The sequence below is a fragment of the Aulonocara stuartgranti genome, assembly GCF_965226115.1.
Source record: "Aulonocara stuartgranti genome assembly, chromosome: 5".
Taxonomy (NCBI): Eukaryota; Metazoa; Chordata; class Actinopteri; order Cichliformes; family Cichlidae; genus Aulonocara; species Aulonocara stuartgranti.
In genome coordinates this window covers 34,464,111-34,536,199 of record NC_138943.1, presented here as the reverse complement: position 1 = coordinate 34,536,199, position 72,089 = coordinate 34,464,111, and the positions used below count along the sequence as shown (strand labels likewise).

At 43.2% G+C, this 72,089-nt stretch overlaps 1 long non-coding RNA gene across 1 annotated transcript; it reads left to right on the top strand.

The window, feature by feature from the left end:
- Positions 1 to 38,319: 38,319 nt before the first annotated feature.
- On the top strand, positions 38,320 to 67,731 carry LOC309706796. Its single transcript, XR_014276789.1, has 3 exons — positions 38,320 to 38,732; positions 40,267 to 40,412; positions 64,369 to 67,731. It is a non-coding gene; the product is annotated as an uncharacterized lncRNA (long non-coding RNA).
- Positions 67,732 to 72,089: the final 4,358 nt, after the last annotated feature.

Genomic DNA, 72,089 nt, shown 5'->3' with positions numbered 1-72,089 from the left:
AATTGATCTGATGTGGTGGCAGAGGCTGTATCAAGACTAATGTAATCTAATAGATAATTTCTATATTGGTTATAATTAAGATTATTTTTATTTTTCCAGTTCATGAGGACTGTTTTCTTGGCTATGCATAGGGCAGTGAAAACCATATGGGCGATATTCTTTTCTGAAGTGACATTATCTAAGCTGCCCAACAAACACACTAAGGGGGAAGTTGGAATGTTACATTTCAGACACTTCGATAAGTCTTCACATATCTCGCGCCAAAACTTCTGAACTGGTGGACAGAACCAAAGAGCGTGGATATAATTGTCCGGTGAATTGGTTTGGCAGTGTGAGCAGTTGTTGGTAGACGTAAAGCCCATCTTGAACATCCGATGACCTGTATAGTGCACTCTATGTAATATTTTGTATTGAATTAATTGAAGACTGGGATTTCTAATTAGATGAAAGGTTTTTAAGCAAATCTGAGACCAGAAGTTTAGGTCTAAGTTAACTGATAAATCCGCTTCCCATTTTGCAATAGGAAGTGATATTGATTCATCTGTTTTAGAAAGCATTCTGTATATTTTGGATAGTAATTTGGGGGTTTTAAGAGTAAGAAATTGAACCACACTTGGTGGTGTTTGTAGTTCAACTTGACCCGGTTTAAATTTCTTTTTTACTATGGATTTAATTTGTTGATATTCTAAAAATCTTTTCTTGTTGATCCCATATTGTGTAACTAGTCTGTCAAATGAAATAAATTCTGTTCCTTCTAGTATATGTTCTAAATATTTGATTCCTTTACCACTCCAATCTGAAAAGTTTATCATATTATTGTTTTGTAATATGTCAGGGTTGTTCCAGATAGGTGTACGTTTGCATGGGATTAATGAAGACGCTGTCAATTTTAGAAACTCCCACCATGCTGTCAGAGAAGCGCTGATGTTGATGCTTTTAAAGCATTCATGTCGTTGGATGTTTGAGCTGATAAATGGTAGGTCTGAGATCTCTAGATTATTGCAAAGTGCTTGTTCTACATCTAGCCAAGGTTCATCTAAGAGGGTATGTTTTAGCCATCCTGAGATAAACTGAAGCCTGTTGGCTAAGAAGTAGTGCTGAAAGTTAGGCAGTTCTAGTCCTCCTTTATCCTTGGTCTTTTGTAGTGTTTTTAAGCTTATACGTGGGGGTTTATTTTTCCAAAGGAATTTGGACATACATGAATCTAGAGATCTGAACCAATCTTGTGGCGGTTTAGTTGGGATCATTGAGAATAAATAATTTATTTTTGGTAAGACCATCATTTTTATAGCGGCAACCCTTCCCATGAGTGATATGGGTAGACATTTCCATCTAGCCAGATCATCTTCTACCTTCTTTAAAAGTGGGATATGGTTTAATTTAGTTAGATCTGCAAGCTTGGGAGAAACATTAATACCTAAATATTTTATATTTCCCGATTGCAGTGGTGTAGAAGAGGAATTATGGAAGGAGCAATTAATCGGTAGAACTGTAGATTTTGACCAGTTAATTGAGTAATCTGATATTTTTGCAAAAGAGTTTATCAATTCAATCACCCCAGAGATATTGGTTTGTGAATTTTGGAGAAAGAGTAACACATCATCCGCATAAAGGCTGATTTTATGTTCCACGTTCTTGCATTTTATGCCCTTAATTACTGAATTCTGTCTAATTGCTGCTGCTAGTGGTTCAATAAAAATTGCAAACAGTGAAGGGGAGAGTGGGCATCCCTGCCTGGTGCCCCTCAAGAGACAGAAGCTGGAGGATGTCTGGTCATTTGTTCTAACACAAGCTGTTGGGGAATTATATAATATTTTTAACCAGTTTATGAAAGAGGATCCAAAACCAAATTTGTGTAAAGTTGCAAATAGAAATTTCCAGTTAACTCTGTCGAATGTTTTTTCTGCGTCTAAAGAGAATATTGTAGTTTCTAGGTTTTTACTGTATGAGTAGTCTATCAAATTAAGTAATCTACGTGTATTTGTTGATGAGTGCCTACCTTTTATGAAACCAGTTTGGTCAGGATGAATTAAGAGGGTGGTTATTTTCTCCAGTCTCTTTGAGAGAGCTTTGCAGATTATTTTAAGGTCTACGTTTATAAGGGATATTGGACGATAGCTTGAGGGATATACAGGGTCTTTGCCTGGTTTTAGCAGGAGATTAATGTTTGCAGAATTCATATTTGATGGAAGTCTGCCCTTTTCTTTAATTTCCAACAACGTTCTGTAGAAAACTGGTGCTAGAATCGACCAGAATTCTTTGTAGAATTCTGCAGGAAAGCCGTCTGGACCTGGAGCCTTATTATTGGGCATACTTATCAGAGCTTCCTGGAGTTCACCTGGTGTCAGTGGTGAATCCAGTGCCATTGCTTGAGTGTCCAATAATTTTTAAGAGTTATGTTGTCCAAAAACTGATCAATTTCTTTTTTAGATGGGTTTATTTGTGGTGAATACAACATTTTATAGAAATCCCTGAAAATGTTGTTTATTTGTATCGGATCATATATTGTGTTCCCAGATGAATCTTGAACAGCACATATAGTTGTTTTTTCTTTATTTATTTTTAGCTGGTTTGCTAGAAATTGACCGGATTTATTACCATGTTCATAATTTTGTCATATACACCATATACATCTTCAAGTTCACAGAACATAGGCCTAATTCAACAGGCAAAATAGAAAAAATCTCCAATCACCCTTTTGGGTAAGGTAGATTAGTGCAAAAAAATATGAACAACAGTGAAAAGTATTGTTTAAATCACATTCAAATATAGAACAAGCTCTAAACACACGGTCCTCTGGTCTACTCATCCTTCAGCCAGTTGCTGAGACAAACCAACTTGTCCACGTTCTCTGAGTGCAGAGCAGACCTCTTCTTGTTCACAATGTGCCCTGCTACAGAGAACAGCCTCTCACAGGGCACTGTGGAGGCAGGAGTGGCCAGGTATCTGCGAGCAAGGCGGGCCAGCTGGCTGTGGGCTCCTGCATGAGCTGCCCACCACTGTAAGGGACAGTCCTCTAAGGCAGTGCAGGGCTCTGCTCTGTAGCGCTGTATGGCTCTGTCCTGCTGTACCTCCTCCTCTGACTCAGAGTCAGAGTCCATCTGCAGCAGGCTCAGCCTCTTCTTGGCTGGACCTTCTTCTGCAGTGTGTGATCTTCTAGGAGAGTCTTCATGCAGCATGCCTGCCAGTGTGGTCCACACTGCTTCTCTGTCAGTCTTGGGCACACTGCGTAGGTCTTTAAAACGTGGGTCCAGTGCAGTTGCGATCTGGAGCCATGCATAGTTGGTATGTTCCTGGCGGGAAGCAAGGTCTTCCTTAAACTTCTCTTTAAACCTCACCACATATGCAGGGTCCTCATCAGTTACTTCCATGACACGGCGCAGGTGGCAGAAGGCTGGTAGAACTACAGAGCAGGAGACGTAGGCCTCTCCTCCCAGCAGTTCAGTCACATATCTGCAGTGGAATACACACACACACACACACACACACAGATAAGACAGCAAATTAAAAAAAGCTTTTTAATACTAGGTAATATTAATAAAATATTTGATTTCATTTATTTTTTAAATAAGACATTTTCATAATAACAAAACTGATTTAAGATGTATGTTTGATACATTTAATCTAAACCTACAATTATGGTCACAATGACAGGCTCACCTGCAGGGCTCTAGAAGTGTCTCCAGTCTCTGGAGTTTGTCCCACTCTGGAGGCGTCAGGAGGACAAGTTTATGCTTTTGTTTATCCAGAGTCGCGGTTACTGCAGTTTGGTTGCGGATCAAGCGCTTCACCATCTCCAGCGTGGAGTTCCAGCGCGTAGGCACGTCCTGGGCCAACGGCTCCTGCTTGCGCCCCAGTGACACCTGCTCTGCGTTCAGCTCTGCTGTGTTTGCTGGGCTGTGCTTAAAATGTCCAACAATTTTGCGGCATTTGGCCAGCGCAGTGACAAAGCCACTGTCTGCGAGACTCACTGTGATGCATCTCTGTAGAATGTGCGCGGTACACGGCATGTGATTGAATGGCATGATGCGAGCCGCGGCGATCATATTGCGCGCACTGTCCGTGCCTACTGTTGTCACCTTCTCCTCAATTCTCCACCTGCGAGCAACAGTCTGGAACTGCTCTGCACAAGCCTCCGCAAAGTGCCGCTCTTCCGTTTTCATTATAGTCAGCGCAAAGGATGTCAGACCCCAGGCTTCAGTGATTAAATGCGCAGTAACTCCCAGGTAATTGTCATTACTCAATGATGTCCAGTGGTCTCCTGTCAGAGCCACGCATTCTGTGTGAACTAAAGCCTCTTCTTTTTTCTTTTTCTCCGTTTCATACAGTTCGTGGATTCGAATTGTTATTGTGCTTCTCGCTGGGGGCTTGTAGGACGCGTCCTGAGATGCAACCTTTAAAACATCCGCAAAGCCCTTGTCCTCCACAATGCTTAGCGGTCTACAGTCCTTTGCTATCCATTTGGCTATATTGTCGGTCAGTTTGTCCAAAGAAGACTTACCGAGTGGCCTGCGTTCACTAAGAGTGGTCTGACGCAGGCCGGGTGAAGCTGCTGCCCCGACAAACGCGTGTTTGGCATTAAGGTGGTATTTTAAGGTCGAATTTGAATGGTGAAATTGAAACTCTTTACTACAGTGAGTGCAAATTACAACGCGTTTGTTTATTGTCCCATCTATGTTCTTCTTGTATTTAAATTCCCCATCCAGAAGGCCATCCTGTTCCTGCTTCTCCATTTTCAGTGGCGCGGTAAACAAATCAAGTGGAATTATGGGACTTATCTGCGTGTTGCGCTAAATAGTTAAATATTCTAACGTAATTAATTCCAAAATTTAATTATCGCAATTAACGCGTTAATTTCGACAGCTATAGTAGAAAGATTTTGCGAACCACAATAAGAAGATGGTGAGGGGCATCAGATGCTTATCCTTTGGTGGCCCATTCATTTCATGGGATCTGGCAATTGCCGGGTCACTGGATTGCATAAGCTTCTAACCCTCTGAAGTCTGAATCGTTATATATGGCACCCTTAGGCTAAGCCCATATTTTGGAGAAAACAAGGCATGCCAGTTAGGAGCACTACTTTACTTTGTACCCTGATTGCCTACAGTTGGGTAAGCATTTCCAGAAAAACAAAAATGATAAATTCTGATTGCCTAACATTAGAGTTAGGGTCATCACTGATGATGACTTAAACCTCAGAGGCTTATAATGCCACATGTTTACTTGTAATTGATACTTGCAAGCTTTAAATACCTTTATATCGTTTTTTTAATGTTATGTGCACAATTATTAGATCTTAGTGTAGACAAAATGCATGTGACATATAGCTCAATATTGTGCCTGATGGTGGCTTGGGAGTCAACTGATGGGAAATGGTGCTAACTCTCTACTAAGTCACGATACACAGGGGAAACAGGTCTTACGTTTCAGAATGGACTGCAAACAACATTCATAGCAAAAGAGGCTCTAGTCAGTTGTCTTGTTTAGAGAACACTATAGTGGGGCTGTGAGTCTTAAGCCAGGGGCGTTCCAGAACAAGCGGCGTGCACGTCATATCAAAAATGTAAAGGTAGATATTTTAACTGTGATTTCCAGAGAGCAGAAGAGACTGGTGGGGGGTAATATGGGCAAGATTGTTGCCACTTAGAGTGGAGACCTGGAGTGGGCCTTCTAACAGAATGTCAAGTTGTTTAGTTAGTTTTTTTATGTCCAAAAAACTTTGTTCCTCCCTGGAATAATTTAAAGTTTGGTGAGACACGGAATCATTTTCACATCAACTCTTGGCTGAAACCATTAAATGAAATAAGAAGGTCTTTTGGTCACTGGGGGCAGGATTCAATGAAATGTTCTTTCTCGCCACAGTATAAACACGTCCCAGTCACAGTTCTTCTGCTACTGTCCTCCAGAGATAGGTGAGACCTTAGAATTGCATCGGTTCAGCACCTAATTCATCATACTCGCTCTCTTTCCATGTTCAGTGAAAGTGGAAACTATCCACAAAGAAGCCTCACAGGAACTATAAGCTTAAGTGAGGCAGTCCTTATGAATGTGGTTGTCCATCCCAGTACCCATAGAATCAAGTGAGTGAAGGTAATCAGGCAATACTTGAGCAGCTAATTCACTCCTCGTGTAATTATTTAATCAATGAGAAAAAGCCCAATGGGAAGCTTTGTCCTCCCAACTACTGTCCTCAGCCAAAATCCAAACAAATCAATGGAGTAACCCTCCACACTTCTTCCTGTCACAGACTAAATATTCTGGGAGCAGCAGCATCTGAACTTCAACCTTTATCAAATACACATTGAAATTTAATAATGAACTCAGGCAGTAAGAAATGCTAATGAAGCTCTTGCTTATACTAAGTCCATTTGAGTGTTCTGCCCCTTAATATATGAATAATAAATAACGTCGACAGAAGACGTCTCGTGTAGAGGTGAGATGACAGAGGACTCACTCATGTTCTCCCAGCAGAGCTCCATGAAAGGTAATGGCTCTCTGGATTAGGTACATGTCCGTCAAGTCCATAATCACCAGACCTGAACTCACACTCAGCACAGAAGTATCAAAGTTGAACAGGTTTAATGCAGACAGCAGAATGTTTGACTCAGACAATAACAACAGAGGGGAGCAGGTGGGAGGGCTGGCTGGGTTTTAGCTGAAGCTTGATCCATAGGAAGTCCAAAGGTACGCACGCGCACACACTTCACAATGACAGTGGGTTTGGCACAGAAAAGAAGTCAGCCTTAAGAAGGCAGCAGGTGATGACCGCTTGCAAAACCAGTGAGTTAATCAGCAAACCATTTTCAGGTATGCTCGCCAGGAGGGCTGAAAGGCACAGAGGTGCACCCAACTCTGAAACCAAGTAACAGATTAAAACTTACTCACACTGACTGGAGAAAGAGGGAGCACAAGCAGGATCGACAGACAGAAAAGGTCAGCACAGGTGGATGATAACTGACTTTGGTAGCTCCTATTATCACCTGTAGCTCAGTAGGTGGAGTAGGTCATCCACGAATCAGAGGGTTGGTGGTTTGATTCCTGGCTGTATGCCAGAGTATTCTTGGGAAAATAGCAAAGTCCCACGTTGCTCTCTGATGCGAATATCAGAGTGTGACTGTTTGGTCAAATGAGGCATGTTGTATAAAAGCGCTTTGAGTGATTTACCAGTTACAACCCTCACACATGGTTATAAGCTTTGAGAATTCACTGAAAGTTATTTTGTGTGGTTTGGGCTCACCATTCATGGGGGCGTCACACTAGAACCCCTGATCCTTTGCAAGAGCCAGTTCAGATGATTCAGATGTCTGATAAGAATGCCCCTCCATCCCCACCTCCAGATCCCAAAGTAGATCCAGAATACTCTGGGGGGATTATTTTCCAGGTACTAGACCCTGACATAACATTTCATTGTCAAATGCCACTGTTCTGACTTTCTCATCAGCCTACTGCAGTGTGCTGGTGGTGTTAAACTAAAATAGAAATGGTAGTAAACATTATACAGACCCTATGACTACTACACGCTGCCATTATGAGCATGTTATCATGCCCACATACAATATAGCTGCTTTTGATTGTTATAAACTTCAAAAGCATAAAGGCTGTCACACTGTACTTATAGTAGATTATAGTATCTTGATTACAAGGCATATGAAAAACCTAAAAGCAGCAATGCAACATTCCTTTTCTCAGATTTTACTCAGAACTCTTTTCCTTGAGTGGTGCTTCTTATAAAATGCTACTTACAACTGTAATCTATTAAACGTCGCACAGCACTTTAAAAAAAAGTAATCTATTACTTTATCTGTTCAAAGTAGGGCTGTCAACGTTAATGCATTAAAGTGGATTAATCCATCATCACGATTAATTCGATTAAAATCGAATTAATTTGAGTCATTCTGCAGAAGCGCAGAATGACTCAAAGTCCCTGAAATGTCTCTGTCAGCACATCTCGGGCAGTTTGTCCAAAGCTTGTCCATTCTGCGCTTCAGATTTGTTAAATGCATTAAAAATTTTAATCATGATGAGGCGTTAACGCGTTAACGTTGACAGCCCTAGTTCAAACTAATTTTTTAACGCTACTCATTACTTGTAGTTTTATCCAGCAACACACATATCTGTACTACAGTTTAATCCAGGGAATTCCCAGAAGGACCAGTCAAGACCTTTTCCCAATTCCCAGAAAATGTAATGACAGGAAACAGGAAAAAAACCAACTTGGGTGCAACACATTCCAAAAATGTCTATTAATGAATACAAATCCTTGTGGCTAATTAGTAGAAACATTCTCCAACTTCCTAGAATGATCTTGAGGAACTATGTTTATATGGTAATGCCTCATTCAGCGCATCAGGCTGCCTGCATCATTACTGCAGTTAGCCTCATACAGGTAGCTAGGACAGGCTACAGGTAGCTAGTACAGACTACAGGTAGCTAGGACAGGTTACAGGTAGCTAGGACAGGCTACAGGTAGCTAGGACAGGCTACAGGTAGCTAGTACAGACTACAGGTAGCTAGGACAGGTTACAGGTAGCTAGGACAGGCTACAGGTAGCTAGTACAGACTACAAGTAGCTAGGACAGGTTACAGGTAGCTAGCAGCCTATTTTGTCAATCAAGCTAACACAATGTCTGTTACCAGCTTTGGCTTGCAACACGGAGGACGGTGGTGCTAAATGCAGATTGTGTGACCAGGTAAGAAGATCTTCAGGAGTGTCAACAAGCAGACTGTGTGATATTTAGAGTCAACATTTCTGAGGAAAGGGCCATAGCATGGCGGGGCGTGGCCTGCGGTGCCGTGCAGGGAAGGCGGACGCACCTGCACGGCATCTGCAATCACGCCCCGCCGACTTAAATATTGTAATGGGTGCTGTGTTTGTGGTGGTTGTGATAATGTTGAGCGGGCAGCGGAAGAGCTCTGTGAGCATTGTGAACAGCAACCGTGTGAGTCAATAAAGTATGCTGCAAAGCATGAACTTGCACCCGGGTCTGCCGTGGTCATTTACACAAAGGCTATAATTTATTGCTTTGTTATTACAGTAGATTGAATACTTTGTGTTCACAGCCTCACACCAGCAGAGAGGCGGGATGTGAAAGTAGCTCATATTTTACTAATACTATTGAACATAAATTCTGAGTCTTTTGGCCTTAATCATGACCTGAATAATTGACATGTCATGTTGTGAACACATGTCTAGATACATCTCCTTGTTGTATTTAGTGCTGCTTTAAAAGCCTAAGGCTAACCTGAAGTTTTTATTAGAAAAAAACATGTTTATTTGCTGGTATTCCTACAAAAACTGGCTTCAGTTCCTGGAATTAAAATGGGCTGATTTCAGGAAAAATATTTAACACTTCTTCTTTTGTCTGCTCCTTTTTCATTTCAAAGCTGCTCAAACTGTGTTGTCCCTCTGAAATATTCATTTCTAATCTTGTTTATCCTGCTCACTCCCAATGAAAACCTTAAAATGTTCAACTCTGCCACCACCAGCTCCTCCTCCTGTGTTTTTGTCAGTGCAACCATCTCCAAACTATACATCATAGCAGGTCTTGCTGCCATCTTGTAAAGCTTCCCTTTCACAAATCACCCCTGACACTCCTCTCCACCCACTCTACCCTGCCTGCACTCGCTTCTTCACCTCTCTTGTGGAGTGTACATTGATTCGGGTGGTTCATCCCATGTATTTAAAGTCATCTTACCTCCAATACCTCTGCTGTTTGCAGCTTTACTGGTACACCTGTCTCCCACACATTCACGCAGATGTATTCTGGCTTGCTTCTACTGAGTTTTGTCCCTTTTCTCTCCAGAGCCCAGCTGCACCTGTCCGGGCTCTCTTTCACCTGTGATCTCTCACTACAGCTCACAGTGTCATCTGCAAACGTCAAAGTCCACAGAGACGTCATGAGTCAACCTATCCATTCACCACTGCAAACATGAAGTGTATCAGAGCTGATCTCTGATGTAATCCCACCCCCACCTTTGACTAATGTGTCACTTCTACTTCAGCAACTCGTTCCCATATCTTCATGTTGTGGCTCATCAGCTTTATCTCTGTAGTTACTCAGCTCTACACATCAACCTTGTTGTTGGAAATTGGTATAATACACTTTTTCGCCTTTTTCAGGCATCCTGTCACTCCTCAAGATTATGTTAAACAATCTGGTTAAAAAGGATATCTCCTACCTGTACTAGTATGTCATCTGAACCAACCCTTTCCACTCTAAATCCTCTTCTTAGCTTCTCTCACTTCCACTAACTATCCTCCATCCATCCTCCTCTCACTCTCATTTTCTAAATTCATTGGCTCCTCAATCTACTTCTTCCATCTTCTCAACACACTGTCTTCACTAGTTAGTACAGAGGTTCCCAAAGGGGGGGAGGGGGGGATGAAAAGGAAAAAAAAAACCCCAGAATGCTTGGACACTGCTAGCATAATGGACAGCTTTTTGACAGGGCTCCCACACAAACGCAGAGCAAGAGATGAAGCATCGCTGAATATGTTTCCAAACCAAAGACTAGAAAATATGATGAAGCATATCTTTCCTTTGGCTTCACCTGCACAAGTGCCAAGGTGGGTCTCTGTGACAGAATTTGTTTTCCCTGCGTCGGGAGCAGCGCTGGGCTCTCAAATCACAGACAAACAGTATCCCACATTTTTTATTTTTAGTTCACAAACACTTGTTGTAGTGACTAACTACTCCTGACATTTTGGAGATGTTTGCTCTTTATACAGTAAAGTTACATTGGGATACAAATAACATCAGGCTGATCCTGCCATAATTTGTTCCCCCTGTCCAAACCACTTACAAACAGTATCCCACAGTTGTTTATGTTTTTAAACCCATTTTTGAAAAATGTATTGATAGCAATGTTGAATATTATTACACAGGAAAAAAACAACTACACGTAAAATAATTACACCATGCGCACAGAAAAAAGGCACATACCTTTGACGTTGCGTGACAAACTCTGTATTACTCGTCCACACGTAAACGGCGTTTAAAATCACTGAAAAACTATGTTTTTGCCTTTACATGTGTACGAAAGACCCAAACGCATAGAAACAGCAGCGTTTTCAAAAATACCCGTGTAGGTGTGGATGTAGCGTAAAAGAATCAGTAGTTTATTTCATTGCTACCTGTAATTTATTGCAGTTTACTTTTATTTGTTTAATTGTTTACGAAATCTTTGAGGTGGTGGTGAAGATTTTTCTTGTAAAACTAAGTGGGGCCTAACAAAAAAAGTTTGGGAAACACTGAGTTAGTACATCAATGTCTTCTTTCTTATGTCCAGAGAATAAAACAAGAAAAATATTAGTCATCAGTATTAACAAACCCTAATAGGACTGATTAGGTTATACCACAAAGTTGATACCAAACTCACATAGAGCACTTCACTAAAAAGGTGGTTCTTCTACCAAATATATGACACTGATACCATCCATCCATCTTCTTCCGCTTTATCCGGGGCTGGATCGCGGGGGCAGCAGCCTAAGCAGAGAAGCCCAGACCTCCCTCTCCCCAGCCACCTCCTCCATCTTATCCGAGGGAACACCAAGGTGTTCCCAGGCCAGCCGAGAGATATAATCTTACCAGCGTGTCCTGGGTCTGCCCCGGGGCCTCCTCCAGGTGGGACATGCCTGGAACACCTCACCCAGGAGGCGCCCAGGAGGCATCCTTGTCAGATGCCCGAACCACCTCAGCTGGCTCCTTTCGATGTGGAGGAGCAGCGGCTCTACTCTGAGCCCCTCCCAGATGGCTGAACTTCTCAACCTATCTCTAAGGGAGGGGCCAGCCACCCTTCGGAGGAAGCTCATTTCCGCCGCATGTATCCGCGATCTCGTTCTTTCGGTCACTACCCACAGCTTGTGGCCATAGGTGAGGGTAGGGACGTAGATCGACCGGTAAATTGAGAGCTTCGCTTTTACACTCAGCTCTCTCTTCACCACGACGGACCGGTGCAGCGTCCACATCACTGCGGCCGCAACACCAATCCGTCTGTCGATCTCCTGCTCCCTTCTCCCATCACTCGCAAACAAGACCCCGAGATTCTTGAACTCCTCCACTTGCGGCAGGAACTGATACTTTTTAAAAATTAAGCTATAGTAAGAAATTGAGAAAGTAAACAGTAGCTCCTCGAAGGACAATCCTACTAACTATTTTCGTATAAAATAACATTGTTACATGACAATGCAATATGAATTCTATTTCAGAAGAATGTACTCCGTTTGAATCTTTTATGTAGGACAAAAGCAGTGAAAGTTCAATTTAAAAATGAACCAAAGGATCACAACTCAGTAATCACAATCATTTCTAATGTGAGATCCACTGGGTTTTTCAGGGTAGTGTTTAGTGTCTATGTGGATTTACACAATTCAACCAGATGTACCAGTCCAACACAGTGCTTCGCATTTGAATAACACAAAGTTAGCATAGCTTGGTTTGGTTTGCAGGATGTTTGCTTTGTACGTTGTTACTTCCCACCTCTGATCAGTGACAAGTTGGTGCTGTGTTCACGCTGATGGATTGTTGTTTCTGGTCTGAGCAGTTTTCATTCTTTATCCTTCATGGAATTAATCAGAAGTAATTTTAATTCTTGAAAGGTTTTAGGTCACCATACATTTTCTCTTTCCACATAAACTCAGTTTAAATGTCAGTATTGGTTGATTAGTAACTGCTATGTTGTTATTTAGAACAGTAGTGCAGGATGGTGACCATTTAACACATATTATATTGCTGTGGAGTTGCACCTGACACTGACTGTAACTAAAAGTACACCCAAACATTTTTAGTTCTCGGTAATGAAAATATTTCCATTTTTACTCACGCGATTAAAAAAAAAAAAAGAACTTATCAGAATTTTTGACTTTCACTCCATCCCCTTGTATGTGTATCTGTGCTCATAAGACACAGCAATTAACAAGAATGTTACATGTGTGTTAAGGAGCTGGAGCACTTTTGTCACCATGCATGTGTCTGTGGGCTGATGATTGATGATGAGCATAGTGATAAAAGTAGTAATCACCCTGCCAGGGAACTGAAGGCACAGTGGCTGCTGTTTCTAAAAAGTGGTGCATTTTCATGTGTGTGGGTTCGCAAACAGATGACATTTGTGTGTATGTCTCATCAACACCCCCTCGCCCAACTGTCTGTCCATCAAGATGTTCCGTGGCACAAGTTTGTGCATGTGTGTGTATGGCCTTTGGATGGGCGCTTGTCGCCTGCTACTACAGTGTAGTGAGTGCGTGCGCGGCTTGCGTAAATGAGCTACCGAGCATGTGTGACATCTTAAATTAGACAACGTTCCTGGCCGCAAAACCATTCAACCCTGCCAAACACAACGCGGACAGCACCATTCATGTGTGGCAGACTATGATGATGAGACACACACAGTCTCTGTCTCTTTCTCTCTCTCTCACACACGCACACAAGCGGACATGGTGACTCATACATCTTAATTAGAAGCTAAGCAGCATCGTGTTAGTATTAGCGAGGAGAGGCGAGCCTGTCACTGGAGGCAAATGAGAAGGGCCACGGTTATATGCACAGTCACATTAATGCATATGAAGTAAATGCATGGCCTAAAGTCCAATTAGTTTACTACCTGTGCATTTGGCAGATTGTGTATGTGTGTGTCTATCTAGGACAACACACATATTGTACATAAATATCAGGTACACACACACTAGTATAAACTTTTGGAAAAAAATTAAATAGCAGTAGCAAAGAAGGGTAAAAGAAAAAGCTGGCTGCTGTTAGTGTATGTTTGTGTGTGAGCGTGGCCTCGACTTTGTAAAGCCAGCGCTCCTAACACGATCTGAAAACCCTACCAAGACCCTGTTGTTTGGCTTGATAGTGTCACCGGTCAGTGGCATTTGTCAGAGTTCAGGAAACACACAAATGCGTGTACATCCACGCTCACTCACACACACGCACAGACAGTGGCATTTGGCCAGAGTCGTGTTGTGGTTTCTGGGAGCAGTGGCGGTGATGGTAGGGGAGTTCACTGACGTTCCATGTTGCCACGGGGACGAACTGACCTTAAACAGCTCGTAGCGAGGGACATACGGGGGAGTTTCCAGTGACTGATCAGCTCACCTTAACATCAAATACACCACATAAACACACAAACGCACGTACACACACGTGCACACACACAATCATATACCACATTGTTGAGTGAGGTATAATAATCAACAGCCCCCTTTCCAGGTATCTATCACACCTCATTAAAGCCGTCTTCTGTTCTCATATCCTCTTTGCTTATTCTCCATCTGACTCCATTCAGATTTATTCAAACTTGACTCTGTCATAGTTTTTATTCCTCATTTTATCCTTCCCCAACTCCTCCTTGTCTCTGCTTCAGGTTTGGTTTGGCCGTGTTGACATCCATCAGGTGTCCAGTTAACTGGTTTAGGCCTAGGTCTAGGTTCATTTTTACATCTACCCCTTTAATTAATTGACACACCCAAATTGATATCTCATAGTAAAAAAGAGTTATCTTCTGCTTATTGAAAATATGCTTTTTTAGTTTCCAGGTAAAACCTGACCCTATAGCTAAGTTATAGGGTTTTTTTTCCCAGTAACCTGTTGGGTGCTAAGGTGTTTAAAGCAGTGCCCAATAAGAAAGTGAAATACTTGTTGAACAATTTAATTGTTCAGTCGTGGGGAAAAAGTTCATCACATCATCAAACAGATAAAAATAGACTCTCAGTTTCCAGGTTAGGCACTAATGAGTAGAAACGACTGGTGGAACTTGTGTTATTTGAACCTCTGACATCTGCGGTTGTGTTCTCTTTGCTTTCATGGTGTCATCCTGCTGAGATCCAAAGGAGTCGCTAAGACATCCAGGAAAAAAAGTTCTGAGTACCTGTGAGTTTGGCAAAGGATTTTAAATGGTCATAAATTATTTATGATGATTCCATCTACTGTCAAGGAAATCATCTCTTTTGGGGTTTTTTTTTGTTTTTTGGAAAAAATACTCAAAAGTTAATTTTTTTTTTTTTACCGGAGTTGAGGCTTTCTCACAACTTTCAGGATTGTTGTGGGCAGTCTGAGGTACACCTGTGCACTACTCATGATGTCAGATCAGCATCCTGATGTGGCACACCTGTGAGGTGGGATGGATTATCTCAATATAGCAGATGTGCCCACTACCACACATTTGGACTGATTTGTGACCACTGTTTGGGAGGGATGGTTATATTGTGTATCTGGAATGAATTTTAGGTCTCTACGTCCATCCCATGGGGAATGGGAGCAAAAACAAAAGTGTTGCGTTTATATTTTTGTTCAGTGTAGATCTATTGACTTTCATGCTTCTTATCCCCTCCCTATTTGTTTCCTGTCTTTCTTCTCTCTGCCCAACTGGTCGCAGCAGATGGCCCCGCCCCTCCCTGAAGCTGGTTCTGCCGGAGGTTTCTTCCTGTTAAAAGGGAGTTTTTCCTTCTCACTGTCGCCCAAGTGCTTGCTTATATGATTGTGGCGTTTTTCCTCTGTATGTTTAATTGTAGGTTCTACCTTACAATGTAAAGCACCTTGAGGGGACTGTTGTTGTGATGTATAAATAAGTGGAATTGAATTTTAAAGATTAAGATCCTCGATTGTCATTAAGAATATGAACTGACTGCACTTTGACTAGCACAACTCCACCTTTACATAATCCCATCTATATATTGAGAACAAATATTCTTTAAAATAGATAATTCTGAAAATAGATAATTCTGGCTAATAAAGTGGGCATTTGGCAGAACTGTCCTTAAGTGTAAGTTTATCAGTTTTTTGTTCAGAGCTGTATAAAAGCTAACTAAAACTAAACTAAACTCCATAGATGTTATTTTTCCCACATGATCAAGACTGAAGCCTGACACTGTGCACAACTTGAAAGTAGACGGGGGAGTGATAGACTGCTGAGCTGGAGTTCGATACCATCTAAAAAGTGCATGCAAAATGGCAAAGAGAGCTTTTCAGATTTTTGTCAGCAGCACTTCAACTTTATTTTTACGTGGACCTCCTACCTAGCATGAATGCACAGCCACTAGTTTTTCAAATGCAGTGTGGTTCAATCAGCTTTTACAGCCTGTGATCTGTCAATAGCTTTATGGTTGCTTTTTGTTTGTTTGTTTTATCATGGGTGACTTTACCTGGACCTTTTTCTATTAGAAGTACAGTACTTTTAGAGAAAAACAAAGGTTTCTTTTGAGACTGTTGTTTTTTTTTTCAACACTATTCATTTCTAACACCAAAATGTAGACCTTTTATTCAGGGGGCACACATACAAAACATGCTTTGATTTATTTAAGTATATGATAGATCCGTTATTTTTCAGTTCGGTTTGTTTGGTGAACAACTTAACTTACCCTCTATGGCCTCAAACTGCTGGTTTTCGCAGAACGAATATGGTTGTAAAATAAGGTCTTATTGGATGCTCAATCCCAGAAATCGCAGAAAGCTTTGTCTGTTCATCTGGCCAAAGTTTTTTCAGTGGGAGAAAAGTTTCACCTATTTCAAACCTTTCTCCCACTGAAAACGTAATGTCCAGATGAACCGCATCAGCTTTCTGAGATTGTAGGAATACGCTTTCTCTGAAGGTTGTCCAGATGCTGCCTTTAGGATGAGAAGCTCCTTAATGAAAAGTGGTCTGGGCATCTGGCCACGATGCCTCCGACATGCCTCTGAGGAAAGGTGTTCTGGACAAGTCTTACTAGAAAAAGACCCCAGGGCAGACCCAGAATATGCAGGAAGGATTATACTCTCAGCTTTTTTGGCAAATACCTGTGTTTCCCACCAAAGACAGCACTATATATTATTTTAATAGACCACTTTGCTCTCACAGTACAGCCTTACTTTCAACTGTCAGGCCACTGTTTTGTGGAACCAGCTGCCAGTTTGGGTCATGTGACAGACATCTACTTTTAAGACTGGGCTTAACCTCTTAACAACCACCATGCCACTGGCAACCCATCTGTTAGAGTTTTTCCCCTAACGTCCACCCCTTTCCTTTTCCCAGGTTGGAATACCTGTGTTTATAAGCTTTCAATTGAAAAACTGTCAAAAATAGCCAAATGTATGAGACTTTCTTTGAAATGTAGCATCTTCTGTTTAGCATGTGGCCATACAAAAACACAGCTCGAGCCCTACACCCTTGCTGCACTGAAAAAAAGGCCATGTTGGATTTACTTGATTCAATAGTGGACATTGGTTGCACACAAATGTTTTGCTTTGGCAGAAACTTAAACAACTGAGTTAAATCAACACAACTTTTTCATATCCAGTAAACCTGTGCATTTTGTGTTCATAAAACGCGATTGAAACATGTTCAGATGAAGTAAGTTGAGCTCTTGGAATATTTTAATCCTTCACAATTTTGTCATTTTATGTCAACACTATTCAATAACTTTTACCCCAATACTACTTGGTCACTTAAATACTACATGCTGTCTTCATATTACATAATGTTCAACAAAGTCTAAATCCTGGTTACCATAAAAATTGAACAGGTCTTCAACAACTACCATCCTTCTATCTTTATCCTGGTTGCAGGAGGGCTGGGAAATAACCCTGAAGTGATAGGTTACAAGGCAGGGTACACCCTGGACAGCTGACCAGTCTATCACATAGAAACAAACAACCATTTACGCTTACATTCACAGGTAATTTAGAATCACCAGTTAACCCTAACTCTAATAACTGCATGCATCAAACCAGAATACCCAGAGAGAAACCTGCAAACTAGCCAGAATGTGGATTTGAACACAGGACCTTCTTACTGTGAAGCAACAGCACTAACCACCATGCCAACAATCTAGGAAATGTAGGAAAGCTATGATTTCCTGTATTTGATGCAGAATTGTTTTGTTTTTGTAATAATAAACAATAAATAGCAATAGCAATAGCATGCACGTGGTGCGTGTGTAGTTCTCTGCCTCTTATAACTCCAGTGATTTTCCTGCAGTTTGAAATCTTGTGCGATCTTGTGAATTTCATGAGTTCAGCAACTAACCACTCTTACTAGATTGTATCATGTCGTCTCAACAAGAACAAATTAAGTTATTGAATTTCGCACAGATTCTTCATGATTTAATTACGTTCATAGAAACATGAAATTATTGTGTTCAAATTACAAGTTAGACTTTTTTAATGTAACAACCACCCAATTTACTTTTTTTGGTATACTAAAAAAAGTAGAGGTGGCTGCTCGACTTGACTGAGATGGATGCCTTCCTGAAACCACGATCTAAAGAGCGCGAGTCTGAAACCCGTGCAGTGTCGCAAGATTTAACATTGATATATTATTGACTCACTTCACTTGAACATGATATGAACAATTTAATCTAGCCTCTCTGCATATCATGTAGTTTCTACACTATGTAGTTACACTTAACTTTAAAGCATGAGGCGATTGTGTTAAATACACGCAAGATGCTTACGTAAATCCAAGAGCTGGCCAATCTCTTTTTTTCAGTATGGTGATCTGGTAAATGGAGAAGGGCTGGTGCTTTTGGATAAGGTTTAGAGTTAGGACTAGATCAGGTGACCCAAAACCATCCCTTATTTGTGTTGCTATATCAGCTGCCTGGATTATACGGACTGGACTTATATAGCACTTATCTACTTATCTAGTCCTGCAGCACTCAAAGCACTTTATACAACATGCCTCATTCACCCATTCATACAAGCACTTTTTTCTATGCGTTTCTGTCTTTGTAATCCTGCCCTTGTACGTCACAGCAGACGGCTGCTCCTCTCTGATTCTGTGGGAGGTCTTTTCCTGTTTAAAGTGAGTTCTTCCTTCCCACAGCCACCACGTTTTCTCATAGATGACTGGGGCTTGTAGGACCTTAGCTTACAATTAAAAGGTCTTTGAGACAACTGCTGTGGTGAATTGGTGCTAAATAAATGTATTATATTGTAATGTAATGAACTGAAATCACTTAGACAATAGTAGGCAACCCCTGCAGCCTGGACCTGGATAAGTGGATAAGTTGTCGAAGATGGATGGGTAAACAGTTTAACTTAGTTCTAGTAAAACTGTGGTGAGAGGCCATACACATGAGCACAGCAAAGGCCAGCTGACTTTAAGCACAGGCTGCAGATGTATGCGTGTATCTTGTATCTTGAAACACTGCTAATACACATTTACATAAATATTATATTCCTGTCTTCTTTCTCCTTTTTGCAGCTTTTCTAACTGCAACCCTTTCTCTATCAACCATCTCTCCATCCCCCCGTTCCTTTACTCTCTCTCCTCTCCACCCTCACCTAGCTCTTCACTCGTTCCTCTCTGTTATTTTCCTCACCATTCTCCTATTGATTTATCTCCATCGCTCCTACATTACTTTTCTCTCCTCCTTCTGCCTCTTTTCAGCTCGTTCCTCCATCGTCCATCTCTTCATCCCCGCCCCTGTCCACGGGCTGTTTGTTCACTCATGTTACCTCTCCACACCCATCTCTTTCCAATTTTCCTACATTCCCCCCCCTTTCCCCCCCCACACTGATGAGCTGAGATGCAGCTCTACTCATCAGATTGCCTGTCTCTCCTCCTTGCTTTCTTTAACACTTGTAGAAATGACCTGACACATCCAATCCCAGGTTATTACACAGATGTGCCAAATCTCTCTCTCTCTCTCAAACACACACACACACACACTTAGTGAAAGAAAAAGCACATTCCCTGCGGCCGCTACACAGACACAAACTCACCCTATTACAGCAGTCCAAATGAAAATGAATTATGCATTCTGTCCTGCCACTTGTAACAAGTATATGATGCATCCCCCATTTCCACACAATTGGGCACACAAAAACACGTGCAAAATGGGAATGGACATGCTCATGTAAACACGCAAACACAAAACGTAGTGAAAACAAAAGCATGAATGCGTTATTGATGGAAATATCAGACAAGCGCAAGCTCGTTCTTCACCAACACGTTGCTTCGCACTGGGCTAATGAAACTCTTCACAGCCCTAATGCTGTGATTTCTACTTAAATGGACGCGCACATCACACAAGACCATCATTGTTTTCAGCCCTCGTGTTTACCGCAGTTTTGAATGATACGCCAACCACAACCAACCCCTCCTCCTGCCTTCCAAGTCCATACCAAGGTCGTCGGCCTCCCTCCCGGCTTTAGCATTCCCCTCGTATCCCCCATAATCCTCACTGTTTAAGCCTGAGGTACAAATACATTCTATTCAACCTGCACCAAGGGGGCTGATAATACCCAGCACAGTGTGTTTGCGTATACGTGTGCATGCTTAAGTGAGAAATGTGTGCCCATATACACCTCTGTGTGTGTATGCACACGGGTGTCTGTACAGGGCTTTGTGTTAAACACCCATAGGTGCTTAGTATTCTCTGCGCCACGCGTCCTTGCATCCCCACTCTTATTTTTTCCGTCTCTGTTCTCCTCTCTCAGATGAGACTCCCAATGGCTGATGGAGAGTGGAAAGAAAGAGGGTTGGGGGGGAAACGGGGAAGATGGAGGTGGAGGTATGAGCAACAAAATGCAGGTGGATAAAGTTTACACAGCGTGACTGTGGATTCTAAACATACCTTGCTTTCTTTATAACAGACAGTTAAAGCATTGCTAATGCTGAACAGGACATTATCCGCTGAGTGTCGATACACAGTAAACGTGTTAAACAGAGAGATGGAGTGCAAGGTACACCCACCTGCACTCAGTTTATCCACCTTTAATAAGACACAGCTGAATATAACCCCCTTTAATGCTCAGGTCTACCTAATATCACAGTAAATTGAGACAAGTTATATAATCCATACTTGTGTCACACATACACACGCCTTTAGCCTGCGGCGTGCTTAGTAATCACAGGTGATTAGCTATATCCCAACAGAGAGAAAATGGAAGCTTGTAGCACGAACAGCAGTTTACTCCAAACAAAATCTAATTTGGCGTCTTCTCAGGCTGCTGCCGAAATGTGTCCACGCCAGATGGTGAGGCTTGCGTGTCGTGGTGGGATCAGACATGCCTTACAACGTCCTCAAAGCAAAAAGTACAGACAGGAGTTTTAGGAAAACTAGTAAAACAAAATGTTCAGACCAAATTCCTTCATGTAACTTTGTAGACAGCTGTACTTGAAACTATTGCAGCAACTGGTCAAGAAGATTGTGCAACAGATGTGATAACCAGAAGTGGTAGAGACTGAAATAATTAGTGGAGGGAAAAACGGCTAGAGGTCTGGACTCAGTGGAACTCGTTGGGAAACAGTTTGCAATGCATATGTTTCCCGACGAAACATATGCATTGCATTCCTGTGCAGTTCCTTTATAAAGGAATGCTGCAGAAGTTCTGATCACAGGCCAAAAACAAAAAAGCCTTTTGTCTTTTGGAAGTCAAAGCAGTGATCTGTCAACTTGATTTTCACTTTTGAGAACTACACAAAGTTGTAGGGAGGCAAAGTTGACCATTTCCATAATCTAGAGGAGGTATTAGTAGCAGTAAAACTATTAGAAAGAAAATGCTCATTGGGTTTTTCCACAGTAGGGACGCTGGTTGCCCCAAACTATGTTGTGAATAGCTGCTAGCACTTGAGCCACACTGACACATTTTAAGTGTTTTTCCACTACAATGCAAGATATGGTTGATTAAGTAACAGAGGTGCGCTGTATCTGTTTGTGCTATTGCATTACACAGGTCTAATTTGATTATTCTAATATAGATTTCACCTGGGTGAATAAGCATACACTAAATTCATTACATTTCCTTTAAGGTTCTCATAATAATAACATCCCAAAGAAAGACGTGGCAAGTAAATATCTAAAGCAATGGTTAGCAATGAATCTCTACAGTTGGGCTGATTAAACTGACTCACCATTGTTACTGATTTTACGGATCATTTGCTCATACCAGGTACTTTTTAGCTAACAAAGACATTTACAATCATAATCTGACAACATGTGATAAACATAACGCGCAGTGTGCTTACTTTTAGATTTCTTTTTTTTAAAATTGAACAGCTTGTGGTAACTACAGGTCAGCTATACTCTCAGAAACAGATACTGCAAATGTTCTATCCCTGTAACTAAAATATAAACAAGTTGATCAGCAAAGGCTAATTTTGGATCTCAGGATAACTGCATATCTTTTTCAAGGGTCAAAAATATATATATTTGCATTGTCTGGTCTAAATTTTAAGGAACAATATCAGGAGACAATTTGTTTACTAGCTATATAGATATTATTTAAAATATTCTTCTTATTATTAGTCAATTTTAAGGTTTTATCTTTATTTTCCTTGTTTCTGGTGAGTTGCTCTGGTTTCCTCCCACATGAATGGTGACTTTAGGTGCGGGGACAGATACAACTTTGAGCTGTCAATAACAAAGAAGTACTTTAAAAGTACTTTACAGAAGTTATTCCAAAGCAGGCATAATACTAAACCAATACAGAATCAATGCTTGACATCATAACCATCTAACACTGTATTCAATAACTAGCTTAAAAAATGAACATCCTATTAGTTTACTATGAATCTTTTACAAAAATAAATCATAATTTGAATCACAACATGCTTTTGTGTTTATTTGCTGGTATGCCAGTGTAAGCATAATGTAAATTAGGTTGGCTTTGCATCAGCTCTAACTTAGCACAGCTCTGATACAGTAGATTAAAGCTGATGTCTGCTAGTACCAAAAGAAGCAAAACTTGAGGCCACAAGTGTCCTTTCCACTTTACACTTATCACAAGCGCTGCACAGGTACATTGGCATAGTTATAGGTTATATTATAGCATTAGCTGATAACTTAGCACTATGTTCTCTTGTCCAAATATGGATGAGCTAATGCTAGAAAGCTTGCTAACTAAACTTGCTAGCAAATCCAGATATAACTTCTGACTCCAAACAAAACCAACATGGTACCAGTCAAATTGCCAAAACCAATGAGTGGCATCACTATGGCTATGTAAAATATATATGTATGCATTATATGCAAAAATTCTGTTTAATCTCATTGCTGACATAGTGAAAGGAAGCTGGTAGTTTTGACAGACAGAATGACAGGATTGGAACGATATTTAGCAGCATTCAAACACTTGAGCCCTGTGCAAAGATATCACCCAGCACAGAAGATATTGTGACATCAAATTGGCTTAGAGAAGTAATCTTCCTCACTGGGCTGTCAGTCAGTCTTCATTATGAAGCTCAAACAGTGCACATATTCAATTTGACAGTTTTTGTGTGAAATTTTGAGTGTGCCAAATTACATTTCATTAGACGCACAAATTACAGGCATGAGGAAAAAAAGCCCTGTGCCCAGGTTTCTGCAATCATGGAGGATACTTGACCTTAAGAACTGTTTAAGTGGATAGAAATATGAATAAAACATGAGAAATGGCCATCAGATACAAAGAATCAAAAATAATTATATGGTTGCATAGGTGTTTTGCAATTACATCGCTTGCTGAGAAGAAATGAAGTACTGCTAATGCCAAGTGACAGCCGCAATTTCCAAGTGGGATAACATTCCTATGGTATAATTTTTGCAGACTTAATTTTGAGGGGATTGGAAGAGAGGGCAAAAAGTAATAAAAGAAAATAAAGGCAGTTTCAATAATAGGTGGGAACATCTAGTTACATTTTAAGTCTATGTGCAAATTTAGAATTTAGAAAAAGAGATTTTAGATCTAATTAATCTGTAACTGACAGACGAAAAAGACTCTGGAGATCAGCTAAAACTCGAAAGTCTGTTCTTAAGACACAAATATCTGTGCATTATAACTGCAGTATGCATAAAATACAGTTATAGTTTGTTATAACAAGGTCAACACCAGAGCGGATTTTACACCTTTACTTCACCACACTGCACGAACCGTAAACTGCATCTTGGACTGCTGGATGTAAATCATGTCTTGCAGAGACACTCAATACAAACATAATTCCAAGGCAGACTGCTCACACAGAAAGAATTCTTGTACAAGAACCACAAATATCGGTGGCATTTGTTCATGATAGTTTAAAGAACTCATGTTTTATATTTTGCTTTGTCAGAGCCAGCCGTCGATTACAGTCTGCTCTTTTTGTCTTACAAGTTGGAAATCGTTAAAAGAGTTAAAAGCATTTGAAATGATTGTTTATTTTCAATAACTTTGCTTTGCAAGACCAGCAAGTTATTATTTGCTTTCTTTGTTAACATTCACCTGGTACCTTTGAACTGGTGTGAAGCTGTAAATCAAATCCTGGTATTGACTATATACACTATACTGCCAAAAGTATTCACACATATATGAACTTGAGTCACATCCCATTCTTAATTCATAGGGTTTAATATGATCTCAGCCCTTTGGAGCTATAACAGCTTCAACTCTGAGGAGGCTCCACAAGGTTTGGAAGTGTGTTTATTGGAATTTTCATTCTTCCAGAAGAGTATCTGTGAGGTCAGACAGTGATGATGGATGAGAAGGCGTAGGTTGTAGTCTTTGCTGTAATTCATCCCAAGGCTGCTTTGTCAAGTTGATGTCAGGACTCTGTGCAGGCCAGTCAAGTTCTTCCACACCAAACTCGCTCGTCCATGTTTTTAGTATGCTGGAGCATTAAGAGTTCTTTTCATTTGAACTAAGACCAACTTCTGAAAAACAACCACACACCATAATCCCTACATCCACCAAACTTTAAACTTGGCACAGTGCATTCAGACAAGTACCGTTCTCCTGGCAACTGCCAAACCCAGACTTGTCTGTCAGATTGCCAGACAGAGAAGCCTGATCTGTCACTTCACAGTGGGTGTGTGTGAAATTTTACGCCACTTTGTGGCAGAGTTGCTGCCACGCCCATTCACTTCAACTTTGTAATAATGCCACTAACAGTAGAAGCTTTGTGGAATATTTAGTAGTGAGGAAATGTAACAACAGTTGCATGGGTGGCATCCTATCGCAGTACCACGCTGGAATTCACTGAGCTCCTGAGAGCGACCAGTTCTTTCACACATGTTTGTAGAAGTAGTCTGCATGACTAGCTGCTTGATTTTATAGATCTGTGGGATGTGATTAGAACACCAGAATTCAATGACTTTGATGGATGAGTGAATACTTTTGGCAATATAGTGTATCCAGCCAATTCCAGGCTGACTGTCGTATTATTTATGGTGGCAAAACTAAAAGAAACATTCTCATGGTGTGAGTACATATGCAGAGTAAAGCTTCACACAGGCCTAGAGACAAGTCAGAATCCATGTTGCAAACAAATGTATATTCACCAAACAGTTGCAAGTGATTGCTGGCAGTCGCTGGGGAATCTATAAACCCCCATTCACACAACATAAGCTATAAACGCACATTTTTTTCAGATAGGTCACTGACTGGGCTCTAGGCCTTGGTCACTGAGGCATAAGTAATTTTAATCTGCTGTGTCATGGTGTCAAAATTAGAATATGATGACAATAAACAAGCTACTTATGAGTCCATATCTATGCAGAGAAATGTTCATACAGTATGTGGTTGAGTTCATCTTGTGCACGTAATCAAAGAAATTTGCTCCTGTTTTAATGTTTACAACATAAAACACATTTGCATTAATTGTGTTACAGTGTTGTGGAAGCCAAATTAATTATTAATGACCCAAGCTACAGATGTGGAAGCACCTTTATACTAATATGCAGTCCTAACAACTGGCTATAAGAACTCTGAAGTCACTCCCCTGTGGATTAGGATAATAAAATCTCCAATCTCTCAACATACAAAGGACAGCTCTCCACACAGCAAGTAAGCTTTGACTAAATTAAAGTTAATGGAAGTTATTTGCCATTGCCTGGTCCCACATATCACCATTTACTAATCCTACTGTAAATGCAAAAATTACATTTACAATATCTGCAGCACATAGCAGACTTTATTTGGGGAACTGAGGGAGCTAATTTCTTGGAGTACAAAAGAGGAGAATGTAATTAATGTCTACTTTGTTAAGATCTGTGCAAAATATGTAACTCGACCTCTTTTAATTGTATTGTCAAATGAAAGCAATTTTGACAGTCCATCCCTACCATCTGGACCTGTTTTAGGTTGCCTGTGGCTCAGGAGTTAGAGCAGGTCATCCACTAATCTGAAAGTTGGTGGTTTAAACTTGGCTGTCCTTGAGTAGAAAAGCGCTATATAATAAAAACTACATTCACCATTTATTTGGGGGCCATCTGCATTGACTGTATGTAAAAGATGGATTTAGGCACTGGCACCTCAACTTTGGCTCTGTTGTTCTTTTGGAGGCAGAAGTAACTGCATTTAGATGAAAGGAGGCTGAGATATCAGCAGAGGTTAGATAGAGGGCATTTCAGAGCAGATTTCATTTTTCAACGCTCCATGTGGTCACTGGCCATCTGCAGTGGTTGTTAGCTAAAGGTTTCCCTGTGGAAGATGCAAACTGGCGAGGGTAATTGATGTCTTATGCTGTCATTCGTCCCCACCACCTGACAATGCAACATTAAAACATTTTTAAAGGATTTCATGTGGTATAAAACTCGCCTGTCTATGAGTGCATACAAACTAATGTTCAATATAGTAAACCGACAGTTCAATGATAACTTGTTGTGCACTTATCAGTTATGTTCTGCAAAAATATGGGGACCGCAGGTCTAGCAGCACCTCTGAGGTAAGGTGGCCAAAGTCAGGAGGAGCATTAAAGGCATTTGCTTATATCTGTTGCAGTAATGGCTTAGGATGAACCGCATAACTGCAGTATTTACCACTATATCAGATCTGAATGTCAGTGTGGTGTGCGTGTCATCATGGTTACAGCCTCTATGGAGCATGTTATGAGCCACGTAAGTGGTTGGACGGAGCTGCGCTCGCAGCTGATTGATGCTGGGCGGACCGGCTCTAATGCTGTCTGGCTTGCAGCATACAGAATGTGACACTGGTTTGGTTTGGAGAATATTGATCTCGAATGGTTCTTGCCGAGCGTAGATATGGGGGCCTGTATTGATGTTCACTATGGCTCTCATTTCAGGCTCATCTCACCCTGCCTCTGTGTTTGTGTGAGGGCGTGTGCGTATGTATGTGTGTGTGTGTGTGTGTGTGGGGCAGCAGCAGTGCCGGAGGCTACTCAAGTGTGAAATCGCGTGACGTTTTCTCCATTGCGCTTCATTTAGCCACACATCGCCCATCTCTCATTCCTGACAAGTTTCTTAACTGCTCCAAAATGTGAGCGCCTCAGGGCGGGGAGGCCGTGTAGCCCCGTCAGTGTACAATGAAGTGTGTGTGTGTGTGTGTGTGTGAGAGAAAGTGGGTGTGTGTTTGTGGGGGCTGAAGCGAGAGTCTAATAAAGCTAGCAGCTGCCATGGAAACCAGGGCAGAGGCTAACTCATCCTCTGTGTCTAGGGACCCATCAGGGCCTCGGCCATGGTGCAAACACATGCATGCACACAGAGATACACATATAGACACAGACACACAATCAGGTACCAAAAGCATGGTAAATGACTCTTACTGGGAGGCCTCTCATACACGCTCTCATATAAACAGCAGACGAAGAGCCGTGAAATAAGCTATGGCACCGCAAGAAATGGGAAAGCAAGCTGCCTGTTCAAGAGCCCCTGTGACTCTACTTCGTCTGTCTCACACAGACACACACACAAACACACACACACACACACACACACACACACACACACACACACACACACACACTGGTACAGAATGACATGAGAGTCAGGATGGCTTAAGATGCTCAATATCCAGCTGTAATCCTCTCCCCTTTCTTATCAAAAGTGTGTGTGTGTGTGTGTGTGTGTGTGTGTGTGTGTGTGTGTGTGTGTGTGTGTGTGTGTGTGTGTGTGTGTGAAATAGGTAGATACGAATGACAGCAAACTCAGGTTTTGACGACATGACAGCAGCATTCTCCATGTGGCAGGTTTATTGCATTTTTAATCTCTACTTACATAAACCCTCAAACCCTCAACATCCGACACACGGACACGCGCACGCACACACACACACGCACACACACACATAAATATATACAGACATTAGGCACACGCTTCATCATCTCTCCCTTCACTGTCGCTCACACAATGAAAAGGGCAGCGGAAGCCAATCAAAATGATCTCTAATAAGAATATTACCCATCATGCTATTTGTGTGTGTGTGTGTGTGTGTGTGTGTGGGTGGATGGCTTGCCAGGCTTCATCTGACATTTATAAAATGAATTGCAGTTCACATGCTGAGGAAATGGCGCACATCTACGCGTTATGCGATGCAGGTTCTCGGGGGCTCGTGCTTGACAAATCTCATATCCTCGCCGTGGACTGAAATCCCAGCACAGAATTAGGCAATTGCAATTGAAAGTGTGATTGAAAGGTGGATGTTGGTGTAGGCGACTCCGAGTGCCACTCTGGGTGTCACTGAGGTGTCACGAGATAAGGAAAGATGACAGCAGTTAAGGCAGGCGACTGACTTGTTTCCTTAGCTGGGCTGCAGATTCTGTTAGGTCAGACGAGTTCAGGCTCAAACGACCCTGGTGGGGAATATCAGCTCGACGTGTCAGGAGAGACGCAGAGAAGATAACTGTAAGACAAATAGTGAGCAGAGAAGATGATTATAAAGAAGAAAAAAAGCTAGCCTTGCTTCTTGTGTCATGTTTCAGTAAACAGGCGATAAACTTATTAAAAGTGCTTTTCAAAGGCCTTCCAGCTTCAGAAATGAAAAACTGAGGCATATTTGTGAAGCTCCTACTAACTGCTATAATCTCAGGGGGGGTTGATAAAGCCTACGTAATAAATGACTAACTGAAAATGGCATCCCATAGACTTGAACCCAGCGCGAGAACAAAGTAAGCCACCCACCACGCCTTATTAAGAAAAGAAGAAAGAGAAGCTTCCAGGGCAGCATTTCACAGAGAGTGAGTCCAAGTTTAAAAACACTGGGCACATATTGTTCTTTGATCACAGAATGTGATGCAGTGTTGATCAGCCTCCGTGGAGACAAATATGAGATGATTTTCTACAGCAACGCTTTAGGATATTAAATGAGGCAGGTATTCATACCACACTTTTCTCCCATCCCAACAGTGAGAGCATCAGTGGACGATTCCTATAACAGACAGAGGGTGAAAATAATTACATAATATAATGGCGTAAAACCAGATTCATGCTCCAAAGAGGATGAACTCGATGTCTGTCTCTACTGTCACCCATGCCTCTCTTCACACAGTGCAGGGTTTTAGCTTCACTCTTTAGAGCTGCTAAATTATGGTCTGTATTCTGTTCAGTGGGAACAGAGCACAGTGCACTGCTCCAACAATGGTAGTAGTAATTAGCATTTTCATGTAAAATGGTTGAAGGCATACTGGGAATACTTTTATAATGATTAAATGTTAACACTTTCACACTCTAACACCTGTAACAATAAATGTTAGAAGAGAATGTGCCATTCAGAAGGTTAGCTTGTTGGACACGATTCTATTATGTTTAAAGGCAGTTATTGTAGCTCTCACGCTGAAAAGAAAGATGGATGTATTTTATTCTATTAAAACTTTTCTGATTATTCCTTTAAAAATTGAGAGTTACAGATTTGCACTGGTTACTTTGTTTCTATATATTTCTGCTAATGTACATTTCTGTATAAGTAATTGCATTCAGTTTTATTTGCAGCAAGAGCTGCAAATAAAACTGTACTACTTACTTTACTTCTTATAATTATAGTAAATTATTGTATGGTTTCTACCTTATTGTAAATAATTATTGTAAATATTGAAAAACAAAAGCTGTATTACAGACCTTAGATAGACATGCCTCAGAACAGTTACCTGACTCTACTATGGACTGCATCTAAAAGACTTACAAAGACTCCATATTCTGCTTTAAGTAACTAAGAGCAATTTTAAATGGGTTTAAATGGGTTCTGAAAACAAACAGCTGAATGGGATTAGAAATGGACTTGACACTAATCTTCAGTAAATATCTAATCACCTGTCTGCTGCTCTGCCTTGGTCAGTTTCAGTGGATGTGTTTCAAACTGGCAGAAATATTTAGGCAAAAGTAATCAAGTAAATAAGTCGGGTGAAAGGAATGGATGAGAGGTTCCAATGTTGAGCTTTTCCTTTCCGAGTGCAGATGTACAAATGCAAAGTGCATTTCAACTATTGCAAAGAAATCACTTCAGTCAGTATTTTTGTAACTAGGCTCTTATTGGCTGAGGGGTCGCAAGACAAAGGAAGCTTTGAACCAGTAATTCACAGTACACACGATTTAAAAACCAGTCCATATACCATTTATATGTCCACATATGCATTTCCCTGTGATTTTTCAGTTAGTCTTGTATTTGATTGGGTGTACGTATGATGGGGTCAGGATTGGTTTTTTTTTATGTTTGGTCTTTGGGTTTCTGTTAATACTGGATACTGTCACTCACCAAGCACATCTCATATTCATTCTAAACACAGCCACTGCTCCCACAAACAAATTAAATCCCTTCCTATATGCCACGGTGCTTTTTCCTCTTGGGTAAAGAGAGTGTGGCACTAGAACTACTGCCATATTTGTTGGTTGGAGTCTGATTATTTACTCTTGCACCTGTTCGGTAATTTCGAGGCTTCAAAACAATCCTGCTTGCGCTGAGTTGCTTGGAGTGGCGCAGCTGTGGTTTTACTTTTGTATTTGTTATGAAATTGCACCTCTTACCACGAACACAAGTGCAAACAGGTTTTTTTGTTGCTGTTTTTTCAGATGGCTCATATAAAGCCTTTTGTGTGCTAGTCCTGAGTTGAGATATTTCAGCTTTAGCTTTTAATGTAAGACTACACCTACGGCTGTGGCTTAACATATTCAAGCTTATCACTCATTAATGGACTAAAAGCTGTGAAAAATATACATATTTCAGTGCAATGTTTTGTCTTCTACTTTTTTCTCTGATAAATGGTAAAAACAAAAAAAGCTAAATACATATATTGTGTATACATTGCACACTTTCTGACAGTTTAATAAGAAAATCGTAGCTCTAGCACAGATGTTGAGGGAGAAAGGGATTTTTGTTTCCTTTAACATTTTTTCCAATGGACAGATTTCAAAACATGGGTCAGCCTGTATGAAGCAGGTGTCCAGTCCATTAAGCCTGCACAAAGGAATCTGGGATCTTTAACTAGTCTTTTCCTGACTCATTAATCCCTGGTGTGATCAACAAAGGAATAGATTCCATGGCAATGGGTCCAGTAATGACTCGCTGATAAAACTGAATGTGATTAATCACCCCACTAACAAAATTAAAACAAGTGAATTATCATCACTTATTATCATTATTAATCAAAGCCATTATTTTAAAGTGGTAGCTTCATTTGCAATTTGTTCAGAACAGTGTTTGTTATTGTAATCACAACATTTATGTCAAGGTCGCAGGGGGCTGGAGTCTATCCCAGCCATCATAGGGCGAGAGGCAGGGTACACCCTGGACAGGCCGCCAGTCTGTTGCAGGGTGAACACATAGACAAACGACCATTGGCGCCCACATTTGCACCTATGTAATGTCTATGGGCAATTTAGAATTACCACTTAACCTAACCCCACTAACTGCATGTCTTTGGACTGTGGGAGGGAGCCGGAGTACCCGGAGAGAACCCACGCAATTATGGGGAGAACATGCAAACAAGCCAGGTGGTGGAATCAAACTCAGGACCTTTGTGCTGTGAGGCAACAGTGCTAATCACCACACCACCGTTTTGTATTCTCGGAAACACAAAACCAAATTTTCCTGTGACTTAACTTTGGTTTTTCCAAGGTCATGTTTTAGAGCATGTGTGATTCAGCACTGCTGCCATTTCTAGAACATCCTGTTCTGGCACCTACACTTGTGCGTCTGCATAGCATGCATCTTCTTGAAATGATGCATGTAGAAACAGTTACTCTTCTACTTCATTTTCATTTGCCAGACGTGGACAAAGAAGAGAGACACAAATCTGTCAAGATGATTTAAGATTGTGTTTCTGTGTTTTCACTGTGCTGCATGCTGGAACCAATCCAGTCTCAGTCGCCATGTGCCAGTCGGTGGGGTTTTGTCAAAGCCTCTGGTCTGGTTCATTTTTGCTTGTTGCCTGCATCCTAACCCACTACATTAAGGCATCAGTGAGATGGATTTGTCAGTACCAACCCTTTACTGCTCAGTACCCAGTAGCGGTTTTTGATACGGGCGACACGAGTCGTTGCCCGGGGCGGCATCGTGGTGGCGGGCGGCATCACGGGCATCGGCAAAAAAAATAAATAAATAAAAAATTGCTCGTACTCATGCTGCCCTGACATCAGCCAGCGCATATTGGGAATGGTACAGGCACCGATCGGTTTTCTATCGCCCATTTGCTGGGAGTAAGGGCGCCCTCCGTTTGCGAGGTGCGCCTGCTGCTTGCGGCACAGGGAGGAGAGGGCGGGGCGGCGGGGGAGTCTCTGGCTGGCTGGAGCAGCATCTAATAACCAACTCGCAAAATAAAACAAAATAAAAACAAAACAACAAACACGAAAACACCAGACATTATGATACAGACTTATAATTTGCACCGATGTTTTTTTGAAATTCTATACGCGAACAGTGAGCGCGAGAGCCCTCGGTGCACCTGCTCGCTGCTGAAGTCAAAGTAAACTTTATTGTCATCTCCGCTACATACAGTCCAGTATATAGAGAGACGAGACGACGAGGCTCCAGTTACAGCAGTGCAAGTAAACAAACAATAAATATAAGAAGAGTAAGAAAATAACAATTTGAAATTTATAATTTACAGTTTGATGATTTAAAGTCTCACACACAGAGGGAGTGTTCGCCCGGGGCGCCGAACAGGCTAGGACCGCCACTGTCAGTACCAAATAGTTTTCAGTCACTTAACCTAACCAAACAAAAGTAGGTGCAAAACACAAAGATGTCAAGAAGACAGACCACGACAAACCTGTGCCTATCCGGTCTAAGTCTGACGTCATTAGTCATTTCCGGGTCCAAACTCCGCTTCAGGTCCCAAAGTCAAACGAACACTGCGGCATCACTGAGAGTTACAAACTATCTAAACTGTTTCATCTTTAATAAAATCATCAGTGTTGCTGCTTCACCAGGTGTAACAATTAAGTTTAACATCCAGGCATCCATGAAAACAGAATTTATTAAATTTAACAGAGTTAGAAGTTAGCAGGAAGTTAGCTCGCTAGTTTCCACCTAAACATAATATATCATGTTCTGACTGAGGGATTTCTGAAAAAATTAAAACATTCAGCTCTGCTATCACTTCATAAATAAATGAAGACAGAAAACTAAACAGCAGTGACGTTTGTAGGGTTACTGAAGTTTGGCTAGCTGGTATATAATGATGTGCCACGTGTTAGCTAGTGACACAGCTATGTTAGCATAACATAAACACATTAGCACAGTGAAGCTGGAGGATGAACGCTAACTTTTTTCCACTTGATGAAAGGAGAACAACTGAGATAAGGTTAGTCATTAATATACTGCTGCATGGGCTGGGCTGTAGTTACATCGTAAGGTTTTAAAAACTGAGCTATGAAATGAATAGTGGTAATAAAAACCGAGAGAGGCTGACTGTGATCACTGATTTTTTTAGGGGCTTGTTGAGATTAAATAGAACAAAATACATTAAAAGCATTAACACATGTTAAAAACACAACAGCCTTAATAAACGCAGAGTAGTTTGGACCCAGAAGCAGGGTTCATACGTCATCACTTAAAGACCAGATTGCCATTACATCCCATCCAGCCTCCTAAGGCAGACTTTTTTTTTGTCTCTAAAATAGGACCATTATTTCTGGATGGCCAGTATAGCTGCAGCTGGTCAATAAACGAAGAGGTGAAGGCACCATATGATAAAACAGCGTCATATCTTGATGCAGTTCAGGTTCTTTCTACTGAACGTTTCAGTAGAGCTGTCCATTGACAGCACTGGGGATGAATTCCCTCCAGTATTCAAATTTTCTCCCTACTGATTACTGCAGAGTAAAGAATTTTTATCACCAAAGTTAAAATGCCTACCTTCAATAGGAACTCCATTTTTCTTTGTTGTTCCCAGCAGCTGCCTCCCTCTGAGACTATTAAACCACAAACACACAGGATTTGGTGTGGCTCCACATGAAAAACACAGCAAGCTTACTTGATAAACAGTAAATTCAAGGTTAGGCATATAGGCTTTTGCTACAGCCCACGTAATACGACTTGCCCTAAACTTCAACTCCCTATAAACCTGTAGACTACATCTTCAGCACTGGGCCGACGTGCTCTTCTGTTAACTAAAGCACGGCTTTTGTCGGCTGACATTGGAGCTGTTGGGCACAAAGTGGTCACTAATGGCAGCTTAATCATTCTTACAACATTTAATAGGCACTTAACAAATGCTTTTAGTGTACATTTAACACCTACATTAATTAATTCCACTCATTTAGTGCTTGCCTGCTAGCTATGTAATGTCATTAAAGTAGAGCCATGCAGTAAATTGACTGTTCACAGCGATGTAACATGAGCTTCAAACATAAATAAGTGAAGAGTTGTACCAACCACAGTTTGGTGGTGTGAAAACAGCATTAGTCCTCTTTCCCTGTGTTCAACAACTGAACACAATTTTTAGCTTATTCTGACCTTTAGTAATGTCACAGTGCAGTTACACAGAAACCCTCAGTCATAATTAAACTTGCTGGTTTGTCCATGTTTCTCTTTGTTCCCGCTGGCTCTGTTTATAATCTGCTTTCTTCTTCGTTTCTTAATCTGGCCTCTGCACACAAACACAGCAGATTTAAAATCAAACAGCCAAGGTATGGATTGTAAAGCTTAGAGTGAAGAGGTTCGACAAAATTATTGCATTAATTATTGCAGTTGTTGCATCAAGTAGTTTTATAATCAGGTGAGATCTGTTACAGGACAGCTCGATTTCTAGGGATTCGGTTTAGACAACTGAACAACAAGTTTGTTTTTTTTACAGACTAAACATTTTAGCATTTTAAAGAGAGAGATTAGACATGATATTATGACGAAATTCTATCATTTCCTGTACTTTCCCAGATTACTTCAGTTCAGTATGGTTTATGGAACAGTAGTGATGTATAATACCAAGTAACATTCAGGCAGGTATTGGCAATACTGATCTGATAGTGATACTTTGTATCAGTATGCACTACAATTTCAACAAATGAGACTTTGTCTTTTTAAAGATGCGAAGAATTCCCGTCATTTAAACACAGACACAAAAACCTAGACATAAGTCACTTTCCAAAATTCAGCACCAGTGCTACACGCAGCCAACAGCTCCACATTTCATTTGTACCTGGATAGATAGTGCCTGCCTGCAGCACCAAAGGACTCCGCGAGCTATGTTTGTCTCGCCCCAGCAGCACCTGTCCCTCTCCTCCTCTTCAGTTTGCCTCATCATAAACTCATCATCATATTCTGTGTTATAATTTACTTTTGTTTCTGTTTGACAAGGTTTGCAGTCTTGCTACATTTGTCACAAACCGCGTCTCGGCTGTTAGTGGAGCTGAAATAGCTCCACACATGACTCCACTCATCAACTGAGTGAGCGAGCACAAGTGACCTGTGACGCATTTACACAGCTGTATTATGTACTATGTACTATGACAGGCAGAAGAAGAAGTAGTTCTTACCAATCATTTAGACAATCCCTGTAATACAGCTACTGTGTTCCTGTTACTCATAAAGTACAAATTTACCACAAAGTACCAAAATGTATATTTTTATGAGAATCGATTCTAAAACAGAAATATCTGGTATCGGAGTAATTGATATTTTGTATTATATCTATATTTAGTATTGATCCGCACTCCACTAGTTTATGGCAGTGGCGTTCTTTCAGGGCATGCAAGGCAAGCAGTGCTTGTCTAGTGAAATCAAAAGCAGACATTAATTAAAGCATACCAAATTAAACAATCTTGTTTCACTACACATAGCATTCTGTCATTAAATTTCTCTCATGGCTGTTTGCATTCATGCATTACTGCCATCTTGTGACCACAGATGGTTATTGTTACTAGAAACAGAATTATTTCTGCATGGTAGGAGTATGGAGTAGGCGTTCTCATGAAAGTGTCCATGGCTGGTTGACGATGGCTGGAATTTCTCAAGCTTAGAGCCAGCAGCTTACAGTTCTTTGTTTGTGCTTGTGCACTGGGGATAAACCTCTGGTCTGATGATTAGCATGCAGGGCCAACTGCTGCTGGCTTTGCATCTACTGATCTGAGCTGTGTTTAGTGACAAAACAGAGCTGGAATTGGCAAGTAGATGGAAACTCTATTATCATGATAAAAGATGAGCTTTCTCTTACTAACCACTTTGGTCAACATATCCAACATGTAAGAAAGTTTGAATCAATCATTCAGAACATTATAATGAAAACTATGATGATGGCGAGGGGAACTAATGCTCTGTTTGGCTTAATAAAACCACCAGGTGAATAGGTGCAGGTTCCCCCAGCATTTCATTACTTTATGTAGAATTTCAGATTAACTTGTCACTTGGTTTACCAAATTTACAAAGTTCAGCTGGTTTGCTAATACACCACCTTCGCTTTTCATTCAGTTTTTTCCCCACTATAGATATCGACAGCTATGTCACACAGTGCTCAAGCGATGAGCACAATGCGATGCATTACTGTGCACTGAACAGAATATGAATTATTTAAAAGAAGCTCAATGCTCAGCAATAGTAATGCTAGTAATACTGTAGGAATACAGTAACACAGTAAACCATATAACACCAATGTGGAACGTTTTTCTGCAGGAGAAGTACTTTCATTTCATTATCTTACATAATGTTTGCCAGTAATACAGTTCTGAAGTATGTATAGAAGTATGTATATGTAGAGTATGGCATGTGTAGTCAAGTATTTTTATACTATTCTGTTGTTTGTTTTGCTAAAGCATTGCTTACAGTTCTATAGAGTGCAGAGACATGAAGGGGGTTACATCTGCTAATTTTCTGTACATGCTACTGGTTTATGGTATGTAAGTATTTACTTTCAACTTAAGTGGTTAAATGCTGCAATTCGGGCATGTTAAAGCAATGGATAACATATACCACATGGATGCAGCAAGCTTTGGCAGCTGTGATGTTTTTTTGTTTTTTAATTAAATTATGTTATTATGTAGTTTGATTAGCGAGCTGAAGTCATAAAATACATGTAAGCTAAATAGTGCTAACTAACAGACTCATAAAATTATAGAGTTCCACTGTGTAATTTGTATCACACATCGAGCCATGTTCTTGGTGAGACAGTTTTTATTAGCATGCTTCAAATTGCACCAAACTTGGTGGAGAGGTGAAGTTTAGTGATGATAATGAGCAAATAACTAATTATCATAAGTAGTTGTTTTAGCAGATCATAAACAAGTACTGGTGATGGTTTGATTAAGATTGCGTGCTAATGCTATAAAGTTGGATGTCTATTAGAGGAACGGCAATTTTTGCACTTTTGCTTTTTTAGTCACCTCTCGCTCTTGTGTGGAAATTACTGGTTTGGAACATTTAGGCAATTTATAAATTTAGCATCACAATACATGTAGCATGTGCAACATTTCCCCAAAATTGTTTTGTCACTGCTTCCCAAAGTGCAAGAATCCAGTATGACAAGATAATGTACTCCACGTTGAATTGTGTCATTTCAGCCTCACAAAACTACCCTGTTAGATATATGAGAAAAACTGATGCGAGCTGTCAAACACAGAGACGCTTAACATCCTTTAAGGGGAAATTCTTGGTGGAAACAGAGAGTTCTGGTCACACTTTTTGCTTCATCTCAACTTGAAAAGTTTTGGCTGACGGCAGTTTGAAACCTGAAATAGACGTGGAGCTCTTAGCTGAAACAGATGCACATGTTGTTTCGGCTACTTCTCGACAAGAAAAAGTGCTTGTAGTTGTACGTACATAGACACACACACACTGAGAAGAGCATTTACTGGAAACAATAGATGTGGAGGGGACACCTGCTTGCCTGATATGCACCCCCCCATCCCCCCCCATCCTCCCTCCCATCCATTAGGATTCAGTTCAGGGCTCGGCTCTGTCTCCGTGAGTAGGTTAGCCATGTGTGTCATGGTGAAATCCAGTGAATGATAATGAACTAACTGTGTGTGTGTGTGTGTGTGTGTGTGTGTGTGTGTGTGTGTGTGTGTGTGGAGAGGAGGAGGAGAGGAGGTGGCATGCTTGCTGAATCACTCCCTCTATCCATCCCTCCATCCACCTATCTATCTAGCCATCCAGCTATTCCTCCTCCTCCACCACCTCCTCCTCCTCGTTGGCGGTGTGTTGGCTAGAAGGACGGCCCCCATGCTCTGACACACACACATGCAGACGCACACCTCCGCGATGTGTCACTACCCATTCCACCTGCCTCTTCTCGTCATTCTCCGCTCACTGTTCCATCTACCTACACTTGCTCTTTCCCACCCTCTAAATCTCAGTTTGTCTTTATTAATATTATTTTTTTTAGTTCTCTCTTAGTCTTGCTCTCCACCCCCCCACTGTTCTCAACTCCCCCCCACGCTGTGTGTCACCACTGCCGGGAAGGAAGAAAAATGCTCCGGCACACGAGAGCGAAAGGAGAAAACGGTGAAAAGAGTCAAAGGGAGAAGACGGTGAAGACTGGAGTGTGCTCGGAGCACAGCGATGCCTCCATCTGCTATGAGCCACACTCTTCTTTGATGGAATATCCCGGACAGCGGAGGGCAGAAGGAGGGAGAAGAAAAAGAAGGAGAAGAAGAAGAATAACAGGACTGAGAAGACGGGACGGCCAGCGCTCGCCTCAGGAGGGTACGGCAACACGAAATGAAAAGAACAAAAAAAACAACCCATGTATGACATGCTTTTGCCAATCATTTCTCTAACAACTTCAGCTCTTCTGTCCCTTTTGGCGTTTTTCATTTTGGGTTTTGATCTCTCTCGCTCTCTCGCTCTCTCTCTTTATTCCCTTCTCTCTGCTGAGTTGTGTCCACAGGCTCTGTTTGGGACTTTGGCTAATTGTGAAACTATTCTCCGGACTCAGGCAAAGACGAGACTTTCTATACCCCTCATTTCTTTTTCATTCTAATTAATCCCCCCCTGTGCAGACCCTCAAAGAGCCCATCTCTCTCTCTTGCACTCTCCATAACTCCAGCTCTGCCTCTCTCTACCTCACTCACTGTTTTTTTCCCCTCACTCTCTCCATCTGTCTGCCTTTGAGAAGCAAATAATTGGATGTGGAGATTGGCTTCTCTGTGGCTGAGCCAGAGGATTGAGGCTGCACGGCACTTCACACACAGACACACACACATGAAAACACGATTACTCACACACACATACACCTGCAGCTCAGGCTGTGTGTGTGTGTGTGTGTGTGTGTGTGTGTGTGTGTGTGTGTGTGTGTGAGACAGAGAGAGTTTGAATATGAGCTGCAAAGATCTCCCTCGTTTTTTAAAAAGAGTAGTTTTCATCGTTTCTTTCTTCTTCTTTTTTTTAAAGAATTTGCCAACTTCTGAATGTGCTCTCAAAGCCAAGTATAGACTAAGTAATGTGCCTAAATGACTCTGTGCTTTTTCTTTTTTGGGGGGGAGAGAGATCCTCTGCTGAGGTTTTTTTGGGATAACGAAAACAGATATATATATATATATATATATATATATATATATATATACACACACACGTAAATATATTTCTCCTCTTCAAGTTATGGATGTGAGCTAATTTCTTTGGGGAAAAAGTATTTATTGTAATAGTATTTTATCAAAAGTATTTTTTTACAGTGCAGAAACTAAAAGAGAGAAAGAGAGAGAGTGAGCTCGAGCGGCTGAGAGACCTTTGAAGAGTTAGTGGCAGAGGTATTTCCCTGCAGAGAGGGAGAGAGAGACAGAGATGAAGAAGATGAAGAGGAGGCTTCTGAGACAACAAGACATGAGAGGTGTTGTGATGCTGGCGAAGTTACAGGCTAGCTGGCTGAGTGGAGGACACACACGCACACACACACACACACATCAACACTTAGAAGAGATGTGAAGCTCTTTTCAGCACACTCTCTGCTCTGAGGCAGGGCGCCAAGTCCCCAGGGATGGATAGGAGACCTCTCAGCCGTTACACTCACACACACACACACACACACACACACCTTAACACATTTTACACACTCGCAAAGCCTCAGATGGAACGAGAGGGACTTTGCTTCGGGACAACCTTTTTCACATTTCTTCTTCTTTTTTTAATTGTGTTGTATTTCATTATTCACTCTCTCTCTCACTCTCTCTCCTCTTTACCTTCCCGCCCAACCACACATCTCCCGCCTCCCTTTTCTCCTCCTCCTCCTGCTGCTGCTCAGCTCCATCCAAGCTCATTGTCCTCTCAAACGCGCACACACCTCGCCACTGAGAGTGTTGCGTACACGTGCGTGCATGAGGACGGGGGTGTGTGTGCGGCCGGTCTTTCTACGCAGCAGCGCAGCCCGGCACCAGCTTTCACTCTGAGGTGAGTGTTTGTGCGCCGTCTCCGTATCTCACAAACTCACCTTTTTTCTTTTAAAACACAGTTTTTGTGTGTATTGAAGTTTGTAAAGTGTGTGTATGTCATATTATTTGAACTATTGGTGTTTGTGTGTGTGAGTGAGTGTTTGCGTTAACAGGGGTCAGAGGTTCTGCCGGTGACATTTGGATGGCAGCAGGGTTGGATATGGAGCTGAGATTGTGTCCCAGGCTGCTGGTGTGACTGTGAGTGTTATGAGCGTGTGTGTGTACGTGTATCCGTGCGTGTGCGTTGCCAGAGGGTGAGCTCGGCTCAGTCTGTACGTGCTCTGCTTATGAATTACTGACCACGGCTTGAGTTCTGCTCCCTGCTAGATCACAAGGAGCCTGCAGATAGCCTCTCCTCTGTGCTTTTTTCTTTCTCTTTTCTTTTTTCACACTTTCACATCGCTCCGTCTCTTCCTCTGTGTCTCTCTCTTTTCTCAGTCCGTCTCATTTGAGTCGGGCGTCTTAATTGGCATACCTGCTCGTGGCAACCGCACCGCCAAAGCTGTGCGCTCAATGCATATTCTCACACAACCAGTTTATATGTTGAAATAATCTCCTCTGTCACTCCCTCTGTCACACACACACACACACACACACACATTCCACGGCAGATTTAAATATTTCCCGGCGGGGTTGGAGGGTGAACAGAAATAGATCTAATTCTAAATCAGGACTAGAGCTCGGCTCAGGCAGCCACACCACCCCCCCCTCCCTCTCTCCCTCTGCTACAGCCAGCAGCTACAACACTTGCACTCCAAAAGAAGAAGAAGAAAAAAAGAAAGTTCAAAGATTTGCTGTGAGTTTTACCAGTGAAATATACTGCGACAGCGTGAGAAGAGCAACTCTTCCCTCGCCAAACCCCGCGCTGTTCATCCACATCAGCCTCAGTGCTGAACACGGGGAGACAAAAAGAGCTTTTTAGTTTCAAAGATGCTGATAATCAGACTTCCTTTATTTTTATTTTTCAGTTTTATTTTGAAGCAATAACATTAATAAAAAGCAGATTTTAAAAAACGGTTCATTTGCTTCACAGAAACTTGACTTTAAAAAGATTTTGGACAGTTTTAAGCTGTATGGATTTTCCCGTTCCGCCTCTTGGCTGCTACAGTAGCTGGCTGCGGGCGGATTAAAACTGGAGTTAAGATACAGATCTGGAGTTGATGAGTTTCTAGCTGCCTGTCTGTCCGCCTACCTGTCTGTCTGTGATGCCGTGTCTGTGTGAGTCGGGCCTGATTCCAGAGCGGTGATAGGATAGGTCACGGCCTGCTGGCTGCCTCCAGCGGCGCAGGAGAGAGAGAGAAGGAGGAAAAGACAGAGATATGGAAAAGAGGAGGACGGCAGGGGGAGCAGGTTGAAGGAGAGGGTGTGTGTGTGTTCATGTGTCAGGTTGTGTGTTTGTGATGACGGTGTGTGAGATAAGGCAGAATGGGGGGGGATAAGATGTGCTGAAGGCTGGATAAGCTGCACCTGGTTTGAGAGAGAAAATAAAAGATAAGAACACACAAAGAGAGATGTGGGGAAAAGGGGAGGTGGCAGGTCGCAGGAGTGTGTGTGTGTGTGTGTGTGTGTCTGTGTGTGTCTGTGTGTGTGTGTGTTAAGCTTCCGATATCTACCTACTGTCTCCTACTTCTCCTCGCCCGCAGTCTCCCTCGCTAACCGCCCTCTTCCTCTTCACTCTCTCCTCTTTCTCTTTTTTGACAATGAGCCGACAGCAAAGAACAAAAGAAGACATAATACATGCAAGCCCTCCTCTCTCTGCAGTCAGGAAGGAGAGGAGGAGGAGGAGACAGGAAAGAGGAGAGAGGTATGAGTAAGGCGCAACATGCAAGGCAATTGTCGTAATCAAATTATATAAAATAAAAAAGGAATAAATAAAAATAAGCTGTGTGGTTGCTCCAGAAATGTCAAACTTATGAAAGGAAGGTGAATCAGTGGGTGAGTTCCTGGATGTGAAATGGTATTAAAAAAAAAAAAGAGTTTTATTCATGATCACAGACCAAAGTTTTCAAAATGTGCTGTTGTTGTCTTACTGACTTTCTGCACTAATAAGACAAGGTGACATTGAAAACAAAAACCCTCAGGTGACTCTGTGCTTCATCTCTTACCAACAACTGTTGAGCCGTCCTGTTTCCAGACTCTCTCTGTTGTCTTTAATCTGGACGCAGCGACCTGGAACTGCACTCGTAACGTATGTTTGGACCATAATTAGTTGGAACCAAGAGCAACGACCGATCACTTCAGAATTTAAAGTGTGCTGTTTAAAGTAATATCTCTTCTACTTAATTTAAAAACAAAAACAAACAGTAGAGATGTTGGCAAACTGCTGCTTTAACCAGTAGCAGCTACATCTAAGTAGAAGTCATTTTAAGTTCATATAGTGAGATATTAGATTAAAGGTTAGTTCTTTACTTAATGAACTTTTAAGTAAAGTTAAGTAAACCTGAGCCTGGTTCTTCCTGTTAAAAGGGAGTTTTTCCTTCCCACTGTCACCAAAGTGCTTGGTCACAGGGGCTCATATGATTCTTAGGTTTTTCTCTGTATGTATTATTGTAGGGTCTACCTTACAATATAAAGCACCTTGAGGCGACTGTTGTTGTGATTTGGAGCTGTATAAATAAAATTGAATTAAATTGAATTAAAAATAAACAACACGGCCACATATGCTAATTTGTCGCATCTTTCAATAGGAGCTTAGGTGGTTTCAGTCGACCAGAATGATTACTTTTATTTTGTTCTTGATTCTCTTTGGGATATAAATTCTTTGGACTGTTCACTGTGATGTCGTTCTGGGTCTGAAACCCAGAACGACAGCGAGTTACCCGCTCCCTCCGCTGCTTCATCTTCAGTTGTATAAACTCCAACATTATCACTCATACAGTGAGTGCTGCAGTGTATTTCCCTGGTTAACAAACTGGTACAAATGTGAGGCTAATGCTCCAGTTTGAGCTGTTTTTAGCTAAAACAGTTGTAGCTGTAGTGGTTTCATATTTGTATTTTGTACGCTGAAAAGTTTGCTCAGCAGAGGGTTGTCCTGTGCTTCCCATTTGGCTATTATTGTCTGAAAGCAGGCTAGCGGCAAAGAATTCAGACACTGGAAAGAACAGACTGGACAAAAACTGTTGAAGTAGTCAGAGGAACCCCAAAGGTTAGCCAGATTGTTTGAGCCAACTTTTTCTTAGCAAATATGTTCACACACAACACTATTAATGTTACCAGCCATGCAGTTCATTCACATAAACAGTCATTTTTTTTTCAGCTCATTTGGTTTGAATGATGTTGACACAAAGGTGCAGTGGTTAGCACAAAACTTCCTTGTTCGAGACTGGAGGTGGAGTTTGCACGTTCTCCGGGTTCCTCCCACAGTCCATAGACATGCGTCTCAGGTTAACAGGTTGATATGGTCTCTCTCTAAGTGATAGACAGGTGACCTGTTTGGATGTTCACCCCATTATTACACAGATGCTTGTTAAAAATCTAACCTGCAGGAGTCCTGCTGCAGATATAAAGAGGAATGACTTAACCTTCTGAACTCTTTCATGGCATGCATTTTTAATTTCTCTTTGCTATTTGGGCTGATTGGGACCTGATGAATGTAAAAACAAAGTGTTACCAGACATTTTTTTTAACCTGATTTTTGTTTCTGAGAAAAATGAGATCCACATATGAGGACATTCATTTTAAATGTTGATAGATCAGTGGCACTATAATGTCCTCTTAAGTAGATATCAGGCCCTTGTAGAGCAAAAATAGTATTTTGATCTAGATAACCCAAAATGTGATGTCCACATATGTGGACGCCAGGTCCTAGGAGGTTAAGAAAGCAAAAGTAGTTACGCTTACATACAGATTTAACTGGCTAATTTGTGGATTGTATAGCATCAACAGGATTGCACTGGTTTTCCCTTTGCCTTACTTACACCAGATAATTAATGGTTGCTGATTATTACACAAAATAGGACTCCACACACACACATGCAGTGATCACACCCGGCCAGCGATTTCAGCTGCGGTAATTAAAGAAGCGTTAGCAGTGAGTGAATAAAACATGCATCAATCCCTCTTCCCTTCATTCGAACCCCCTCCTCCATCTTTTTTTCACTGTCTGTTCCTTTCTGTTTCCCCCACCCTGATGTAATTCTCCGGCATCTTCCTTTCCTCCAGTTCATCTGCCCCCCCACCCACTATTATTGCGCTGCTTTCCTCATCTCCTTCCTTGTTCCTGCTCTTGCTCTTTTCTGCCCTCATTTCCTCCTTTATCATAGTCTCCCTCCTCTTACTCTTCGCCTCCTCCCATCAGACTCCAGCCTCTCCTCTCTAGCATTCCCCAGAGATGAACCAATGTGTGCAAGCTGTTGCAGCAGGAGCAGTACAGGTGTAGATAAAGCTATCGTGGTGGGGATGTGCTTGGAAACATGTCGTTTTTTGCACGCGCATACACACACACACACACCTTGTAGGCACTGCAGGTGCTGCATCAAGATAAATGAGCCGTCATTAGCCAATCAGGTCAGCCGGTGGGAGGGCGATGGAATACCGAGAAACGAGATCAGCTAGTGGAGGTCAAGCCTCTGACAGGAGGGATGTGTGTATTTATGTGTGTGTGTGCGCTGCATGGTGAAAGTGAGAAGGAGGATTCCCTGATTAGATGTGAGCAAAGTTTTCTTCTCCTCCTGCTTTTTACTGCTCAAACTTCCCCTTCCTTCCTCTGTTACTGTCTCCCCCAACCCTCCCTCTCCCCACCAGCACTGCTCTGGGAAAGTTGAGCGTTGCTGAAGATTGTTGCACTGCAATTTGACGGCCTAATTGGTATCTGCGGCCGGTTGTTTATCTCTTCATGGTGACTCGGTGCAGTGAAGGAGACAGCGATTGAGGAGGAATTTAAAAGCGTTTCAAAAGTCTTGTTTGCACCTCTGAATTTCTGCTGGAGGGAGAAGCTGATGTCATATTGTGTCTTCAAGCTCCAGGGGAAAGCCTAACTAGTTAGAGAGAAAGTCAGACTCACATATATTTTCATTAGAGCACCGTGATCTATGAGCGTGCATGTGCATGTATATGTTTGCCCTCCTAACATTTACTCTGGGGCTAATACAAATGGATTTATGCATAACGTGCTCATTCTCACAGCTAATGTGCTGCTGGGATGGAGGAAGGTAAATGATAAACCCCATGGAAAAAACCCTCTAATCTCACTTATTCTCTCCCTCTCTCTATGAATGTGTGTGTGTGTGTGTGTGTGTGTGTGTGTGTGTGTGTGTGTGTGTGTGTGTGTGTGTGTGTGTGTGTGTGTGTGTGTGTGTGTGTACGTACATGTATAAAGGGCTTTCAGGATGGCCGCTAGCTTTCTTTGATCACTAATCCTTTCTCTGGCCTGACTTTCTGTCCCTCGTTCTTTTTTTCCTCTGCCCATCTCTCCGCTCTCCTCTCATCTCCTCTCCCGCGCTCGCCTTGCCATGTCTGCATTGTGAGCAGCTTACAGGCGGCTATCTAGGACAGGGTGCCCTCTCTCTGTCTGTTTCTGACTCAGGGTAGTTCTCCTTTTTCCCTTCACCGCTGCTTTACTATTCTCTGATTTCTCAAGCATTAAAGATGCACTCCTTTCTTTTCTTCTTAAAGCACAATACATTCTGTTTATTTAGAGTTTCTGGTCCACGGCATCATTCCTCCTGTGCTTGCTGGGTATGGTGCAATGCTTTTCCTAGCACACCTCTGAGCATAAAGTGCAGCGCAGAGCAGGTGTTTCAATGGAAAATCAAGTGCACCAAAAATGTGTGTGAGTGTTAATATGAAGCACATTTTGCTAGCTTAGTGTGAGTATTTTTATCTGTTTGGCTTATCCTACAAAGATCAGTGGAAATAAGGATCAAAATTATTTTAACCAATACAAACTGATGGAATAATATAAAAGTACAAGAAGATGAAGAAGAAAAATACAGGAAATGTTCAAATAATAACAGAAACACAGTGCACTGCAGGGTTAACAGCTACACAATTAGCCCTTAGAAGTATTATGAAATGAGAAAATTAGTGTTTTGCAGTTGTTGCCTGGGCTCTGGGAACTTTAGTAATATTATCACTATTGAAAGGTTAAAACGAGACATCCAAATACAGGCAAACAGGTTTGGTGCGTTCTAGATTAGCTTGCTACGTGCTACAAATATGAGCAAACACATTCGATGTCTGAGATCAATAGAAAGACTGCAAAAACGCCACTGTTGAGTATGGAGTAAAAATTGCATTTTCTCAGGTCAGGCCACACATCTTAATAATTTTTTGAACAAAACTACATATTTTAGTTACTCTGTTGTAAGCTAATGTCATAAGCTAATTTGCTAAGACCTTAAGTTTAGCATTTTTTGCTCTATAGAAAACTAAAGACAGGACTGGATTTTGTCCTGTTTCCTTTCAGGTCATTGCTCTAAGAAGAGATACCTTTTTGGATAAATGGTGAATTAAGGTTTTAACCAATATATATGAACTGTGAGTACTGAAAGGACAGTTTTAACACAGTTTTGGCCTGGCAAAATAAAAGCGCCCTCTTTCATTTCTCTCCATTCATTTTCCTTATCCTGAGATCACTGTGACCTTTCTGTCCTCTTTTTTTCTTGCGTTCTCTCTCACTCGCTGTCTTTCTCCTTGCTCTCAGTTTCAGGTAATCTGTCCAACCAGCTGAGGCGAGAAATCTCTTGACTGCAGCGCACACAAGCAGTCTCTCTCTGTCCCTGTTGCTCTCTCTCTCACAGTTCACAGCTCATCTAAAGCTCCTGCCAATGCTCACGGCATTATTATTCACCATGTTCATAACTTTACCGAGGAGCCCTGTGGTTGGCCAGACAGTTGTAGTGCTACCGAGACCTCGTAATCTCACTGCTCTCTGCGCGGGCCTTGTTAAGCCTTATTCTCCACTGGGAACCTGGAGGTTATAATTATCCTACCTTGAGCGGTCCGGGAGCATCTCGATTGCTCTCTGTAGTTCTGGTGTCGCTCCAAGAAAAAGGCAACAGAGACTTCTACAGAAGGCAAGTGATAGCACAGAAGCACCAGCACTGGGGACGCTAAGCTCTAAATTGTGCTGTTGGTGAGTGCTGTTTCGACACCATCTCTTACAAGAACAACAGGACACGTCCGACCACACTTAGCTTTGACAGTAGGCGTATTTTCTATTAATGTTTTGTTGCTCCATGGGTCATGCTAAATATGTACTCTCCACTTTCTGGGAATCGAGGAGTTGAACAAAGCAGCGTGAAAATTGTATAAATATACCGAAAAAACGTCTTCTTTCTTTTGTTTGATTTTCTTAAGCTCAGTTGTTCTCTTGGTCTCTCCAGTTGTTTTGGGGAGCTAACACGCTATCGCCTGAATAACAGTGTTTATTAGAACCACAAATTCATGTGTTGTAGTTCTGCAGATGGGATAACTCCCACGCACGGACACATGGAGACTTTCTCTGTTTACCATCAGCAGGTCCCACTCCTGGGAGAAACAAATTCCCTTCTTGAACACCAAAACAATGAGCACAGGAACAACACCAGTTTCCCCGGGTACGTCGCGTCTAGATAAGACCCTAATGTCGGTCAGCCTCTACCTCTAGCCACCTCTTCCATTTGAGAAGCCTGCTTTCTAGAATCATGGCAAACTGACAGACTGAAATCACTTGCAATTATCCTCAAAGTAATCTGGCATTACATTTTACCTTTTTAGTTTCAATAAAAATCACCGTATCCTTTTTTAGATAGGATAGTTGAGTCAGATGTCCCCAAATAGCTGTTAGCTATTTCCTTTTCATCACACTTTAAAACAAATGTTTAAAATGACTCATGTATAAAACATTTTTTGGGCTAACCACCATGATGTACTGTTTGCAAAGTATTTTTGAAACTTGTCATTTCCCCAGACCTCTACAATGGTGGTGCAGTGCAAAGTTGACGTAGCGCGAAGGTAGCCGCAATAATGGAAAAGACGGCAGGTTGAAGTAAGCGATCCTTTACGTGCCAGAATATATAACCTGGTTAGTATGAAACGTTGGCGTGTTTTACTGTTTTTGGATCGTTTTTGATCTCTTGATTCAAACATAGACTTAAGGCACTTCCAATGTAGAAGTTCCTTAAACCTGCTTTCTTTCTTGTGTCCAACAAGATGGTTGAAAAGGAACTAAACCTGTTGTGTCGAAAACAGATCTTGAGCTGCCTTGCTCCATGACCTCAGTAAACACTTTCCTGAGTTTATTGTCTTGGTTGGTAGTTTCAAGTCTTACCAGGTTACCAAATGCATTATGGCAGCAATTCCCAAAGTCAAGAGTGCTGTGGCCCACTTAAAAGTCCCACGGGGCCCATCCGAGCTTCACTGTAATCAAAATACAAGAGAAAGTGATGTGTTTCCTTGAAGATTTTATTTTTAAAAACATTAATCGCTAATGCTACATAGTCATATTGCAAAGTGTCAAGGCCAGTCTGTGACCCACCTGCCACTGGGACACAAACTTCAATACAAAAGCAAAAAATTATTAGCTTTTATTCACTTTTTAATGAATAAATACATTTATATAAATTAGCGCTATTAGCATTAATCTCGTTAAAATGACGTTAACACCATAATCGCATTAACGCAGCAAATCTTGATTTATCGCGGCTCGCCCCGTGTGTGGGGCTGGACGTCACTAATGCGTTAACGAGCTAACCGCGCTAATGCGTTTATGCGGTACAGCCCCACGTACGGGGCGATCCGCGATAACTCGCTAACAGAGATTTGCCACGTTAATGCGATTATGGTGTTAACATCATTTTAACGAGATTAACGCTAACAGCACTAATATAAATATGTAAGTGAATTTCTGTTGTTACTGCGGCCCACGTGCAGTAGCTTCAAGGGCCACCAAGGGGCCCCGGCCCACACTCTGGGAATCGCTGCATCATGGTTCTCATTTTTTAAATCGTAGTCCCCTGTTTGTCAAAATGGACGATGAAGCAAGACACACTTTAGGCCTCATAGCTAGAAAAGTTACTACTGTATGAACATACAGTGTGTCAGTGAGTCCACCCTCGAACTGTCGGCATAGTTTGCAGAGGTTATTCCGTGTGACTTGTAAAAACAGATATTTTATGATTCTCAATTCAGAAGTGTAAACTTATCCTGTAGAAATGATGGATAGGTGGAGGAGCAGGTGAAGCAGTAGGATGGGTTTTGGTGTGTATCAGGAGGCAAAGATGTGTGTGTGGAGGGATTGAGGGTGAAACACAAAGCAGTGGCCTGTGGAGAAGAAAGAGAGCTCCTCTGTGTTTAGAAGTCAATAGGCTCTTTGTTCACTGATCCTGGGACACAGTTAGCCATGAGACACACTGACACTTCATACACACCATAATGTACCTGCGGACACACACATGCAATTTAAATACCTAAGCCCGAAAAGGCATTCCTCCATTTTCAAAGTAGCTGCTTTCCAGGTTTTAATCTGTCTACATACATATGCCACCCTTTATCGCTCAGCCCTCAGCTTTGGTGTCTTTATGTTGAAACTACAGAGAAAACCATTACCTTGACTTTTTCTTTCACTTATCTGGGAGGGGGGATGCGGGGAGGGGTCAGTGGGTTTTTCTTCTTTTTTTTAACGAAAACTGGACAGAGGACATTTTGTGTGAGAACAAGAGAAAGAGGGTTGGGAAACAGAGAAGGGGGCAGGGCTGCAGGTACAGGTAAAAGCTTTGTGCAGGTACCAGAACCGAATACGTGAATTCAGATGGAAAAGAGAGCAGGAGGCGCTCTGTATGTTGGAGTCAGTCGCACAAAATGGCAGGAATTGGTTCTTCTGTGGCTTCACGGTGACCTGGAAAAGTGCATAATTGTAAGTATACATAAAAAATCTTCAGGTATTTCTCTAATTTTGTGTTATCTCTTGAGCTGTAAAAGAGGAACTCGTGACTTTCAGGAGCTATATTGTGTTTCTTCCTAGTTGTGCAACCGCGACTCATTTCGGGCAAATATTCAGAAACAAGAAGATGTTTCCTTTTAAATGAAGTCTCGCGCATTCAGTTTGGCATTGCATTTTTTCTGTTATAGCTATTTGGTTTTTATGAAAAGGGGATAAGGACATTGATCTAATTACACTTAACCTTAGATGGGTTGCCTGTGACCCGGTGAACCCCAAGAGGTTAATAATGTGTAAAACTTTCGATGAAACGAGTGCTGTGGAATTCAGGGTTTTTTTGGCCATTGCCGAGTAGAGCTTCTGGTTCTTGCACCAGTGAGAGCAGGTAAGGCGCTTGATGGGAAATGTTCTGGATGGGAGGTTTCTCGGTGGCTACTTATTTTCCATGAGAAGAAGTCAGGCACGTGTCAGCACGAATCACGCTCACACACAAGGTTCCTGCTTTGTATGTATGTGTGTATGTGTCCGAAGGCAGGCCCGATATAAATAATGGATAAAGGTCTAATAAGTTTTCTGTGTTATGTCTCTGGGCTGTTGACCATTGGGATCAGCATTACGATTCCGTCACTCAAACTGTGGCACAACACTCAGCTTATCTGTGTTTTACGCACACAAATGCACACACACGTCCACGCCAACACTCCCACACGTCTGCGTACGCGCTCGCAAACACTGATCGCTTTATCTCATTGTCCAAACAAGAAGATAACAAATAAACCACATTGTCTGTTTCCACAGAGGATCTCGATAAGACACAAATCAGCTTACGCACACAGACAAACGGACATACGCGTAAATATCTACAAACAGCGCACACAAGGAAGCGGTGCGAGTTTTCACAGGGAATGACGGTGGTAAAAAAAACGGATTAAAACAAGGATGGATGACTTTGACATTAATCCCACCTGTTTCAAACTCTTTCTGAGTGACCCTTTTGCTCCATTTTCAAGCCCTGATACCTTTATCTCTCATTTCTTCTTATCTTTCCGGCACGTCTTTGCAGCCCTCTGACTTTCCTATTCCCATGCCTGTTGATACAGCAGGCTGCTGAAAAAAGAGGGGATTCCCCTTCAGTCTGAAAAGTAGCTCTTTGTTCACCAAACAAGGTACCACATACTTTAGATGTGATTGAGGTTATTAGCTGAATGAGTATATACTATTCTGCTGATCGCAGTAGTAAATATCAGAGAAATAATCTGACACTGATCTTTTCCAAGCACTTTTTTTTTGGCACATTAGCTACTTTTTCACATATACAAGACTACAGCTAACAGCAAGTTAGCATGGCTTAGCATAAAAAAACGTACATCACAAAAACTGATACCTCTGAAACTCTGAAGGGTTCCAAAGATTTAATGCAATCCTTTTTTGTCCTTTTATGTCAAGGCAGGTGTAAATAATTATTCTATTATGTATTCAGGTATCCTCATTCATTCGTATTCAGTGAGGCCCATCTCATAAGTACCTTCTTCTGCATCCCCTGACTGAACTGCAGCCAAGGCCTGGCTCAATAGATCGGCTTCAGCTGTATTTCTGCCATACAGCAGGTACCATAAAAACTGTGGGAACAGGCACTAGTTGGAAACAGCGCCATAAAAAATGGTTGCACACACTAAACGTCATGTATAGAGAAATTATGCAGTTGAGTTGGATAATCTGAAAGAATTCATAAAAAAATAACAGTCAACTTACCAAAGCTGCTCAAAGACAGACCGAGCTGTGAGCAGAACTGAAGGTGAGAGAGAGTTTCAGCTATAAAGGCTGTGCTCGTGACGCTTGTGCCACAGCTCGTGATGCTGGCGGTAGAGCAGGTCACATACCAGTTAGATCAGCGGCCCCCAACCTTTTTTGCGCCACAAGCCGATTTAATGTCAGACAATATTTTCGCTGTGTAACACGTTGTGTAACTTTATTAGCAGCGTCCGCCTGAAATGCGGCAACAACATTGAGAGTAACATCCTCCTCTCTGCCCCTTAATGCTCTCTGGTCACTATGGTAACGCGTAAATATTTCTTTCAAAATAAGACGCACAACTACAACACGGGAAAAGACCCAGGGAAACCGAGTTAACGATAAAAACCCTGAAAACCATAAATTTCACACCTGAGTCTCAAGTCTCGCGGCCTGGTACCAAACGACTCACGGACCAGTACCGGTCGCCCGGGGGTTGGGGACCGCTGAGTTAGATCAATTATCAGATGGTGGGACATCTGGTGGTTCGACCCCTGGCTGCTCCAATCTGCATGCCAATGTGTCCTTGAGCAAGATGATACTGAACCCCAAGTTGCTCTCACATCCAAGTGTTAATGTTACACAGAAAGCAGTTAGGCATAGAAAAAGGTTCTTGTATGAATGAATGAATGAGGCGGTTTGTTTGAAGTGCTGTAAGTGCTCAAGTAGAGTAGAAAAGCACTATATAAGAAGCAGTCTATTTACCATATAGGACGACTATTAAATCTGAATTTAAAACATTCGCCTGAATGTAGGGCTGCCACGATTAGTCGACTAGTCACGATTACGTCGACTATCGAAATCGTCGACGACTGATTTAATAGTCGACGCGTCGTTTGAAGCTTTGTAAGATCACAAAAAACGCAGGGATAAGTAGTAGGATTTAAGAGTGTAATAACGGACTGAAACAGAAGATGGCAGCACTGCACGTACAAGGATGCCAGCTGCCGTTAAACCCCGAAGAAGAAGAAGCTGTGTCCCAGAATTCATAGCGCAGCCCAGCTCAGTTTCCAACAATGGCGGCAGCTAGTAAGTTTTAATATTACTCTTATTATTCTTTCTGGGTCACAAAATAAACGTTTAGCATATTGTCAGGCTTGAATGTAGCTGTGTAAACCTCAAATATCTGCTCAGTTTATCAGGACATCACATATTTTCAAAAGCGCTCCGACGTTTTCGGAGACGTCTGTTACCCACTAGCTCGATAGCTAGCCGGGGGCTAGGCTCACTAGAGCCGTGAGAACACCGGACTCCCGGCAAATCGTTTTCAAACCCACCGCTGTCTTTCGCTACTCAGGTTAAACATATATATAAGTCACTTAGATAACTTAAAAATGTTATTGTTTGGCTTTTTTTAGTATTTTATTTGTTCCTGAGTAAATCGGTTAGGCTGAGATTAAAGTTATAATTTTTACACAGCTGAGTAAACGTCAAGTAGACAGCTGATTATCAGAAGTGTGAGATGCTCGAGAATATACTCCAGTGTCCTGTTATATTTTAGATAGCAAGGAGTTTATTAAACTTCACCGAAACAATCTGCAAATTTCATTAAAATTTAATAAACTATCATCTTGTCTTTATTTTTAATTAGCACCTTAAACACTTAAAGCTGTAAGCTAATGATAGTTATATAAGAGCAGATGCATGTTGGTGCAATAAGCTGTACGTTTTACGTCCAATGGATGCACGATCTGATTAGTCGACTATTAAAATAATCGTTTGTGGCAGCCCTACCTGAATGAGATTGTGAGAAACAAAGAATAATAAAATTTTTGAAGATTAATAAATAAATTGCATTTTGTGGAAGACAACCATTTCAGCGCCTGGGACACCTCATGACATCCAAAAATACTAATATATGAAACCTTCTTACTAACCTTCTCATCATCTGCTGTAAGCCAGACCCTGACTTGTTCTCCCAGCATCTGGTATTGTTCCTGGTCAGCCTTTACAAGCAACACTAAATATCTCTGTTAACTTCAAAAGTTACTTCTAGTTAGAGCTGACTAAGCCAACGAACTATTTAGTTGTAGGGATACTTGGGCATATTACTGCCTTGTAATCAATAATTTACGAGTGAAACTTTTATCAGAGCGTTAAATAATTCAAATTCATCGCCGATCTACTTTTTTCACTAACAAAAGCTTACGCTCTAACCCTTGTTTGTTTCCCACGACGGCTGGTTCATGCACAGTGCCATGCTGTACTTTATGTGCATATTTGTGGACGCACGTGGGCTATTTTTTTATGCTACCCTCCCTCTCCCTTGCTCTCTGTTAACGTTGACTCATCCATTTTCAGCCAGTTAATAATTCAGAGGGTCTGCAGGCTGTATTTTCATCTATCTCATCTCTACACTTGCCTGTGAAAGAACCTCTAGAAATTACGCATCGCCAAACAAGACGGTGACTCCGATGGCTGGCAGCGTGGCTGGAGATAGAGAGAGACGGCGAGCCGGATGAGTGGGAGAAGAAGAAGAAGCAAAAGGAAAACAGGGGAGAGTGAGTGGAGAAGGCCAGGAGTGGGGGATTGGAGGATACATGGGAGACAAGAAGGATACGCAGTGGTGATGGGTGTCTCAGCACTGCTGTAAATCCTCTGCAGGGCCTTGTAAGCTGTCAGACAAGCTGAGGGTGTTAAAGGCATGTAGTGAGAGAGCTGCACACACAGACACACACACACTGCGCGTGCATCATTGTGTGGAAAGAAAAGTTTACTCTTGCTACCAGCGTGATGGCTCGCTGCTGTGTTTTATGGCTTTCTATTCCTATGTGATTTTCTCTGGCATGTCACATAGGGTCTAAAGCCATTGGGTACAGAGTGGGAGATCTGCAGACAAGGATTAGATGGATATATGGGATGGCAGTAAAGGGATAAAAGAAGAGCTCATGGAGGTTTAATAGTATATAGTACACACAAATGCATGCGCGCACACACACACACACTGCATATGGCCCGAGGCGTTTTTGTCTCTGCTCTCAGGCAGCCCAGAGCCCAGCTCAGCTAATTGCCCCCATATGAGACAGGTTGAATCAATCCTTAAACCACACACACACTCAAGCACACGCGTGAATGCAGACACTTCATGTTCCATCTGTGCTTGTGTTTTTGTCACCCACTCACTCCCTCTTGCACAGCGCACACACACACACACACGCACTCCCCAGCCAGGCCTGCTGGTGCTGCTGACTCAGGTTGGTATTTAATGAAGCTCTTAGTTTCACCTCGCGTCTCCTAATCTCAGAGCTCATTTGTGATTGGCTGCTCGAACACTGGCGAAAAATGTTAACGCTTGGAGTTTAGTGAGCCTTAAGACATGCGTGTGTATGTGTGTGTGTGCGTCTGTCTGTCCATCTGTTTGCGTGAGAGGGAGCCAGAGATGGAGACAGAGTTGCGCAGGGAGAGAGTAACTGAAGCGCAGACATGGAGAAATGTTGAAAAATATGAGAAGTGTAGCAGTAAAATGAGTTTTTCTCCTTGCTGAGTGACAGCGCTCAATAGACTGTGTGTGTGTGTGTGTGTGTGTGTGTGTGTGTGTGTGTGTGTAATGACCTACTGACTGAACCCCTGTAACTTTATCTACATGGAGTTTTTTCTTGCTTAATGGGCTGAACATGGTTTTCCGTTGGCGGTGTGTTGGCAGATCGTAGGGAGCTTTGGACCGTCTACCTGCAGGGAGCGTCTGTTACCAGATGGAGGCAATGTCCTAAGTATGTGTTAAACTGGTCTCTGGGCTACTGTTGCATGTGCTGCTGTTGGTCGCTCAGCCAGCCGTGGAGAAGAGCAAAGTCCTAACATTCAAAAAACTTAATGTCTGTCAAAAACCGCTGTCTGTGCTTTTCAAACTCTGGTTTTGATCTCATTCCTGATGAATTCCATGCACGAGAGCACGTTTGTGTAGACTGAAAATCTCTCTCTGTAGGCAAATACCTATGCAAATATACAGCAGCAGCATAAAACAAGTATAAGGCACTGCAAATATGTGGAGACAACCACATGCAGATATCTACACAGTCACACACGCTGCCTATTGTGATTTACTGAAATAACATCACTTGCACATCTGTACACCTTTACCATATAAGTGACGATAAATCTCAAAAGATTAAGAAGTTAATCAGTGTTTTTGCAGGTAAGATCATTTAGTTTTGGTCACACAGGAACTTCCATCAGTCGATTGGCTGTATCTCTTTCGTTTTGTAGAGTGAGTGTTCGCAGACTACAGCCAGTGCCGACCCCTAACCTCAACCCCTACCACTTGACAAGAAAAAAAGGCTCTTGTATGCTTAAAAAAAGGGGGTGATTTTTGTTAGTCTCTCGTCTTTCATCCATAATATCAGAGTCATGGCTGGTACACTGGACAAATTTACGACATTTATTTTTTTTGAACCAAGCTCGATTTTTGTTTGGATCCAAATAAACAGATCTGACCAGTCAGACCACTCGTAGCTTAAAATAAACCAGTCGTGAATATAAAATGATATGGAAATGGTTAAATATCTTTTAGATCAAATATTACCTTAGACACACAGCTGCTCCGGGTCAGTCAGCTCTCTGATATTATTTCGCTGCCTCCTCAGATGGGGTCCCAACTCTGCCAACAAGAGTTCAACCTGCCCCACTGATATCCTGAAATATGTATGAAAGTGCTCGTGATACAGCTTCATCTCCTGGATCAATCCATGAAACTCTCTCTGTTGCTGCTCCCTTGTCTCAAGAATGGGATGGGTTAGGAATCTGTTTCTTCCTCATCTTATTTGGAAACATTGGGACCATCTCATCATCTCTTGATGCCGTCTTAAATTTTTTTCTACGCTGCGTTTTTTGTTGTTGTTGTTGTTGTTTTTTAAAGACAGATTTTCCACACACAAACATTGATAAATACTACAGGTTTTAAATGTAACCTCAACAAAAATGTGACTACAAAAAATTAACACAAACATAAAGGATCACTTTGATATTCTACGGTCAACTCAAGGTGCTTTATATTGTAAGGTAAAGAACCTACAATAATACAAAGAAAACCCCAACAATAAGAAGACCCTCTATGAACAAGCACCTTGGCGACAGTGGGAAGGAAAAACTCCCATATAACAGGAAGTAACCAGGCATAGGGAGGGACGCCCATCTGCCACAACCAGTTGGGGTTGAGGGGAGGAAAACCGAGTCAGAACATACATATACGTTCCATAATAACTAATGATAAATACAGAGTAGTGTATAAAGACATAAATGGCACATTACAAACACTGAAAGTGTTAAAGTGTACATTATCTTGTGAAACCCTCATTTGAACGTTCGGGCCTAAAGCTTACACCAGCTGACACTCGCTAAGAGGCGGCGTGCACCCTCAACAAATCAGCAGTCCATCCGCAAAGATATGTGTCAGTTTGTATCAGGTGGTTTTGAAACAGATTCACCAACATCAGTGTTTATGAACCAACGCACCTGCTTATTGGGACATAGACTTGCTGTGTTTTAAAATACTCTAGGGTTGGGCACCTTGCCCTCACAGTAGCCTAGCTATTGCTGATTGATTTTTGGCAGCCTTAATGAAAAAAGATGAAGTTCTAGACTACCACCAGAAAAAAACACACCAAATGTAGTCAGCAAGAGCTGCCAAATAGATCAATAAACACATACATACAAAAAAATAACCCAATTTGAAAAAATAACCCAAGTTTCTATGCATAAAAGATACCTAGAAGAATGAAATGACAATAATTATCCCCGTGTTTATTACTGGCTTCGACGAAGGTGTAAAAAAATATAATATGATCAAAACTGTAAATTTTGGTTGAAATAACTAACCTGAACAGTGAGTCAGTGAAAACAACTTTAATGAACATGGTTCAGAAATTGTCAAGTACAGCTGCAGCAAATTTGATGCACCAGCCATAGTTACTGAGTAAGTGATGGCCTTTGGTGAATATGCAGTGCTTGACAGGAGTTTTGATCAGCTGTTCCTGGTCCCAGTTCAAGGACAGGGAGAACATCAACAACAATCTTCTACTTTTCTATTCCAGTGTGAATGCACACAGTATGAAAACAGTATTTCTGTGGGAGTTAAACAGTAAATACAGGCCAATGTAACACATGTTCTCCATGTGAGCGGGACCTTTCAAATGCCCATTCTTTGCCCTGATCTAAGTTATCATCAGTTATGAACCTGACACTAACCCTAATCCTTACTGTTTGCCATCATGTCATTTTTTAAAAAAAATGTTCTTCCAAGTGTTTGCTTGTCAGACTCATGACACTGACCAGCATCATCTTCCCAATGGTTTCTTTATTAATGGCAACACACCGTCTCCTCAAAACAGGAGACCAGACTGAGATCGCCTTCCTTTTCCTTCAGTTGTATGAGGGTAATGAGTTGCCAGGGTTTTTTTTAAACTTACTGATATAGTGGATGCCAACTGAATGTTGCGTTCTCTCCACTGAAAGCCTGTCCAAGGTTCACACTTGTTTTACATTCACTCATTAGCTCAGTCCTGACTCCAGTGTCTTAGAGAGAAGCAGAAAAGCACTCTTTCTATATCCCCTCATTGCCAAGACTTCAGAGAACAATTAAAAGAACACAAACATGTGTAGGGTTAGTGTCAGACATCACTGGTGACGCCCTGGACCACACACGGCCTGATTTAGAAGTGGAAAAATACTTTTGGGACTAGCATCTTATTCTGCTCAGTAATGTGGTAGCTGTAGCGACTTCTATTTAAAATTAACTGTACGTTAATGTTGGTAAGTATTTTCACTGTAGAGATTTCATGTATTGAAATAGAAAGATTGTCAGTGATGAACCTGTATGCCATCATATCAATATTTTATAGGAGCACCTAATTTTATACATTTAAAAAAATGTTCTTCCAACAGTTAACAGGCAGAGAACAAAGAACTGTAAAACTCATGTTTTTTAATTGAAGATAAAGTATCTGAATTTCGGGAATGGGACCATGCCTCCAAACACGCTCCTTCCGGTTCCCATCTATATATGTTCCCCAGTTCAGAATCAGAATCAGAATACTTTATTAATCCCGAAGGAAATTAGGCTTCTACAAGCTGTTCCTTCTCATTTACGTGTCCCACCCTCCCTCCACCTTTCAGTTCTTTAACTTCTTCACTTCTGTCATGGTCCTGGGCCATGTGGGCCCAGTATTCTTAGTTTCCATGTATTTTTGTATTTCGTTCCTTATTTAGACCGTGTTTTCTGAGTTGCCCTGTTGTGTTGTTCCCTAAGTGTTTTCCCTTCATGGCTTTTACCCCCTGTGTGCCCCTCTGTGTATCTGTGAGCCCTCGTCTCTCCTTATGTTTTATTCCATGTTTCCCCTGCCCTTTATGTCTAAGTTCTCCCCGTGCTCTCTCCCCCCTGTGTGCCCTCTATATATTTATGAGCCCTCGTCTCCCTTTGTGGTTGTTTCATGTTTCCCCAGCCTGTTATGTCTGTGTTTTCCCCGTGCTCTCTCTCCTCCTGTCTGAACCTCTGTGCCTGTACCCGTCAGTGTTATGTTCACTCCGCCCTGTCTCGTTATGGTTATCTGTGTCACCTGTGTTCCCCGTGTGTTCCCACTTTCCTCGTTAACCCTCTGTGTATTTCTGTCTGCGTCTTCCTCTGTTCGGCGTCGCGTTCTCCCTCATGCCGTGTGTGGTTCTCCCCGTGTCTTCCGGTATATGTTACTTTAGCTTTTCCCAGTTTAGTGTAGTTTTGTATTGCCTTTTGTATCATCGTTATTGTTTATCACTTATCAGCAATAAAGCTGCATTTTGAGTTTATCCCCCGTGTGTGTGAGTTTGCAATTTGGGTCCTCATCCTGCCTGCCACACGGCCGAAACATGACAGAAGAACGCGACCACAACATGGACCCAGCAGTTCACAACCCCTCCGCGGACCTCCAGTACGATCTGACCATGTCAGACCCAGCGGACAGTTCGGACGAGATTGGGGAGGAGCTGCAACGGCTCTGCCGGCTCATGACGCGCATCTGTGGGTGCACGGACCCCAGAGTGGTGTCCACCGGGTTGGCGGCCATTGACGCAATCCTTCAGCAAGCGCCACAGCTCCGGCGGTTTCCCCAGCTTTTTGAGGCGTTCGACTCTCTGGCCCCCCTGAAGGAGGAGCTTCGCGCTCGCACGCTGGCCCAGAGGGTGTTAAACGCCGCCTCCGCACCTACGACTCCGACCCGCAAACGGTTGTCGTTGCCGCTGCCTCGCGAGCCGGAGGCAGTCAGAGTTGGGACTCTGAGGCTCACCGCTGCACCGCCATCAACTCACAGTTCGTCTCCGCCACTGTCAAGCTACATAGCCCAGCGCACCGAGATGGTGGAGGCCACAGATTTCGACGATGATGAGCGACAGCAGGTATTGCTAGCCTTACGGGAGGACGAGCTTCGTTGGAAGCCCTGGCTCATTTCAGAGGAGGAACTCACACCTGTTGCCCCGCCTCGGACCAGCCGCTCGCCCTCCCCACACTGCTCAGACTTTACTTCGCCTGCCTCTTTTCTGGCAAGGATGTGGGCGGACGACGAGGAGATCGCCGCCACACCACCCTCTGCTTCGGTGGCTCCAGCATCCATCGTACACACTTCCAGAAAGAACCGGCGTCAGCGCCGCCGTCGCGCACTGCTACGTCCTGTCTCGCCCTCCACGAAGCGTTCCGCGGACGCTGTGGGGGTCCTGGACGCCGATCACGAGGGGCAGCAGCACGCCGCAGGCGCACAGCTAGTGGAAGAGTTCGGGAGGGAGCCGTGGCTCGCTCCTGATCATGACGAGCGCTCTTTCCGGGGGACTCGACTGGCTCTTGGGGGTCCCCGGAGTTGCCAGGGACTTCCACCGCTCACCCCGCCCGCTTCCACGGATAGAAAGAAGCGGCACTCTCGCCGCCGGCACCCTGAGCCTGCCATTTCTCGGACAGTTTTTTCTGAGCCTGCTCCTTTTCCTGCTCGTGTTTCTCCTCCCAGGTCAGTTCAGTTAGCTCCCTCGCAGCCACCCTCAGTTCAGTTAGCTCCCTCGCAGCCACCCTCAGTTCAGTTAGCTCCCTCGCAGCCACCCTCAGTTCAGTTAGCTCCCTCGCAGCCACCCTCAGTTCAGTTAGCTCCCTCGCAGCCACCCTCAGTTCACTTAGCTCCCTCGCAGCCACCCTCAGTTCACTTAGCTCCCTCGCAGCCACCCTCAGTGCAGTCTCCAGTGCCGCCCGTAGCGCAGGCCCCAGTAGCTCCTGTAGCCCAGTCCCCGATAGCAGTACGGTCCGCTGGTCAGCTTCACATTCAGCCAGGGGTCTCAAATCTCTCTGGCTCTGCATCAGCTCCTGCTGGGAGCTCGGATGAGCTCATCCAGGACTCCGCGGCTCCCACGCCGCCATCTACCTCGTCAGCTGGAGGGTCCGAGGGGCCCGTTCAGCAACCTTCCTCGTCAGCTGGGGGTTCTGGAGAACCGCACCAGCCTCATGCCACGTCAGCTGGAGGGTCCGAGGGGCCCGTTCAGCCTCCTGTCTCCGCTGGAGGGTCCGAGGGGCCCGTTCAGCCTCCTGTCTCCGCTGGAGGGTCCGAGGGGCCCGTTCAGCCTCCTGTCTCCGCTGGAGGGTCCGAGGGGCCCGTTCAGCCTCACGCCGCATCAGCTGGAGGGCCCGAGGAGCCTGTCCAGCCGCCATCTGCGACCGCCTCGTCATCACCTGGCCCGGCTACATCCGCCTGTGCTTCTGCTACGCCTGGCCCGGCCTCAGCCTCTGCAACCTCGCCTGGCCCGGCCTCCGAGCCTTCGTCTGCCGCAGCCTCCTCTTCAGAGCCTTCGTCTGCTCCAGCATCCTCATCAGCTGCTTCGTCTGGTCCAGCATCCTCATCAGCTGCCTCGTCTGGTCCAGCATCCTCATCAGCTGCCTCGTCTGGTCCAGCATCCTCATCAGCTGCCTCGTCTGGTCCAGCATCCTCATCAGCTGCCTCGTCTGGTCCAGCCTCAGAGCCTTCGTCAGCTGCAGCCTCAGAGCCTTCGTCAGCTGCAGCCTCAGAGCCTTCGTCAGCTGCAGCCTCAGAGCCTTCGTCAGCTGCAGCCTCAGAGCCTTCGTCAGCTGCAGCCTCAGAGCCTTCGCCCGCTGCAGCCGCCTCAGAGCCTTCGTCCGCTGCAGCAGCCTCAGAGCCTTCGCCCGCTGCAGCCGCCTCAGAGCCTTCGTCCGCTGCAGCAGCCTCAGAGCCTTCGTCAGCTGCAGCAGCCTCCGAGCCTTCGTCAGCTGCAGCAGCCTCCGAGCCTTCGTCAGCTGCAGCAGCCTCCGAGCCTTCGTCAGCTGCAGCAGCCTCCGAGCCTTCGTCAGCTGCAGCAGCCTCCGAGCCTTCGTCAGCTGCAGCAGCCTCCGAGCCTTCGTCAGCTGCAGCAGCCTCCGAGCCTTCGTCAGCTGCAGCAGCCTCCGAGCCTTCGTCAGCTGCAGCAGCCTCAGAGCCTTCGTCAGCTGCAGCAGCCTCAGAGCCTTCAGCCTGTGCTTCGTCTGGTCCTGTGCCCACCGGGCCATGGCCAGCACGCCTGACACTGGAGAGCCGCCGCTGCCTTCCGCGCGGCCGGCCCCCTGAACTGCTCCGTTGTCTCCTCCGCCGCCGCCGCTGCTTTCCGCGCGGCCGGCCCCCTGAACTGCTCCGTCGTCTCCTTCGCCGCCGCCGCTGCCTTCCGCACGGCCGGCCTCCGGACCAGCTCTGCCACCTGTGCTACCCGCCTGGTCGGCCCCCCGACCGTGTGACCCGTGAACTCTTGTGCCTGTGGGCTCTGGGTCGGCCCCCTGAACTTTATTTTGACTATGGTCATGTGCTCCTGTGTTTTCTGTTGTTTGTTTTGTTTCCCGTTCTGGTCCCTCCGTCCTGGTCCCCCGCCTCCCGCCCTGGGTGGGTTGTTTTCTGTTTTTGTTTTTGTTTCTCGGGTTTGGGCTGTCGGGAGCCAGCCCTTTAGGGGGGGGTGATGTCATGGTCCTGGGCCATGTGGGCCCAGTATTCTTAGTTTCCATGTATTTTTGTATTTCGTTCCTTATTTAGACCGTGTTTTCTGAGTTGCCCTGTTGTGTTGTTCCCTAAGTGTTTTCCCTTCATGGCTTTTACCCCCTGTGTGCCCCTCTGTGTATCTGTGAGCCCTCGTCTCTCCTTATGTTTTATTCCATGTTTCCCCTGCCCTTTATGTCTAAGTTCTCCCCGTGCTCTCTCCCCCCTGTGTGCCCTCTATATATTTATGAGCCCTCGTCTCCCTTTGTGGTTGTTTCATGTTTCCCCAGCCTGTTATGTCTGTGTTTTCCCCGTGCTCTCTCTCCTCCTGTCTGAACCTCTGTGCCTGTACCCGTCAGTGTTATGTTCACTCCGCCCTGTCTCGTTATGGTTATCTGTGTCACCTGTGTTCCCCGTGTGTTCCCACTTTCCTCGTTAACCCTCTGTGTATTTCTGTCTGCGTCTTCCTCTGTTCGGCGTCGCGTTCTCCCTCATGCCGTGTGTGGTTCTCCCCGTGTCTTCCGGTATATGTTACTTTAGCTTTTCCCAGTTTAGTGTAGTTTTGTATTGCCTTTTGTATCATCGTTATTGTTTATCACTTATCAGCAATAAAGCTGCATTTTGAGTTTATCCCCCGTGTGTGTGAGTTTGCAATTTGGGTCCTCATCCTGCCTGCCACACGGCCGAAACATGACAACTTCTATTTAGTACATTGGGATCTGCCGGGTCTGGGAGCCACCGCCAGCCCCCTTCGAGGCCTTCCCCAAACCGCAGCTCAATTCACGTCCAAGCCATTCACCTTTATCTACTAAAATGCTGTCAAACCTAAAATGAGGATGTGGGCCCAGCGAGTGAAAATGCTTTTTGATTAGGGTCAGGTTCAAAGATAGAGTTGGGATTGTTTCCGATGATAACTTTGACCTCTGAGGGTTAAGAGCTTACAGGTCTGTGCAGAGCCTTTAGATTCATGTTGATTACAGTGAAATTTAATTTAGTTGGGGAGGCTCTCCCCATTTGTGTTCCAAGCATAAAAAGGATGCTAATCACTGAAGCATTTATTGTTTTAGATGGTACCTCTGCTTAAAGAGTCCACTGCACATAAAGAAATGGCCACTAGCTTAATCTTTGCTAAGTTCCATCCAGAAAACTGGCTTTGCCTGAAACGTGCATGAAAGGGAAGCAGCTTCTTCTATTGCAGATATCCATGTTTGTTCCAAGCAAAAGTCCTTATCATGAGCACTAGATGAAAGAGGACTGTTTTAATGCTTTACCTATTCTTCTCTCTCTCCCCCTCTTCCCTCTGTGTCCATTCACAGGTTCACGTAGATGCGGTGCATCAGATAGGACATGCCCTTCACCTGCGCCTGCTTCTGTGGCCTTAATGGCTTCTGCCGCAGACGGAGGAAGAAGAAAAGTGATCAAGTGGAGGATGAGGAGTGTGAAGAGGTAGAGCAATGGAGGGATCAGGAGACACAGGTGTGACAGCATTGCTGTCAGCCCAGCTGTCTTCGCCTTTTCTGTGGGATTTATCCCTAATGGACCGAAATGTGTGGCCTGGGTTATCACTGCTCAGGACAGCCTCCACTGTCTGGTATGCTGCCTGGCGACATTATAACAGAGATGGTAAAGGGGGTTCAACGAGCACAGGCTTTTATTTAAAGTTAAAAAAAAGGAAAGAAAGAAAAGGTGCTTTCGAATCAGGTACTGTATTTTTCCCAGAGTATCGGTGACTAACACTTCTTCTTTTGTACTTTTTAACCTGGCTAAACTCAACAAGCACAAGGCTGTCTTGAGCCACGCTCTTCAAGTTGAAAATAAAAGCCTGCGAACTCCTCGCTCATGCCCATTACACATCCCTGCAGCACTCTCATTTCTCCCTTGGCAGCTGACTGAGAACTTTGCTTTTGCTGATGTGATTCCAAAAAAAGAGAAAAAAATCTTATCTGTTTGATTAATTTCTTGCCATAGCTGGCGTTCCTCACAAGGTGCGAAGAGGCGATGGACTCTAGAAATCCATTATTTTTCTGAGTCGCACTCCTCACCGCTCCTCCGCGGGGGCTGAATTAGAGCCAAAGCTCGACTGAGCTCTGCACCTCCTCACCTACCTGCTTATGTCAGATCAACTTAGTGAAAACTTCAGCTGAGTGAGAAAGTGTGCAGTAATTTCCAGAGTCACCCATGGAGGGCCGGAGCCCATCTCGGCTTTGCACGCTGCGCTGGGCTCCATCTAAAGCCAAGCAGCTGTCCAATCAGCAGCTTAGCTGGAGTGTGAAGATAGGAGTCAGGGGTCAGAGTGAGCAGCGGAGTTTGGGAGAAGTCCTTCCGCTTACGGCGTAGCATCTCTGTCTCATTAACAGGCAGACGAGTAATTACAAACACACGCACACATGGATGCAGACCCATCAATTAATGTCCCCCATTGGGAGAGGAGTGTCTGTCCGTAAATGCCGTTGCGGTGCTCTTCCAGCTGTCACCTGTTTGAGTGTAGGACTCTGCGAGTGTTGTGTGTGTGTCTGTGCTTCTTCTTGGCTGCAACAATAGCTTTTCAAAGCTGAAACAAGTGGTTAAGATATCTGTTCAGCCACTACAGTACAGCCTTTCCAGAATGCACATGGAGACACAAAGACAAAAGACACACACACACACAGGTCTCATTAGCATGTGTGATTATGCATGGCACGTCCAGTCAGGCAGTGGAGATGTAATTAACCTTTTCCAGCAGGAAACAGATGCCTGGATGTCACACACAAACACACATGCTATGGCACACATACACACACACTGACACACACACACGTCTGCTGTCAGGGAAACAAAGCCAACGTCATGGTGTCACGGAAACAAAGCCCCAAAAGCGCCGCCTGGCACTCTGTGATAATCCCCTCACGCATATTTACATTCAGGGCTTAGAATACGCCTCAGTGCCGCCGTCTCCACCCCCTGCTGCACGCTGTTTCGCCCCCCTCCCCAACTTCTTCGCTGCCATCCTCTCTCCCCTCTCCGATCTACCTTCGGGCCTTCCACCTCATTCGCCCGAAGTCCTCCTGCTATCTCTCCCTCTGCTCCATCTTTCACTCGTCGTGTCCCGAAACTCTCTCCTTGCTCGGATTCATCTGTTTATTATCGGTGGATAGTACATGGCCTTGCATGGCAGCTCCCATAGATTAGCCCCCACCCGTCTCTCTTTCTCTGTCTGCGAATATCAGGGATTCCTTCAGGCGGGCAAAAAGCTGCTTTACGACAGATTAATGAACGGCCCTGATTGTGTCTGTTGGTGTGTGTCTACGCCTGCATGGAATAGATTGTCTGTTTACTCATTCTCCTGCTACAAGCGGCGAAATGAGACAAAGCTAAAGCCATTTCACAGTGTAGAGCACCTATTATGATTCACTGTGTTACGACGCAGCCCTAATGAGAAAGAGAGAGAATGAGAGGAGGGACGATAGCGGAGGAAGAGAGAGAAAGACGGTAATGAGAGCACGAGCTGGATGCGTGTGTGTGTGGAGGGGGGGCTAATGCTAGACAGAGCAGTCATGCTAATTGGCTACAGTGGATAACTTTCTGAGGTGGGGCATGAGAGTGTGTGCGTGTGGGGGGGAGGCAGCGAAAAGAACAGCCTGATCTGTCGGCGTTGCACTCGTTTAACTCCCTCCATTTCACCTCTTTAATGAGAGGAATATTCGCTCCAGTAATGGAGAAAGACTTTAAATTGGTAACGATTTGTTGCTCACACACACACACGCATGCACAGAGGTGGTACGATGTGGTGGTGGGGCAAGTGAGGATGGGGTGGGGGTAGGGCTGGAGGGTGAATTGGCACTGGCAACGGTGTGTGTGTGTGTGCGAGCATGTTCTCCCTCAAGCACCACAACCCCTTTATGGATCATGGCAATTTTCGGGGATTGTAACTCAAGGACAAACAGCTAAAAATAGAGGGGTGGTGCATGACTCCTGCGAGAGCGGCGAGGGGGAGGGCGGGTTGTGGGAGGTGGTGAGCGCGCGGGGACGGCGAAAACGAGTCCTGTCGCATTAGATTTGGGTCAGAAACGAGGGAAGAGCCGGCGAAGCGGAGAGTGTTACAGACGACTGGAAGATTCATCACTTGCTGCTCCCTGTACGTCTCACGCGTCTCCTTCAACACCTTGCTGCCCCTCCTCTCTGCTCCCACACATCATGCACACACCTGCAGGAGATGGAGAGGGGAGGGCGCCGGGAACAAGGACGCCCAGAGAAAGGGTGAGAAATTGGTGAGAAAAGACGGTAAACCACCGGAAAGACAAAGATGTAATATCAGGGCAGAAAAGGCAAATTTGAAATGTGGCAAAAAAAAGAGAGTGAACTTCAGTTAGGTTAGATATAATATTAATATATGTCATCCGATTCAAAGGCCCTTTGCTGCATAATGAGGTCATACATAAATTCAAATGGTGGATGATACTAGTAGGGAATGAACTCTAATGAAAGGGACTTACTTCTGAATTGCATCAGAAGCTCTGTTCCCCCAGCTTAAAGGAGAAGCTTCACACAGTAGGCTTATTTGCTCCTGTGTCAAAATGGCTAATCTTCTGTCTGCACGTTTAATTGTTAGCAAAAAGAAAAGGGCAGACTGAAGTCTTTACACGAAAGTGTCATTTCCCAAATGTCGGACTTCTGCTTTATTCTGAAGGGGAGCGAGTTAATCTTTAAAATGAGACTTCTGAACCACATTATTTAAGTTCCATTTGAAAACACGAATCACCAAAAATCGATCGCCCCAAAGATATTTTCATTGTTGGGCATTTGGATACAACCCAAGATTTGTCTTAGTTGGTTTGCGACTACTTACAAATCATGAGTAGGTGCAGTGTCACGTATATACTGTATATATATATATTGCAGATATAGTCCAAACATATGTGTCCGCATTTCCAGCAGCTTAAGGAAATGACATGATGTTGCAGATGTTACAGGGGTTTGTGGTGGGGTTAGCTGTACAGCATGATTATTATAGCAGGGTTAGCAAACTCAACCACAGACTTTATATAAAAGATGGATATCACCAATTTGACTCTGTATTTGAAACCTCAGATTAAATTATTCATAGAGACCAAAACATTCTTTTCACTATCCCAGGCTGTAAATGTGCTAATTTCATGGCAAAAATTGGCCATGAAAATATGTCTGTAGTTACTGACTTACCCTCAAGTGGCCAATATAGGAACTGCAATTTCTGCACCACAGGTTGACCGTTGTAGTAGAAGTTCTTATTCTGGTTCAGACAAGTCATGATCAACACGAGCTGATGGATCAAATCTATTTGCAAGTGATGTATAAATCAAAGAAGACCTTTGTAGACCCCAGACAAATGACAGTATTGCTGGCACTAACATAAAGTTGTGTGGTATTCAGGGAAAACCAGTGAAGCTAGCTCGCATGGTTGCACCACAGTTGCAAGCTGTTCAGTCAGATGGGTGTTCTAGTAGCCTGGTATTGTAGATGAATGCATTATACCTGCAATATGCCACAATTTGATTCTGGCCACCAGCCTATGTGTCACTGTCAAATAAAAGGCAAAATTCCAAAAGAATAATCTCAATAAAAAATTACGCAGTAAGCGTGCACATACACTTAGGTGGCAGACCCGATCTCTCTGTGCAAACATCCCCACATGCAGATAGACACACACATCACACACGCACATATACCCTACCATTCATCACACTGTTGTCCCACCATTGCTTCTGCTTCTCTCACCCACATCTGTTGTGTTGTTCCTAATGAAGAGAAAAGTGATGGTCCCACTAAGGCTAATTAGGAGAAATGAGATGCGCAGTGATGATAGACTGGTGATAGTCAAGAGGGAAGTGCTAACGCCGGCCGATTAGAGCTCCCACCGGCTCTGGAGTATCAGAGGAGTGGAGCGGGAAAAATGGGGGATAAAAACAAGCAGTGGAAGGAGAAGGAGGGAGAGATATATAGCGTAATTGAGACTGTAATGGGTTTTGTCAGGAGCACCTGTCAGGGTCAAGTTAAAATGGCTTCGGTGAGAGAGGAAGAGAGGGATGAGAGGATGGGAGAGCGGAGAAGGGGCCAATTGGAGTCAGGATCCTGGTGAGGAGAGGCCCTCGTCCATGCCAACCTCACCTGATTGCCAATTTGTGCCAGTCTTCAGGCATCAAACACAATATGAGCCACAGTGAGACACACAAACACCTCTGATTGGAGAGTGGTAACCAGCTAAAAGCACCCATGCACACTCAATCACACAGACGGGCGCAAACTCACACTGACAGCCCACCTACGCCTGTTGATTGGGCACATCTAGCCCCTTAACAAGGTGTCCACGGTGCAGACCCAGGCGTGTGATTGAAAGATAAAACTGTCGCCATTAAATATCTAATTCTCCCCCACGTCTCCATGAAAATAAGGCACGGTGCTGATTAGATTGCAGCCTGCTGTGCCAACCTCAGGTCTGCGCCTTGGTCATTACCAGCCCCCCCAACTCCACCAGGCCCAACCAGTCCTTGAGTTGCCAACCACACATGTGCTCCTCGTGATAGAAGAGCAATTCTGACACCCTCGAGAGCTGAGGTCGATGCCTGAGGAGTTATGAAATTAAGTTGAGTAAAAATGTATTTATAAATCACTACTAAAGCTGCACCTGGCAATTTAGCATGCTGCCAGACCCAAATGGCTGCACTGCATAACTGAAAATGTAAGACTTTACAGAAAAATTCTGTTAGGGTGGCGTCAGTGACTGCCTGACTCATGGGCCAGGGTAGTGGAGGTGCTGTAGAGGACGAGATCCATCATCCTGGGGATAAAGTCCTCGCTGCTGCTGTTTATGGATTTGCTTTTTCAATTTTTTTTTCAACATTTTTTGTACTAGCAAACATTTTGACGCTGCATGCCACATTTGAAGTGAAAGGTGGAGACTATGCCTGGTGCCTCAGTCAGATATATCGCCTCTCAGTGACATCATACAGAGCCAAGAGCAGAAAAACCTGTCTCAAACCTAGTGCTCAGAGAAGTGTGAATCTTGACCTTTGGCTGTCTGCATTTAAAACGTCTAAGAACAGAAAATAAGTGAAACGTAGTCTTCTTTAAGAGTCTGAGGTGACAACCTGTTTGTTATTAGATAGAATGTAACCTTCCACCAGGTTCCTGAAACTCCTGAGTGGCTTATTAATAGATGTGCTGCGCTGTTTTTAAAATGTAGTATTTGCAAATATACTTGTTTTTTCAAATCCTCAAATTAGAAATTCATTCATTTCCCAGCAGTGTTATAGTTTGTTCACAGTTGCTGAAAAATTTCCATAAATATTCAGTGATGGTTTGGAGAAAATGTTGTGTTGGGTAAATTAACACCACAAAGAATCGTCCAAAAATCACAACAAAGAATTTTTTTTTTAAATCATGAAAACAGAAATATGGCTTTCACCACACAGAGATGTTAACATTTGTGAATACTATTTACAGATAATAGATGTGAATTTGAGCTTAGGAAGAAGTGGAGGAAGCCATGCAAGATAGCGGACCCTGCGTCGCGGGATATAAACCGCTAGGAAGAAGAAGATGTGAATTTGAGCTAAAGGGTAATTGACAAAAGGCAGAGTAAAGAAAAGAAGCAGAAAATGATAAGGCCTACAATTCCCATCATGCAACTCAAGAGAAATAGCAGATAAAAGTCCCTAAAGAGCCCCAGTAAATATAGCTGAGTTCATACATTGAGAGATGTGATAAGTAATTACGAAAAAGAAAATATGTATAATTAAAGAAATGCGGGGTGGGTAAAATGCGAGGGCTTTGACTCCTGACATTAGAGTTTCTGGCTACGGCCCTGGTGCTCATCTACACAAACTCCATAATTGTCCTTTTGTGCTGCATGATTTGCCTTAAACATAAACCAACAGCCCGATTTTTTTGTACTAACTTTTTTAGTTTGTTGATTGTAAGCTGGAGTAAAATCCTCAAGGTCCGCTTGCTATATTTTGCAAGTACAAATACAGCATCAAAGCGTCAGGAAAATGAACTCTTTGGACTCTTCTCCCTTGTGTATCTCCTCAGCCTTCACCGCTAACTGGAGAAATGAAAAAATATCTTCAAGCAGAGGCTTTCGGTGTATTTACTCTTCCTCACAAATTAGCAAGATACTCCGCCACTTCAGTTGCCTTATTTTTCGACCGGGTGGGGGTGAGGGTGGCGGGAGGCTCCGTTTATTGGAACATTTGCTGCTAACGCTGGAGATGTGAGATTATTTTGTATACTTCACTGCACCAGGAGCTTCACTGGGGAGCTCACTTTGCAGAATATAACCTGGTTCACTGGCACAATTTAGGCTTCGGAGCAGTTTAGCTTAATGGTCTTTAAGTGTCAGAATTTAGTAAGGGTAATGAGAAATTTTCTTTAAAGAGCAGCCTCAGCAGCAGCCCTGCCAACAAAATATCAAATTGATGTCTATTTGAGATGCTGGAAACACCCCAGGGCCTTCAGTTTTAGTGGGCTGAAGGTTAAAGGAGATGCACAGCGAGATGGTCGCTTTTTCCCACCATCACCTTTAACGGACTCTTCGATTCAGTCGCTTCAGGCTGTCTGCTCTCTTACACGTGCCATTTTCCACACATCCCCTGTTTTATACTTTTGTGTTATTGAGCTGTGTTTTCAAGCGTACAGAGGAAAACTTTTCTAATTGGCAGGCGGAGGAGGTGGGGGGGCTGTAAATAAGGTCAGGCATCCCACATATCTGATGCCAAATCACCATCATCAATGGGAGATAAATCAATCCCTCGCTGCTTTTTCCTCTTCATCCCGCCCCGCCTCCCATTCTCTCTCAAACTCCCTCTCTCCTTCGCGCACATAAGCACTCCCACCGAGGCCGATCGATACCGGAGCGGGTATTGAGCAGTGGCTGTGGTCCAAATGAGAGTTTGATTTCTCGGGGGGGGTGTTAGCCCCTGTAACCATGGTGTTGAGTCCCCATCGGGGACCTCTTCGCCAAACGCTCGTTGATGAAGTGCGTGTGAGAGCAGCGAGCGTGCGCTTTAAACACCTTTTGATT